The sequence below is a fragment of the Mustela putorius genome, unplaced genomic scaffold (genome assembly GCF_011764305.1).
Source record: "Mustela putorius furo isolate JIRA1106 unplaced genomic scaffold, ASM1176430v1.1 tig00000698_pilon_pilon_pilon, whole genome shotgun sequence".
Classification (NCBI taxonomy): Eukaryota; Metazoa; Chordata; class Mammalia; order Carnivora; family Mustelidae; genus Mustela; species Mustela putorius.
In genome coordinates this window covers 1807433-1878999 of record NW_025421449.1, presented here as the reverse complement: position 1 = coordinate 1878999, position 71567 = coordinate 1807433, and the positions used below count along the sequence as shown (strand labels likewise).

At 43.6% G+C, this 71567-nt stretch overlaps 2 protein-coding genes across 2 annotated transcripts in view; both read left to right on the top strand.

The window, feature by feature from the left end:
- Positions 1-18683, top strand: part of NPFFR1 (neuropeptide FF receptor 1) — a 23269-nt gene extending 4586 nt beyond the window's left edge. Inside the window, exons 2-4 of the mRNA XM_004769525.3 lie at positions 9235-9549; positions 13312-13411; positions 14623-18683. Of these exons, the coding sequence (XP_004769582.1) occupies positions 9235-9549; positions 13312-13411; positions 14623-15502 (1295 nt within the window). The 3' untranslated portion in view covers positions 15503-18683. The remainder of the gene's footprint in view (positions 1-9234; positions 9550-13311; positions 13412-14622) is intronic.
- Positions 18684-34634: 15951 nt separating this feature from the next.
- PPA1 (inorganic pyrophosphatase 1) lies at positions 34635-70807 on the top strand. Its single transcript, XM_004769526.2, has 11 exons — positions 34635-34823; positions 37645-37703; positions 50751-50804; positions 51671-51790; positions 54263-54349; positions 55521-55647; positions 60927-61054; positions 61358-61443; positions 68711-68780; positions 69809-69851; positions 70468-70807. Exons 1-11 carry the CDS (start codon positions 34760-34762, stop codon positions 70497-70499), a joined length of 870 nt encoding a protein of 289 aa, XP_004769583.2. The 5' UTR covers positions 34635-34759; the 3' UTR covers positions 70500-70807.
- The last annotated feature ends 760 nt before the right edge of the window (positions 70808-71567 follow it).

The window sequence follows — 71567 nt, the reverse complement described above, 5'->3', positions numbered from 1 at the left end:
TTTCTATCAGATCTACTGAAGATACAAATAGAAAAGAATTCAATTCAGTCTCTCCTTCTCAAAAACCTTTTGCTATTCTCTCCTTAATAACTGAAATTACACCACCAGAGCTTTGTTTTTCTTTCAGATTTAAGGTTTGACTCCCTTTGAAATGCAAACACCAAAAAGAGATACTGCACTTTAAGCCGTTATGAATCATTTCCTCATCTGTGTGAACAAATTCATCAGACTCTTCCCTGAAAGAAGATCATGCTAGGAATGGGGAGAGAGAGTGCATAAGTAGCTTGGGACAGGGATGTTGAGGCTCCAGGCAGTGATGCCTGTTTGGGAAGTATTGGGTGGGGGAAGAATGGATCCCAAAGGAGTTGGCGCTCACTTCCATTACTTCTCGCTTAAGCCCAAGGTAGCCTGGCTCTGCCTCTGGCTACTGTGTGCCTGCTTCTTCAGGAAAGGTTTCAGATGACCCGTGTAGTATTCATGGTGTCAGCTTTGCAGCTGGAGTCTCGGGGAGGCAGGGACCCCTCAAATCAAAGATTCCCAGTTGCTGCAAAGGGACACTGGAGATTGTAATAGATGGTCTGATAATACCAAGAGAGGACAAAAAAATGATCAGAAGTGGCAGAAAAAGAGCAGGTGCTGAAACTCAGACTAGGTCACCCAGCCTACTTGATGGACCCTGAATCCTGGAGCCAAGGGCCTCCTGTGTTCTAAGAGCATGTCTCTGCTCTGAGCTTTGATTCCCTATCTGTGAAATGAAAAATTTTCCTTTCCTTGTCAGAGATAACTTGATGCTGTATAAAAAGTATTTATTTTCATTTTTTTATATTTTATTTGTTTTAGAGAAAGAATGAGAGAGAGAGAGAGCATGAGCAGGGGAAGAGGGATAACCAGACTTCCCACTGAACAGGGAGCCTGATGTAGGACTCAATCCCAGGACCTTGAGATCATGACCTGAACCAAAGGCAGACGCTTAACCAACTGAGTCACCCAGGTGTCCCTGTATAGAAATTATTTCAACAAAAATGAAAACAGTATATATCAGAGCCTAGGGAATACAGCTAAAGCTGTCCTTAGAGGGAAATTCATAGCCCCAGGATCTGTATTAATTGCAACCATTTATTAATTGTCTGCATGGTCTATGCCCTGTGCCAGTTAGTGGGGATTACTCTGAAATGAAAGAGTCAAAGTTTCTGCCACTAAGACATTTCCACCTTAGTGGAAGAAAAAACATTTCTGTACATAGCTGAAATAGGAAACTGAACATGAGCAGTGCTACAGGCAGACAGAGAGGAAGCAATCATAGAACCTGGAAAGGATGCTCCTGGCCATACACTTGGCATTATCTAGAGCAGGAGAGAGGAAAGTCTTTCCCTTTCTGCTCTTCCCTTAAATCTTTTCTACCCTTCTTTTTTCTTTCCTTTTTTTTTTTTTTTTAAGATTTTATTTACTTATTTGACAGAGGGAGACACAGCAAGAGATGGAATACAAGCAGAGGGAGTGGGAGAGAGAGAAGCAGGCTTCCCACTGAGCAGGGAGCCCAATGTGGGGCCTGACCCCAGGACCCTGGAATCATGACTTGAGCTAAGGCAGGCACTTAATGACTAAGCCACCCAGGTGCCCCCTACCCTTCTTTTTATTTTTTATTATTTTTAAAAGATTTTATTTATTTATTTATTTATTTATTTATTTGACAGAGAGTGAGAGAGCAAGAGAGTTCAAGCAAGGGAAGGGGCAGAGGGAGAAGAAGCAGCAGGCTCCCCACTCAGCTGGATCCCAGGATCCTAGGATCAGGACCTGAGCCGAAGGCAGATGCTCAACCGACTGAGCCATCCAGACACTCTCTTCTACCCTTATTTTTCTAAGGCCTGGAATTCCTCTAAGTGTGCTGAGAGTATAAGCTTAAGATGTGAGTAAAGAGCAGCTCAGTAACTTCAATTTTTACTGAGAGGTAAACAATTTGCATCAGAACCTGCTTTCCTGAATCCAGATTTTGATGAGTAAAACAGAGAAAACTGGAGAGCTCCAGATGGAAGCGAGGAGAAATGAAAGGGATTTAGAGTAGAAGGGAAAGTGCAGAAAGAGGCTAGTTTGGCTCCCATTGGCTGCTGCGGCAGCTCTTGAGCCATCGGCCTTGGCCAACCCAAAGGATTCTTAGGAAGCCCATCCACTCCTCCTCACCAACAAGGGGCTGGCTTGCGAGCTCCCTGTTGCTGTGGTGGGTGCCTGGGATGCGGTGGGTTTTAGCTCAGCTGCCAGGAGGGAAGGAGGGAGGGCGGGAAGTGAGATTGCAGGTCTCAGAAAGCCTCCCTCCTCAGCAGTGATCTCCCTACACACCCACTTTTCCCTTACTTGTCTTGCCCAGGCTGGTTTCCTTGGGGTCAAACCCAAATGAGCTGGAACCTGTCACCCTTGGTCCCCTGCAGCTGCCTGGTGGAGAGCTAATATAGCCAAGACACAGCCCTTATTTAGGTCTGTGAGACCCTTTATAATTTTACTCTGATATCTTGCGGAGCCTTATCTAACAACGCCATGAGGTGGGAGGGATACAAGAAGTCCAGGACGTCCACTTTTGACAGCCAAGAACAACACAGGGAGGTGCCGGGGAGCTCCCAAGTTCACAGAGGAGTACCGAGGGATGGCATGCAGGATGGAGCTCCCCCATCAGCAGTCCCCAAACAATCCCAAACTAAATACACCTCCTTGTCAAAACCACGCAAAAGCAACTTTAGGATAAGTTCCTAAGCTAAGCTTTTCCTTCAAACCAAGTTAGCCCCCACCAGCCCCTTTTATACGGAGTGACCACCACTGGGCCAACTCTCAAGGTCATGTTTTCTGACTGCAAGGTCAGTGTCCTTTCCTCTCTGTGCCAACAAAGGCTCCGTGGAAGATTGCGTGGCCCGTGAGACGAAGCAGAGGGAGGGCTGGAATCTGATCCGGGGAGCAGGAATTCTGGGGCTTTCTACCCTACCCAGCCACACCCCTTCCAGCTGTCCCTGGGGTTTTGAACCTGGACTTCCCAGATTCCGAGGAGGCCCAGGGATGACCAGCTTTGATCTCCTCGTATTAGTCAAGACGATAGGCTGCAAGCAACAGAAACTGTTTCTGGCTAATTTAACCAATGATGCAAATTTATTGGAAGAGTAGGGGCAGATCATCCAACAGAAGGAAAAGCTGTGTTATTGAGACTCAGAGTCAAATCTGAAGCAGAAGAGGTCTGATCAGCTATCCTTTGGCCAGGGGCCAGTGCAGACTCCTGACTGACAATCTCTCTAAAGGGCCCACAGAGAGGGCTTGCTCCCTAAGGTCAGAAGGGGTAATGGGAGCGAGGTGCACCACAACCGCAAATGCCTGCCGTTCCCTTGAAACTGAATATTCAGTGCACTATTTTTTTTTTAAAGATTTTATTTATTTATTTGACAGACAGAGATCACAAGTAGGCAGAGACACAGGCAGAGAGAGAGGGGGAAGCAGGCTCCCTGCTGAGCAGAGCCTGATGAGGGGATGTTCCCAGGACCTTGAGATCATGACCTGAGCCAAAGACAGAGGCTTTAACCCACTGAGCCACCCAGGTGCCCACCAGTGCACTTTTTGAGAGACAGATCCAAAGCTGCCAAAGACTGTGGATTCTGTCTGGACCGGAGGCATTCCTTGGCCTATCAGGACAAAGCTCTAGGAAAGCATCTGTGAAGTGAATTCAGATGCATTAGAGACCCTCGGAGTTTGGCAACTCCCACAATGCCAGGCACTGTCTGTAACCACCTCGGAGGCAGGGACTTGGAAATTCAGTGGTTCTGTCCTTGGAAATCACCAGGGGAGCTTTTCAGAAAAATACCAGTGCTGGGACCCCTAGAGATTCTGATTCATTTGGGGGCGGGAGTTCTGTATTGTTAAAAGTCAGGTGATTCTGACTGGAGTCAGAGTTCAGAATCACTGATGCAGTCAGTTTAAAATCACACTTATCAGAGCTTCCTTCTGATTAGAAAGGTCAGAATGCAAGTTAGCGAACAGGAAAATAAAAATCACTTGAAACCTCCCTGTGGATAAATACTATTTTTCTTCTTCTTCTCCTTCTCCTCCTCCTCCTCCTTCTTCTCTTCTTCTTCTTCTTCTTCTTCTTCTTTTGTCATTTGTTCACACACACGTACACACCCTTTTATATAGAATCCAGATTTATAATATATACTATTTTGTAGCTATTACAACCCAGGGTCAGTATTTGCTCTCACACCATCAGATCTTCTCCCCTGGGAGAAGTCCCTAGAAGTGGAATGGCTGGATCCTGGAGCAGGTCCACTCTCAGGGCGCTGGATGGATGTGTCCAGCTGCCAAGGGTTGAGGGGCAGTCACCCCATGGCCAACGCTGAGCACTTTTCTTCTCTGCCAATCTAATAGATAAAAAAGTTGTTCTTTGAAATTGCCCTTTTTGGGGGCGCCTGGGTTGCTCAGTGGTTAAAGCTTCTGCCTTCGGCTCAGGTCATGATCCCAGGGTCCTGGGATCGAGCCTCACATCGGGCTCTCTGCTCAGCAGGGAGCGTGCCTCCTCCTCCTCTCTCTTTCTGCCTGCCTCTCTGCCTACTTGTGGTCTGTCTGTCAAATAAATAAAAATTTTAAAAAATAAATAAATAAAATAAATAAATAAATAAATAAATAAAATTGCCCTTTTTTGATCACAAACGAATTTAAACTTTTTGTCTTACATGTTTATCAGCCATTTGTGCTGTTCTGTGTTGTAGCCTTCCGCAGCTCCCCGGCGCCTCTCCATCCAGGTCGAGGTCCCCCAGGAGGCTCTGAGGAAGTGGCTCCTGAATGGTGAGCCCCAAGTCTCTGGTCGGGGAGTGAAGCTCCCTGTGGTACCAGGAGAGATCAGCAGGTGGCGATAACGATGACTGTATTAGGGGGAATTGCTGAGAATTCCGGGAAGCAAATACCCAGCCTGATTCCGTGCTCAGGACCGTGGTTTTGGTGGTGTTTTCTCTCCCGCGCATCTTTCCATCTTTCAGGCTTGGCGGGCAGGTCCAGACCAAGAGCATCATAAAGATCTCATCCTCACAGTTGTGTTGTTGACACTGTTGATACTGTTGGTTAGGAGCTAAAGTGCCTGGGGCACTGAGGTCTTCTCGCGCCCATCATCTCTTTGGCTAGCTCTCACCGCACCTCCTTTCATTTGTGTGAGCTTATCCCCATCTTACCAGTGAGAACTCTGATTTCCAGAGAGGGGACATGCCCTGTGCTAGGTCCTAGCCAGGAACTGTGTGTTTCCATTTTCAAGATGGGAACCCTGAGCTCCCCAGAAGGGAGGCGGTGTTTCATGAAGTCTGTTGGGCAGGCTATGACAAAATACTGATGTGAGGGGCTTCAAAACAACAGAAACCTGTTTCTCACAGTTCTGGAGGCTGGAAGGTCTAAGGTCAAGATGCAAATTTGGTGTCTGGTGAGGCCCCAATTCCTGGTTAACACACAGCCCTCTTTCTGCTGTATACCCAGTTTGCTCCCTGGGGTCTCCTTCATAAAGGTGCTAATTCCATTCATGACAGCTCACCAGTGGAATTTAACCTCGCCCCAAAGGCCCCATCTCCAAATACCATCCCACAGGGGAGTAGGTTTCAATTTGTGAATTTTGAGGGGACACAGAGTGGAGGCACCAGGAAGGAGGCACCTGGAAGGAGACAGGAAAGAGGACTGGGACTTCCCAGTTGGGGTGTGTCCACTATTGCCAGAGCCTTTGGTCCAAGCCCTTTGAATCTGTGGTTCTCAAACTGGAGTGTGCTATCAGAATCACCTGGGAGATGTGTTAAAGCAGTTGGGTTCAGGTTCCCTAGATCAGAGGTGAGGCCCGAGATCCTTTCATTTCTAAATTAGCAATGCAGATGCTGCTGGCCGGGACCACCCACGGAGGTATCAGTGTACCCCCATCTTCTCTCTGGCCCTGGGCTTTCCGTGGCCCAGGGCTTGCTGGCTCTCTGAGATCATCAGAATGCCTTGGAGGCAACCACGATTATATCCTGAGACCTCCAGGAAGCTCCTGGGGTAGGAGAATGACTTAATTGGGTTCAGTGGATACGATTTTCACCTGCTTTAATGTATCCACAAGGGCCCTTGTCCAGAAAGGGCAAGTCCAGGGTGTTAATGAGGTCTCTGGATGCTGGTATGGATCTGCTGGGGTGGGAGGGCTGCCTGCTCCCAGCTCAGCTCCCCCCAACCCAGGAGAGTTGCTAGGAATCCTCCCCAAGAAAGGAACATTCTGCAATGCAGCAATGGGCATTGAGGGTGGGGACAGACGCCCAGCCCAGCGGAGTGTCTAGAGATGGGTAGGGTCGCTCCTGGGCACTTCTCAGGACAGAGTGCAGAATATGAGCTCTCTAAGCAGTTTTCTAAGGCCAAGTGAAGGGCAGGGACAGACAGACTGGAGTCTGGCAGGGTAGATTGTGTCAATTTCCTCTACATGCGCACATGCGCAGATTTCTTTGAATCACGGGGACCGATCCTGAGCTGATCTGGGGCTCAGGACGGGTGAGTTGCCTGGGAAAGCTCCCAACAGACTCTGGATGGGGTTCCTTCCAGAGGAGCCCCTGAAGGCCTTCCAATACCAGCCATGTCACCTGTCACCTGGTTTCAGAGTTCATCTTCCCTTCCTTTTTTCCTTCATGCAACTATGTATCCATCCACCAACCGTGTACTGAACCACTGATGATAGGCAGGCACTGATGAGACCCTGGGGATTCGGCAGCCAACTGTTCTTCAGGACCTGACTTTCAAGGGTGGGGAAGAAAGCCCAGTCAACCTGAAAACAAAGAAAATATTGACAGCTGGAGGAAAAGAAAGAAGAGTTGCGAGAGATAACAAATAGGAGGGCACCTACTTGAAATAGAGCAACTGGGTCAGGCTTCTCTCTGAGAAGACAGCCTAGTCTAAACCGAGAGCTAAAGGGGAGGAGGAGACAGGAGCAATAAAAAGGGGTAAAATCCTTGGGGCCGGAGAAAGTAGGAGTGCGTAGGAGCCAGCGCAAGGTGTCCAGACTGGAGTGGGTGGGCAAATGGGCATGTGGCAGGGGGTGAGGTCAGAGGTGGCAGCAGGAATCAGAACACAGAACGTCTGGGCAGTTGAAGTCAGAGCTCGGACAGTGAGGGGTCTAGGCCATAATCCTTAGTGGCTGCTGCCAAAAACCACTGGTGAACAGCTAATGGGATCACCTCCACTGGAAGAGCATGGGACTTTTGATTTCGGGTTTGTGAGTTCAAGCCCCACATTGGGTATAGAGATTACTACAAATAAATAAACAAATTGTTTATTTATATAAACTTGTATTATAAACTTGTAAAAAAGTTATCCAGCGATCAGGGAATTTGTAAGCTGGATGTTGAGCCATTGATAATATGAGACATCATTGTCAATTTTGTTAGGTGGAACACTGATACTCCGGTTATGTGAAGGTTTTTTTAGTCCTATCTTTTAGCGATACGAGCGGAAATGTTGACGGATGAAAGGAGGTGATGTGCTATTCCAAGGAGAGGTGGGGGTTAGGGTGAAATCAGATTAGCCTTGGACTGATGGTTGTTGAAGGTAGAGGATGTATGCGTGGAAGGTCTTTATACTCCTCTCTTGTAATAGTTCAGTAAGCTGCATACTCTTGTGTATGTCCACGATACCATTCTCTCTTGTCCACGCTTGACATCTTCTATAGTAACATAAAGGTGTTTGGGGGGCAACTGGACGCTTGCGAGCGGCTAAGCAGGGGGCTGGCACCTCTTCCTCCCACTGTGCCCCAAAAGCCGCAGCATCTCCACCTCCACCAGCAGGCCCTCCACCTGCTCCCCGCCTCCCCTGTGCTTCTGCTGCTCCTGCTGGGTCCTCCAGCCCTGGTCATGCCAGCTCCTTGGCCCCAGAGCGTCTCTAGTTTCCAGATCCCAAGCCTCCGGTGGGTCTCCAGGCTAGTGGCTGAGCTCTGGATGTGACAGAAGACTCTTCATCCCCTGGAACAGGCTACATCCAGTCCCAGAGGAAGGCAGGAGGAGAGTTTATGAGACGATATCATGAGTCACCACATTTAATGGTTTCCCAGAGGAGCTGTGGTCAGACCTGGAACTGTTCCTTCCCACAGGTGGCTGGGTAGGCACATACGAAAGCCTGGATGGGATCCAGAGACACACGGAGTGGGACCACCTCAGAGACATACTCCCGAGCTCCCAGCCGAATGTAGAAGAACCCCTCTGATCTCAGTTCTCCCATTTCAAATGGGACGCATACCTCACAGGTTTCCCTCAGGGGGTGATTGGGAGGGTTAGACAAAATAATGCATCTGTAAGTGTTTTGTTAAAGGCTGTGCGAATGACGCTATAGATACCATGGTGGGAGAGAGTGAAGGATGTATGGTAGCCTTGGCTTTGGATGGTCTTCTGGTAAATTTCGTGTGTGCCTTTGCTCCTTACCCAGGTTCAGAGTCCTCTTCCATTAGCCCTTCCTTTACTGCCTTCTTGCCTTTCCCAGCTAAAGTTCTGCAGAGGAGATGAGGAGGGACAACAAAGATTTTGAGGGTATAATAGTCAGGAGACTATTTCAGGAGAAAACAGGTGGTGCGCTCAGAAGACTCTAAGAGAGGGACTTTACAGGGGAGAGGGGAGGGTGAGAACCAGCAAGTGGTGGGCAAGGACTGGCACTGGCAACCACAGGAAGCTGTGGTGCAAGGAGAGAACACGGTGTCACCCTGGCCCCAGAAGAGCTGGAGTCATGGGATAAGGTCACCTAACAGGAGCTGTATCTGTAAAGACAGCCCTGCAGGCAGAACTGGGCCAGGCAGGGAGGGCATCGGGAGACAAATGCCCTGATGTCTGTCTTCTCCCGTCCTTCAGTCTCCTGCTGTGCTTTCCATTGGCTGAACCGGGTCAGAAACCAGAAGGCAAGGGAATCTGGCCGATGTAGTTCTTAGAGGTCAGCCTCTGGGGCAGACAGCAGAGCTAACAAGGATGGAGCCCAGATGGGACAGCAGGGTGGGCCTTATGGGAATGGGGAAGAGCCAGCATTGGGAAACGAGTTCTGGACGGGATGAGGCGAAGGTATGAGATCAGGGTTTGGGTGCTGTGGGTTGAAAGTGCATTCAGTGGCTGTTGCAGTTGAGTTCCTAATTGGGGTACTGGGGCATGGTCAGGATTTGGAGCACAGGACAGTGTCACCAGGGGCAAGAAGTCAGTCATCTCTTCTTTGCCTACAATCCTGACCAGTATGCTCCTTTGCTTCTAGGGGAGCCCTCCCAGCCTCCTAACAGCAGCTGGCCCCCAAGCCAGAACACGAGTCAAGCCAAGGCCACCCCAGCTGCAAATCTCACCTTCTCCTCCTACTACCAGCACTCCTCCCCAGTGGCAGCCATGTTCATTGTGGCCTACGTGCTCATCTTCCTCCTCTGCATCGTGGGCAACGCCCTGGTCTGCTTCATCGTGCTCAAGAACAGGCACATGCGCACCGTCACCAACATGTTCATCCTCAACCTGGCCGTCAGTGACTTGCTGGTGGGCATCTTCTGCATGCCCACTACCCTTGTGGACAACCTCATCACTGGTGAGTGGAGGCAAGGGAGGAAGGCAGCAGGAGTCCCTGCCACCCCTGAGATCATTGCTTGGCCTGGTCTCTTGGCCAAGATGTCATTGTCTCAAACTCTCCAGACAGTCTTGTGGCTGAGGGATTAGGTTAGAAATAACAGATACAATGAATTAATTATTCTTTTCATGGCAGTTGTATGACTTCCTCTTCCATCGTTAACTAATCCTCACACCAATCCAATGAATTATGCGTTGTTATTACTATCCTGATTGTAAGGGATGGGGAAACTAATGCTCAGAGTGATGAGGGACAGGTCTGTAGTTACACAGCTAAGTGTCCAGTCCCATGTCCTCACACCCATATTTCTAACCACTACACCATTCAGTCTTACTCTCCTGGGTAGCTCCTCTGGGCAGAGCTAGAACTCGCAGGTTTCCTCTGAACACGGACCTAATAATCCACTTATTTGAGTTGTTCTCCGACCAAAGAGAGTTCGGTCCTATAGGTAGTGAGCTCCCTGTCACTGGGAGTGTCCAAGTAGAGACTGGCTGGCCATTCAGCAGTGACTTGGTAGAAGGAATTGAAGCAGAACTAGACCACCTTAACCTCTAAATTCCTGCCTGTTCATCCCACAAATGTCAGAAGGCTCACACTGTCGTCTACTCTCCCTCATGTGATTTAGTCTTTCTTGTTTCGGAATAAGGTTACTCAGACCCTGAGACTCTATTTGGGGAAGGACAGGTTTCCAGAGCCATGGAGATGCCTAGAGATCTGAGCTTGTGGGCTCTGAGCTCTGAGCGCCCGGGAGCTCAGCTGCAGAGCCTGGATCGCTCCAGTGGGAGTGATTTACCTGACTTTGGGGCGGGGGAGTCACAGCCTGGGTTTTTGTAGATTTCAGGATCCAGGAAGTAGAGCCAGAGCCATCAGCTTTCCCTCAAGTGCGCTGGCTCTGTCTGGAGGGACCGTCACTCACAGCTGGATCTCAGGTTCCGCCAGTGCTGCTGAACATAAACTGTTCATCTTTCTCCTTCCCAGCACACCTAGACCTACACATAGGTGTGCACGCACACACACGCAGAGGTGCACAACCTAGAGGCATGCACATACACACGCACCAGTTAACAATGACACGGTGAGGCCATTAGTGGGTTACAGAGGTGTCTGCCAGCCCTTTTCACCTGTCTACGTTTAAAAAATTGTTGGAATAACACATTCACATGGTTCAATCGTCAAAAACTATCAAAAGGTTTCCAGAGAAAAATGTGGCTTCCGTCCCTGTCCTCTGGCCTCCCCGCTTCTCTCCTGGGAGGAAATCAATATGGCCAATTTCTTGCGTCGTTTTCCAAAAGTATCTTTTCTTAAGACTTTATTTGTTTGATGGAGAGAGCGAGAGCTCAAACAAGCAGTGAGAACAGCAGGCAGAGGGAGAAGCAGGCTCCTCGCTGAGCAGGGAACCCAATGCAGGACTCCATTCCAGGACCCCGGGAGCATGACCGGAGCCGGAGGCAGATGCTTAACTGACTGAGCCACCCAGGTGCCCCTCTTTCTAAAAATACTTTTATGCAAGAACAAGCAAATTAAGGACACACTGGCTTCCAAAACAGTCAGTTCTGCATCTTTACTTTTTTTTTTCCAGCTTAAAAATATAGCGTGTAGATTGTGGGATTCATTAAAATCAGTTTACATGGAGTTATTCCATATTGATAAATAAAAGAGTTTTTCATTCTTTTTGCCACTGCCTGGCATTCCACTGTATGAACGTACTGTAACTTATTTAACCAGTCTCTTTCTGATGGGTATCTGGGTTATTTTTAACAGAATCTTCTGCAATAGAACAAACCTTTGTACAGCTAGCTTTTCTTTCCTTTTCTTTTTTCTTTTTTGGAATGAAGTTGCAAAAGGTTGCATTATTTACATCTGCTGCTCCCGGTGCTATGTAACTTCATTCTGCTGTAAAGACCCTCATTTATTTTTTATCCCTTCCCTTCTGTGGCCCTACTTGACTACATATTCTCTTCCCTGCCCTCTAGGCAGACATTCTACTCAACATAACGTATGTCTTTTTACTTGTATGCCTTCTTACAAATTGTGCATTGCAAATGTGTGCACATTTTACATTGAAATATTTTTGTCCAGGTACAGTTTAATATGCACACAAATCCTCCTCCTTTTGTGGACAGTTCCACAGGTGTCGAGGGTCACACACAGTCATGGCGCTACCACCACGGTCAAGATAAAGAACAAGGTCGTCTCCCGCGTTGACCCCCCAACTACTCCCTTGTCATTTTTCTGGGTCAGGGTTTTCCTAGTTATTCTTGTGGGTCTATTGTTAATTTGATGATGTGGTTTGGTGTTACAGAACTCATTCTTTTTCTGACCTTTGCCACTAAGGTTTCTATTTACTTTGTCCTGCGGACATCTCACCTGCTGTTGCTAAGAGCTCCCTGCTGCGCTACTGGGGGGGGGGTGCTTCCGCCCCATTTTACCCTCTGGTCTCCTAGGGATGCCTAGGAGTGGCCTCTACTCAGTGGTGGGTTAAAGCCAGCTGCCTGGGTCAGTGATGTCATGGTGGTAGTAGGAACTTGGCCATGTGGGGAGGTATTGGACTTGGCAAATGCTATAAATCAGAGCGTTTTTAAAATTAAAATTTAATTTTTTTAAGAGCTGATTTACCAGCACACCGCTGCCTCCCACTCTCCAGCATTATGAACAGTTGGACTATGAGGGAATGTGTCTGGGATATGAACTTGGGAGAGGACTTGCTGAATCAGGGCATTTGCACGTTCCTGCTTTTCCAAAACAGAATCAGATGCTCTTCGTGGTGATGGGCTTTCGCAATGTTCCCCAGCACCACACCAAACTCTCACACTCACCCATAGTGATTCAGGGGCAAAGAGAGACGGGAAACCAACTAACTCATGACCCCTCAGCTCTCTCATCTGTAAACAGGAGTCACATTAGGTTTGTTGGGAGGATGGAGCGAGACAGTGCCTGGCACTCTCAGCAAGCATGCAGGCAGAAAGGTAACTGGGGGTGGCTGCTGGGGAAGGGGGAACCAGCCTTGGGAGAGGGCTCCTGTGGCCAGGCACAACAGACAGAATAGGTGGGACCCCCAGAACTACAGGGGCAGAGACACCAGGCAGTGACCAACACAGGGCCTCAAGGAACCAAGATGTGGATCCGCTCTCAGTCCTGAGGCCAAGTCCTGGTCTCTGGGCAGAGCGAAAGCCTGGGAATCAGAGCAAGACACTGGCAGGGCTAGATCTGCTTAGTGTCTCCCCCACCTGGGAGTCAGGCTCGCTCAGTCCCAGTGGTTCTCAACTCTGGCCACCACTCAGATCCCTTGCATAGATCTGAAAAGTACTGATGTCCGGTCCCACCCCTAGAGATGCTGATTTTAATTGGTCTGGCATGGTCAGGGCACTGGCTGTTTTCAAAGCCCTCGGGTGATTCTAGTGAGTGGCCAGGGTTGAGAACTGCTGGCCTAGAACTTGAGGCAGGGTTATGGGAGCAGAAAGCCAGACTAGGCCTGGCTGGGTACAGAGCTCCTGGAGAGAAATCACTAATCCATATAAAGACTGTCTCTCTAACAGTGAGAACTGAACACAGTGGTATAGACTGGTCATTTTGTCGCTTCTGGAAGTGCGTAAGCAGAGGATGACCATCTAGCAGGACATGGGGGAAAGATCGGAGCCACAGAGGGGACTGGCCTAAATAGCCCAAGGTTTCCAGCTCTTTGTGGATGAGACACTCATTCTGTCGTGGACTCTGTCATTGCAGGGTGGCCCTTTGACAACGCCACGTGCAAGATGAGCGGCTTGGTGCAGGGCATGTCCGTGTCGGCGTCTGTGTTCACACTGGTGGCCATTGCTGTGGAAAGGTGAGAGGGCTCCTGGCTGGGTCATCCTCAGCTGACAGGGGCCCAGCACTAGGAAGAGTCACCATCTCCACTGTTGTGCCGACCGGGAGGCTGGGGCCGAACCATGAACCGTAAAGGGAGGGGCTGTGGGGCTAGCTGCCCTCTGCACTTAGGGGACCTGCAAAGAATACCACCACCTTCGTTTAGAAGGCTGGGAGGCAGCTCCTGTTAAGGTTTACCAGGGATTCCTGGGTCCTATGAGAGCTTGAGGGCAGTCCTTGTTTCCTGAGCTTCTGGAAGTGCGTAAGCAGAGGATGACCACCTAGCAGGACATGGGGGAAAGATCGGAGCCACAGAGGGGACTGTGGAATAAAATCTTGCCACTCACTTGTCTGAGCAAGGAAAATCAGTTTCGGGGTGGGGGTGTGGGGGTGTGGTCAGAGTGTGGCCCTGCTCCTTCACTGACCTTCCCCACTCCTCCCAAGCCTGCCTGCAGCCTCCTTGCTGGTCCCTGGCAGCCCAGGCCTTCCTAACTCCCCACCTACACCTTACCTCAAGCTACTTCTGGTCTCTTCCAGCCCCTGATTGCATCAGATTATCTGATTAGCATGAGTGGGTGAATGGAATGGAGCCAGGGGCCAAGGAAGCTTCACAAACAATAAAACTGACTCAAATGCATGCCATAGGTCCTCCTGCCCTCATCCACCTCCCATGAGCTCTTGCACTAAGGGTTCCTCTGGGCATTTTTCCCCAGAGCATGGGAGGCAGGGAAGGATGCCGGCCCAGATGACATAGGGACAGTCCATCATGTAGAGTCAGCCCCTGAACACCAGAGGTTTTCTGGAGAATTCCTGAGCAGCTAAAAATGTTCTTTGATGTACCTACCTAATCAGCCTACTCGAGGACAGAATGTGCAGGCTGATCCCTTTGCTAGCTGCCAGCTAATCAGTTTATGCCCCCAAGTGCACCGACAGGATTGTTTCCCACGCCTCCCGCAGTTCCTTCCCCCTTCCTGGTTTTGCCTTTGTTCCGCAATACCGACTCCCTTGCAGATGAGAACCAACTTGCTTGCCAAAGAACCTAAACTTCCTGAGCTGCCCTTGGAAGCTGCCGACAGTGCCCACACACCGCCAGCCCCCACAAGGGGTAGCTTTCCCCCCGCACCCCTCTTGGGGGTGGGGAGACAGGGACCCTGGGGCCGGTGGCGAGCTGGCTTCTCTCCCTGCCCTCAGGTTCCGCTGCATCGTGCACCCTTTCCGCGAGAAGCTGACCGTGCGCAAGGCGCTGGTCGCCATCGCAGTCATCTGGGCCCTGGCCCTGCTCATCATGTGTCCCTCGGCCGTCACGCTGACCGTCACGCGCGAGGAGCACCACTTCATGGTGGACGCCCGCAACCGCTCCTACCCGCTCTACTCGTGCTGGGAGGCCTGGCCCGAGAAGGGCATGCGCCGGGTCTACACCACCGTGCTCTTCTCGCACATCTACCTGGCGCCACTGGCACTCATCGTGCTCATGTACGCGCGCATCGCCCGCAAGCTCTGCAAGGCCTCGGGGCCCGCGCGGGCTGGTGGGGAAACGGCGCCCCAAGGCCGCCCTGGGGCCCGGCGCAGGGCCAGGGTGGTGCACATGCTGGTCATGGTGGCGCTGGTCTTCACGCTGTCCTGGCTGCCACTCTGGGCGCTGCTGCTGCTCATCGACTACGGCCAGCTCAGCGAGCCGCAGCTGCACCTGGTCACGGTCTACGCCTTCCCCTTCGCGCACTGGTTGGCCTTCTTCAATAGCAGCGCCAACCCCATCATCTACGGCTACTTCAACGAGAACTTCCGCCGCGGCTTCCAGGCCGCCTTCCGCGCGCAGTTCTGCCTGCCACAGTGGGCCGGCCCCAAGGAGGCCTACTCCGAGCCCCTGCCCGGGGAGCTCTTGCGCGCCCGGCTCTCTGCGGAGGGGCAGCCCGGCGACTCCGGCCTGCCCTCGGAGTCCGGCCAGAGCAGCCGGGCAGCCCGCTCTGGCCGCCTCCCCCTGCGCGGGGGCCGGGTGGCCCATCATGGCTTGGCAGGGGAGGGTCCTGGCTGCGGCCACCTGCCCCTCACCATACCGGCTTGGGATATTTGAGTGGTACTGGGAGGGCTGGCCCTTGATCCCCGGAGCAGGGGTCCCCCAAGGGGAGGGGGTGGGGTGCCTGGACAGGATAGCAACGGCGGTAGTGGAGGGAGGCAGTGCCGCATGCCTCCTTCTCCCCTGCAGGACGGTGGCAGAGGCTAGAGCTATCTGGTCTACTGCTTTCCACCTCAGAGAGAGGGAAGGAGCCGACTTCCCAGCAAACCCTTCCTCCCATGTCGGACTCCACACACACCCTCTCGCTGAGTCCTTACAATGCTTTGGAAGTAGGTCTTCTTTCCCCTTCTACGGATGCAGACACGAAACTGAGGACCCGCTGGGCTCTCAGCGGGGGTAATCTCCTGGGAGCCTGAGGCCAGGGCCTGCAGGGACATCTCCAGCGGTCTCCAGGAGGACCCGTTAAGGTGGGGCACACTGAGATGGGTGAATCCTAGTGACATGGCTGGGAAAGAGCAACAAGAAGTTGTCCTGCCCATTTGTCACATCGTGTTCCTGTCCTGGAATCCCTTATGTGTTACCTAAGCACCTCTGCTTCACCCCCTCCTAGGAGAACACAGTGTGCCTCTCCTGCCCACTTCCTGTAGATTTGTTCCAAGATGTGTTCTGGGCCATTCTCTTTTTCCCAGAGTCCTACAACAGTACATCACATCTAAGCAGCTGCACAGGGAGTGTCCTTTGCAGACACTCTGGGTCTTGCCCTTTGGGTCCCTGCCCGGAGGAGAGAAGAGGGGGTACTGTTCTCCCTCCTCTCCTCATAGGGCCCCCTGCCATCACCCAGCCTCCCCCCGTCTCTGAACTTTCAAGGTGATAGACAGATGTCAGGCCACCTGGAGGCCTCTGTTTACTTATTCATGGAGAGGAGGAAGGAAAAGCGCAGTACCTACTTTCTGCTTCTGGAAATACATCAGCCCACTGGAGCTGGGAGCACAAAGCCTTCCCACATTGCCAGGTTCCCCGGGTTCCTGCAGGGAGCTGGCCAATCAGAGCTCAGGTGGCCTCAGGGCCTCCTGGAGGTCAAACTCTACACCTCTCCCTAGTACAGATAGCTCCTGTCCTCTGAAAACAGGTGGAGACCAGGAGGCCCTTTGTTTTTTCTATCACTCAGGACACTTGCCTCACCTTGAAGAAATGAGGCTTCTCTCGGGGAGGTGGGAGGAAATGGGATTGCCTCAGTGATTGCTGCAAGGCCCCGATAACCTGAACTTCATTGGACATTTCCCCTCTCCTCTCTGTAGAAAACACGATGTTGCTAGAATGTCGGTGCTTGGCAAATGACTATTTCCAGGGCTCAGTCCAGACAATGCCGCTCGGAGGCTTGTTGGTTTTTGTAAGGGACACACAATGACTTAACCCTGTTTTACGCCCTCGAAGTACTGGACAAAGGGAGCAGATTAAACTTCAGAGGGCTTGTACAGTACATTCTCCGAGCGTGTCCCCAGACACTGTCTTGTTGGATCCGTGCGAATTGTTGTTGTCGTCATTCCACAGACAGAATGACCGAGGCCACAAGGGCCGAAGGTCACAGGCCACAGAGTGGCAGGATTTGGATTAGAATCTGTCTTCTGATGGTTTCTTCCCACACTGCCGCTCAGGGAAGTGGATTGGGCGTAATGGGGAGGAGAACCAGACTTCCTACAAAGGTTTTCTGCCTGACAGTGAACCAGAACATTCATGAAGCTAGGAGTCCTTCAAGCTGTCAGTCTTGGAAATGGGCATCTCTTGTGTCTGCTCTTGTAATATCCAGACTAAATTGTTCTGTGCTCAATATCCATAACCCATGTACCGGGCAGGCCCCCGACAGCCTGGTCCTGGTATCCGGGGGTGATGAAGGAGGGTCTCTGAAGAGGGTAGGCCATCTTGTCCCTCATTAGTTAGTGTACCAATGGTCCCCATTTCTGGTTGTTCTTTGTTAAGTGTCACATAGGCCAGAGAGTTCCTGGCCACTAATTGTGAAGAACTCTGTCTCCAGGCTCTAAAATTTGGCTGGAGAAAACCCCAATGCTCAAACCCCAACGCTGGTCCCTGTGGCTGGGGGGGATCCTGTCCAGAGACACTGTCTGGTTTCTCCTCTGGCGTGTGTTTCTCCTTTAGCATGCCCTCCCCAACCACAAAATCACAGCCTTTATAGCGGGGGGAGAACAGAGTGCTCACCCCAGCCAACCTTTCCACCAAGGCCCCTTTTGTTTTATTTCCCCCCAAAAGATGCTGTGCTTTGCAAGATTGGGCCTGCCAAAAAAGCTGTACTAGGTCATAATTCACATATTTGGCTGTTATTTTTCTTTTTAAAAATCAATCAATGGCTGTGCCTGCCCATTCAGAGATTGGATCTGAATGGTAACAAGCATGACTTTATGCTTTCATGAAAGGGTGAGGCCTTGCGGGTATGTGCAGAATGTTTGTTTTTTTATGCATGTTTTAAAATATACACAACATAAAACTTACCATTGTTAACATTTCTAAGTGTGCGGTTCAGTGGCTATAAGTGCATTTACACTGATGTGGAACTATCACCATTATAGATTTCTAGAATTTTTTTTAACATCCCACACTCCAACTGTGGACCCAGTGAACATGAACTCTCCATTCCTCCAGGCTGCTGGTAACCACCATTCTACTTTCTGTGTCAATGAATTTGACTACTCTATGTCCCTCACCCAAGTGGAATCAAACAGTGTGTGTCTTTTGTGTCTGGCTTATTTCACTGAGCAGAATGTCTTTGCAGTTCAGCTATATTGCATCATATGCCAGAATTTTCTTTTATTTTGGGCTGGATAACATTACATTGATGTATATGCCACATTTGGTTTAGCCATTCTTCCATTGGTGGACATGTTGATTATTGTGAATAATATGCAGACTTTTAAGATATTAGAAGTTCCTGAAAATAATGCCTGTGTGACCCTAAGGACAGAGACCCCAGGTTAGAAACTTAGGATTGCTCCCAACTCAGCATTGATGGGTAAGAAAGAAGAGATCAAGGAAGCTGTGATTTGTCTCAGTTCCCTGTGCTCAACCCACTGTTCTGAGCTTCTGCTGGGCTTTATTTCTTCACCAGAGTGGCTGGAAAATTGTATGTTCCCTCCGTGGGATGAGAGCTTATAAAGTTATTTTATTTTTTTAAAGATTTTTTATTTATTTAGTTATTTGACAGAGAGAGATCACAAGTAGGCAGAGAGGCAGGCTAAGAGAGAGAGAGGAGGAAGCAGGCTCCCTGCTGAGCAGAGAGCCCGATGCGGGACTCCATCCCAGGACCCTGAGATCATGACCTGAGCTGAAGGCAGTGGCTTAACCCACTGAGCCACCCAGGCGCCCTAAAGTTATTTTTGTAACTATAGCTTTATTATCTTCACCGGAATCCTCTGTCCCAACACCTGGACCCTGTCAGGAGTCTTGTCCAGTTATCCCAAGGACACAGTAAACAACGCAGCCTTCTCCTGATGTGCCATCCTTCGCCTATGGGCTGGCTGGGTCTCCTAAGGTGACTGCCCTTTCATAGGCGGAAAGTCTGAAGACGAATTGGATGTGTGATGGGTGAAAAGGGCCAGAGACCTGTTGACACTGAGCACCCCCAGTTCTGAGGACTCTTGGAGGGACTCCGTGTCTTGTCCTGCCATGTGCAGCACGAGGGGCCATTCTAAGCAGGGGTCTCCATGGATGAATAGCCTCTTGACTTCCCCAAGGCCATGCAGCCCTCAACAGACCAACGTGAGCCGGAGGCAGGCGTCCGGTTGGGACCCCACAAACCACAGTCTGCCCGACCCTATGCTGAGGACTTTCTCTTGGGGCCTGGAAGATGCATGAGTTGATTTGGGTTGGAATGGAGGGTGGAGCTGGCAAAGGAGGGCGAGAGCCCCCTATCATTAGTCTACTGTGTATTCATCCAGAAACCCAGGTGAGAGCCAAACCGAGAGCTGGGCGGACAAAGCATTGCTATTAAGCTCTGTACCTTTTTGCATCCGTTTCCTCAGCTCACCCCTGAGAAGTGCCACTGACGAAAGATAGATGAGAAGGAGGTAACCCAAATGGGCTTCATTACAAGCAAACAATGTTGAATCGACAATAGCTTCCTTGTGGAATAACCCAATTATGTATGTTTATGGCATTTTATTGTCGGTTTTTTTTCTCTCAACACAAACGCTCCATAATCATTGTGGAAATTTTACAACATTTAGATAAGCAAAGAGAAGAAAATAAAAAGCACCCAAATGCCATCACCAGAGATAAGCACAGAGTCATTTGCTCTACATAGATATCCGTATGTTTTAAAATTTTGTACAGCTTTATTAAGGCAAATTTGCATACAACAAATTTCCCCCATCTGAATTGTATACTTTGGTGACTTTTAGCTGATTGTGTAAGCACCACCACACCCAAGATATTCCAGGACATTCCCTTGTGCCTAACTGCAGTCAACCCTCTCCCCAACTCCCGGCCCCAATATCCACCCACCTGATTTCAAAATGTCATGTGCATGGACCCACACAGTGTGTAGCTTTTTGAGTCTGGTTTTTTCCATTTAGCATCATGTTCTTGAGACTGATCCGTGTTGTGTGTATCGGTCCTTTGTTCTTTTTATTGCTGAGTGGTATTCCCGTGTACGGCCATCTCACATTTTATTTCTCTGATCATCAGTTGATGGACATTTGGGTGGTTATTCAGCTATGACTTTATGAATTATGAATAATGCTGCTATAAATGAATTCATGTAAACGTCCTTAGAGTAAATGTGTTTTCAGTTCTCTTGGCGTGGGTTTGCTGGGTTGTGTGGTGAATGTATAGTTTAACCACATAAACAACCATCGAGGTATTGTCTGAAGCTGCTGCACCATTTTGCACTCCCATCAGCAGTGGATGAATGTCCAGTTGTTCTCGCCAACGCTTAGTCATACTACTCTTGAAAAAAGGTCCCTGAGGATTAGTGATGCTGGGCATCTTTTCATAGGCTCATTGGTCATTCGTAAATCTATTATAAATGTTTCCAAATGTGATTATATTGTAGAGACTATAGTACAATTTGCCCTAAATCTAAGAGGAACTTGTCACTAATAGATTATTATTTTCTTAGAGGGGGGAGTGGCAGGGGGAGAGGCGGAGAGAGACAGAAACTTAAGCAGGCTCCACACCCAGCATGGAACCCAACATGAAGCCCAGTGTGGGGTTTGATCTCACAACCCTGAGATCATGACCTGAGCGAAAATCAAGAGTCGGGCACTTATCCGACTGAGCAGCCCAGGTGCCCCCTACTAATCGATGATTTTTAAGCCCATCAAGAATGGATTTGAAGCAAGATAAGTAGAGAGAACATGTGTGAGAAGGGGATTAGGGGATTAGGAATGGCCTCTCTGGGAAGGTGACATTTGTATACAGCTGTGAATAAAGCAAGAGAGAAAGCCATGTGAATTGCTGAGGAAAGAACAAGGCAGATAGAATATCATTTGCAAGGCCCCTGAGACAGGAAAGGGATCAATGAAAAAGGAATCAATGCATATCGAAGGGTACTAAATTTCAAGAACTACATTTCTGATCAACTGAAAACTGTTAAAAGCCAGGCACAGTAAAGTGCTTTTGCCTGCGATATATTTCTCCCAAGAGACCGTAAGCTCCATGGGGACATGTCTGTTTCACTCACCTTTGCATTCTCAGATCTAGGACATTGCACTCAGTAAATGTCTTTTGAATGGGTGACATAATGAAATACACAAGTATTTATGACTATTCCCATATTACAGATGGGAAACCCAGGTCCCGGAGTAGGTAAGTTAACTCACTAAAGGGCTCATAACTAGATGGTGGTAAGATGTGGACTCACATCTTCATCTAGCCAGCCAGAAAGCACAGGTTTTCCAACTCCCCCATGCTGCCGTGGATTCTCCTTCCTGTATTTGGGAAATTGAGGTTTGGAATAAAACAGAGAGGCTTGATGGAGGTCCCCTTTGATCCAGAAATAAAACCAGCCAGCCACAGGCTCCAGGCTGCCGTTTTGGCTGGAAGACCACATTTCCATCACATTTAGTGGATTCCAAAACTTGGGGATGGAAGGCGTACCAGGCGTTTAACTAAAAAGGTGAAAACTTAGTTTGATCCAGTTTCACATCAAGTCTCCACAGGCTGAAAGCAATCATCCTTTTGCTTCCTGTGCCTTTGCAGCCCGTGATGGGGCCAGAGCTGCCCGGCTGGTTAGAGTTTGCCTTGCCTTGAGTTGTTTGTGTTCTCTTGCTAGCTGCAGTGCCTGGGCCTCTGAATCCTTGTCACCAACAAATGTAGCTGTTGTCATGTGCAAGCATCCAAATTAATGTGGGTGGAAAAACCCAAGTTTAGTGATTTGGGCAAATTAGTTTATCTGTCCCATGGCCAGGGGCTGTGTTAAATCCCTCTCTGTTTGAGGAGTAATCACTCCCCAGCCCACTCTGTCTTCCTCTCCACAGGGAGGTTAGAACAGCCCAAGCCAAGCTGTTTTTGTGACGGGACAAGCTACATTTCCGTGTTTGGACCAGCCCCAAGGAAGAGTATTTTACACAACTATTTTGTTCATTCACAGTGCTGTCTGAAGGTCCTCTGAAGCCACCTCTAATAGTCAAAATCACCCCTTTATTCTCCTCTAGTCCACGTCTTTGGAAAATGACTCCATTCCCTCTGCGATAAATTATAGACAATAAACTCATTCTGAAAGCCCTGAGTGTTTATTTTCTGCTTTCCATCGCATTAGTAGATTTCTCTCTTTTGCATCTTTACTGTGAATGAAAAGTCTCCAGGCAAATAGCCATTCCCCCAGAAAAGGGAGACAGTAGGCTATGTTACCACCGACATGACTGCAGTATTCCCATTTTACAGATGGGAAAACAGAGTGGCGTAGAGGCCCAAGAATGTCCTTGAGGCCCCCACATCTTGCAAGTGGGGGAAATCAACACCAAGTTTCAGGCTCTGTGGGCTGCAGTCCACTGTTCTTGACAAATCACCAAGCTTCTTGGTGAGCTCCCTACTTTTAGGCATATGTGACAAGTTTAGATAAAACTTAAATCTGGTATGTGTATGCTCACCAAACCTAGTGTCTGCTGACTCTGGAAACATGGGCCTCTCACAGTGCAGCAGGCAGAGATAGAAAAGACAAAAGCTGACATGCGGTGTACTACTTTCTTTCTTTGTTTTTTTTTTTTTTAAGATTTTATTCATTTATTTGACAGAGAGAGATCACGAGTAGGCAGAGAGAGAGTCCCGATGCGGGACTCAATCCCAGGACCCTGAGATCATGACCCGAGCGGAAGGCAGCGGCTTAACCCACTGAGCCACCCAGGCGCCCCTGCGGTGTACCACTTTCTAAAGGAAATATCATGGTTGGCCAAAGAAGCAATGGAATAGCCAAGGAGTGTCAGAAAAGAATTCCCTAAGAAGCTTGAAATAAGTCTAAAAAAAAAAAAGATTGTATTTATTTATTTGACAGAGAGAGAGAGATCACAAGTAGGCAGAGAAGTAGGTAGAGAGGGGGTGGGAAGCAGGCTCCCCGCTGAGCAGAGAGCCCGGTGTGGGGCTCGATCCCAGGACCTTGAGATCATGACCTGAGCTAAAGGCAGAGAATTAACCCACTGAGCCACCCAGGTGCTCCTTGAAATAAGTCTTGAATTAGAGACAGCCAGATGGAGAGCAGGGTTTGAAGCAGGGAAGTGATGCACTCAGATCTTCTTCTGTTAAAGCTTATACTGACAGCGGGTAGAGAGCGACTCGGAGGGGAATGGAGCTGGAGACCAGTGAGAGAGGAGGTATGTGGGGGGCAACCCAGTGAGATAGGCCGCGACTGGCAAAGGCAGTAGGACTGGAGAAAACAGATGGGAAAACAGAGTGGCGTAGAGGCCCAGCACGTTCATGGGATGTTTGAGAGATCAATTCAGTATTTTCTGGTAACTACTAGGATGTGAGATGGGCCATCATTCTAGGATACTTCTAGTTGTCACGACTGGCTGAAACAGAAGGTTTGAAAAATAGTCAAGTGCAAACTATTGGTTGATCCAGAAGCTCAACAATGTCACCAAGGACCACACTGGCTCCTTTCCTTGGCTCTGCCATCTACAGTGTGAACTCGGTCCTCAGGCGGGCTTTCCTCATGGTGCAGAATGCAGAGATCAGCAATCAGACATACCTGCTTTCTTACTTACACTGAGAGAGAAAAAGAGAGAAGGAATATCTGAATAGCTCTTCCTGTGACTTTCTCCTAAGAGAACACAGTAACTTCTCAGAAGGAAGTAGGAAACTTATACTGGTTCATATTAAGTCAGGTGTCCTTTCCTGAACCAATCCCCATGGCTAGGATAATGTCACATTCTGAATTCCATGTTCTTTGATGGAATTCCGGAAAAGGGAAAGGGGATAAGATTACAATGATTGATTTAGACAAATCAAGGTCCACCCCTGGAACTAGAGTCAATCCCCAATCTAATTAATCTGGGGGCGGGAGTGACAGATTAATGGGAAGTTGGATCCATTAGAACGTCTTTCAGCTGCAAGAAACATAATACTGTAAATCAAACTGACTTATATGCAACAACAAAGTCAAATTATTATCTTACATAATGCATTGACTATTAGTAAGATCAGATTATTATCTTTCCATAAAAAGACCCAAGGCAGGAAGGACCCAGTTTTAATTAAGTCAGCAGCTCAGTGATGTCAAGACCCAAGATTTGTCCCCTCGGCATCTTCATTTTGGGTATATTGGTATTACATGCAGCCTCTGTCCCCTCCAGACTACAAGACAGCTGTGCTTGGCAAATCCCATGACAATGTGTAAAAGAAGAAGGATAGCTCTTGCAGAAGCAAGAGAACCTTTGCCAGAAGACTCGATCACACCTACCCTTAGACGGCATTGGCAGCATTGTGTCATGTAATTACAACCAAACTAGTCATGGGCAAGGGGAACAGAACCACTGTGATGAACTTAATCAGACCCTCCCCTGGTGCTCTGATGGCACCACATTTCCCTAAACACATGGCTACATAGGGGTGGGTGGGTGCATGTCTGAACAACATGGTCCTGTTGGGAAAAAGAAAGGGGAGTGAACAGGTGTTAGATAGGCAACCACCAGTGACGGCTACAAGGAGTGACCAGGAGAGGCCTGTGAGGAATTCTGGGTAGGATGACTGGGCAGTTGAAACTTTGCCATCTGAGTCTATCTCAAGAGAAAAAATTTTTGGACCTGGTGAATAAGAGATGCTCATGTACCAGCCACAGTGAGAGGTCTAGAAGGCAGCTAGCTATATGTAAGGCTTAGACATCCCTCCCTTTTAAAATTAATTAATTAATTAGCTAATTAATTAATTTTATTTATTTATTTTAAATTTATATAATGTACTTTTTGCTTCAGGGGAACAGGTCTGTGAATTGTCAGGCTTACACAATTCACAGCACTCACCGTAGCACATACCCTCCCCAGTGTCCATCACCCAGACACCCTCTCCATACCCCCTCCCCCCGGCAACCCTCAGTTTGTTTTGTGAGATTAAGAGTCTCTTATGGCTTATCTCCCTTCTGATCCCATCTTATTTCATTTTTTTCCTTCCCTACCCCCCACAACCTCCCACCCTGCCTCTCAAATTCCTCATATCAGTGAAATCATATGATAATTGTCTTTCTCTGATTAAATTATTTCGCTTAGCATAGTACCCTATAGTTCCGTCCATGTCATTGCAAATGGCAAGATTTCGTTTCTCTTGATGGCTGCATAGTATTCCATTGTGTATATATATACCACATCTTCTTTATCCATTCATCTGTTGATGGACATGTAGGTTCTTTCCATAGTTTGGCTATTGTGGACATTGCTGTTATAAACATTTGGGTGCACATGCCCCTCCAGATAGCTACATTTGTACCTTTAGGGTAAACACCCAGTAGCACAATTATTGGGTCATAGGGTAGCTCTATTTTCAACTTTTTGGGGGAACCTCCATGCTGTTTTCCAGAGTGACTGCACCAGCTTGCATTCCCACCAACAGTGTAGGAGGGTTCCCCTTCCTCTGCATCCTCGCCAACATCTGTTGTTTCCTGACTTGTTGATTTTAGCCATTCTGACTGGTGTGAGGTGGTATCTCATTGCGGTTTTGATTTGTATTTCCCTGATGTCGAGTGATATTAGCACTTTTTCGTGTGTGTTGGCCATTTGTGAACATCCCCTTTTTATTTTTTTTAAAGATTTTATTTATTTATTTATTTGAGAGAGAGAGAGAGAGAGAAAAAAGAGAGAGCATGATAGGGGAGAAGGTCAGAGGGAGAAGCAGAGCTGGGAGCCCAACGTGGGACTCGATCCCAGGACTCTGGGATCATGACCCGAGCTAAAGGCAGTGGCTTAACCCACTGAGCCACCCAGGTGCCCCAACATCCCCTTTTAAACAGCCCTCTTGGGGCGCCTGGGTGGCTCAGTGGGTTAAGCCGATGCCTTCGGCTCAGGTCATGATCTCAGGGTCCTGGGATCGAGTCCCGCATCGGGCTCTCTGCTCAGCAGGGAGCCTGCTTCCTCCTCTCTCTCTCTGCCTGCCTCTTTATCTATTTGTGATCTCTCTCTGTCAAATAAATAAATAAAATCTTTAAAAAAATTTAAAAAAAATAAACAGCCCCCTTTCTCTCTGGCTTCTAAGACACCATACTTCCCTGTTTCACCTCCTATCCTTCTGTCAGGGCTTCTTTGACCTGTTCTTGGCACTTTGTTTGCCATCCATCCCTGGAATATTGAGATCCCTCGGGGTTCTGTTCTAGGCCCTCTGCTTTAAAAAAAAAAAGAAAAGAAAAGAAAAATTGTGGGGCACTTGGGTGACTCAGCTGGTTAAGGGTCTGCCTTTGGCTCAGGTCATGATCCCATGGTCCTGGGATCAAGCCCTGCCCTGGGCTTCCTGCTCAGTGAGGAGCCTGCTTCTCCTTCTCCCTCCCCCTCTGCCGCTCCTCCTGCTTATTCTCTCTCATTCTCTCTGTCAAATAAATAAATAAAATCTTTTTAAAAATTGTATTTCATTCCTATATATATTTCCTCTAGGTGGTCTCATCTTCTCCCATGGCTTCAATTGCCCAAATGAATGACTTCAGCAAACCTGTCTTTCTCTTCTCAGTTCCAGGCCTCATATCAATTTTTTAAAGGATTTTATTTATTCACCTGACAGAGAGATAGAGAAAGCCAGAGAGCACAAGTGGAGTGAATGGCAGAGGGAGAAGCAGGCTCCGCATGGAGCAGGGAGCCCAATGTGGAGCTCAATTCCAGAATCCTGGGATCATGACCTGAGCCAAAGGCAGACACCTAACTGACTGAGCCACCCACGTGGCCCAGGCCTCATATCTAACCACTCACCGGATCTCTCAACCTGGACTTTTGTCTCTCCTCACCCCCCAGAATCTCTATAATATTTTCTCCATTATGTGTTCCTGACGATTCTGGACATTTTTTTCCTCTTATATAATAGATTATGCCGCTGTAACTTCTAGCCACGTCTTCACCCAGCTCTACTGCTGTCCTAAGTCCCTGTTGTCATATCCCTCCATTCTCTACTCTCTTCTCCTGCTCTGCTGAATGTATTGTGGGCAAGGGGCAGGGGGGCGGCAAATCCCTATAGACCAGGTTTCCCAAACTCCTGTGTCAGAGGGATACAAGATTATATTATTGTTTCCAATTATTTACTCTCTTCCCTGAAATAGGAGTATAGAACCCTGTATTATCAAGTGCATTATAATGCCTCCCTGCAGATTAATATACTTCTCTGTCCCCTTAACATTGGGTCTGGCTGCTTACTTTAGCCAGTGGGAAGTGAAGTTCGATATCAACACTGACTAGAAGCTTTAGGAGCCTCAGTGCAGTTCAGCTGTTCCTCTTCTCCCTCTACCATGAGACCAAGATAAGAACTGTTCCCTCCATCAAGATCCTAGAATAACAGATAACATGGAGCAGAGTCAAAGCCAATCTGTAGCCCGAACCTGTAATCTGAGAAAAAAATGAATGTAGTGAGATTTCGGGCGATGGAGGGGAGGGCTGTCCGCTAATGCAACATTAGCTAGAAAAAGCTGACTAATAGAAGGATTGGTGCAAGTTGCAGAATGCTGTCCTTAAGTATGTGCCATTGTGGGGCACCTGGCTGGCTCAGTGGGTTAAGCGTCTGCCTTTAGCTTCAGTCCTGATATTAAAGTCCTGGGATCAAGCCCTGTGTCTGGCTCCTCGCTCAGCAGGAAGTCTGCTTCTCCCTCTCCTTCTACCTGCCACCGCCCCCCCCCCACCTCACCCCGGCCACTTGTGCTCTCCTCAATAAATGAAATCTTAAAAAAATATATATATATATGTGCCATTGCTTCTGAGTGGTGGGGAGCAAGTGGTGAGGCTTTTGGTCATTTAGAAGGCAGATCATGCTGGGCGCCTGAGTGGCTCAGTGGGTTAAAGCCTCTCCCTTCGGCTCAGGTCATGATCTCAGGGTCCTGGAATCAAACCCCACATCTGGCTCTCTGCTCAGCGGGGAGCCTGCTTCCTCCTTTCTCTGCCTGCCTCTCTGCCTACTTGGGATCTTTGTCTGTCAAATAAATAAATAAAATCTTTATTAGAAGGCAGATCATGGACCAAGTACCTTGTGAGTTTAGGCAAAAAGGTTGAGAAACAGGTTGTTACGAGTGTGCCTTAGTTGTTTTCAGCTGCATTTGACAGGCTGCTACAAGAAAGAGGTGAGCTCAGAAACGAATTGACTCTTTTGAAAGCAGAGATTACAGCTCAGCCTTGGGGCAGAGACCAGATCAAGGTCATGAGCAGTGGCTGCTAGTGAGTCTCTTGGTGGATAAATGACCCAGCGAAAAGAGACTTAAGAGTGCAGCTCTCCAACAGAGGAGAGGGTTGGTAAGTTCGAGTTCCCTAGCAGTGATTCCTACAGAGAGAGGTATGTCTTGAAAAGAATTATACGTGTGGTAATTGGCATACAGAACCACTAGAAGCAGGTCAAGATATAGAGGTGTGCAGCCAAGACACATCAGCTTGGGTTAAAAGATGTGATTGTTGGAGACCAACATTGGGTTCCCAAATTTCTGTGCACAGGAAGGAAACTGAGAAAGCGGCTCCGCCCCCCAGTCAGCCACAAGTTATGAAAAACAGGCTACTTCCAGGGACCTGAACGAGAACTTTATCAAGGAATGTTTCTACACCCAGTAGGATTTGGGAATTCTAAGAACCAATGATGATTGTGAGTCTCTCATTCTTTCTTTTGATGAATATTAGTATTTATTCAGTGTTTATTCTGTTCAACTGTCTCATATTAGGTACAGATGTGGGGGGCAGTAGATAATTTTGTTTGTCTTTTAAGTTCATTAGTCTCTGGATCAAGAGAAGCCCTATCAGGACATAATGCAGAGACTATCATGAGACTTTAAACTTTGGCCCTCATGTCTTGATTGGTTGAAACTTTTGGGTGTCACTCTTTGCAGAAAGAGTGAGTAATATTTTTCATGCAAAAAGGAGATGAAAATTTATGATCAAGACGGTAGACTGTGATATTATTTTTACTATTTATTTGCTTCTTTCCCTGTAGGAGAATTACACAGCCCTCAACATGGTTACCCATTTGCTTTATCTGTTACAGGAGGAGTACATTTCCATAGCCTGTTGGCATCAGGCAAGGTCCTCCTGCTTTAGTGAATTGAATGTGAATGGAAGGGACATAGACCATTTCTAAGCAAAAGCTTATGAGCCCACTCTGTGGTTTGGCCATTTCTTTTTCCTATCTTCTTGGTCTTGTTAGGGACAGGCTGGGGGATGCCACTTCAGCCTCAGTCTGCAAATGAGAAGGCATATGGGGCAGAGCCACAGGTGACTCATAGCATCACCAGGGAACTTGAACAAGAAATAAATGTTCATTCTTGTAAGCAACTGAGATTTTTTATATTGTTTATTACAGCAGCACAACTAGTCAAAATTTACTAAAACACATGCCTTCCATCTGGGCCCAGCCAATGGGAAACACCATCAGGAGACTGAAGGATATGAGGAAGGGAAAGAATACAGGTCCCTTTCCTTCTCCAGGCAGCCTCTCCAGCAGCAACTCTATCTCCAGATAGGCCAGCCCCCTGGGATCCCTGTTCCTGACCATGAGCCCTGAGCTCCTCCCTTGGGTGACGCTGCCTTGTCCTCCAGTCTGGTCCCTCTAGAATTCCTGTTGTTGCTAATCTGTATTTGACTTCTTAACTCTTCTTTTACTTACTGACTGACTCTCTGTGTTCAAGTCACTCTGGTTTAAACATTTTGAGTAGTTTTGGTTCAGTTGGACCCTATCTGATACACCATCCCATGGAGAAATTTTGGAGTAACTATTGATCACTGAGGTCTCAAACTTTGTGTGATTTTTTTGGATAAAGATTTTATTTATTTATTTGACAGACAGAGATCACAAGTAGGCAGAGAAGCAGGCAGGGGGCAGGTGGGGGGGGGGAGCAGTCTACCCACTGAGCAGAGAGCCCAACGCAAGGCCTGATCCGAGGACCCTGAGATCATGACCCGAGCTGAAGGCAGAGGCTCAACCTACTGAGCCACCCAAGTGCCCCTGTGTGATTTTTTTTTTTTAAAGAAAGATACATTTGAATGTATATTTTTTAAACCATTGTCACCATTTAAAAATTTTATTTAAATTCAATTAGTCAAAAAGTAGTAATTAATTTCAGATGTAGTGTTCAATAATTTATCAGTGGTGTATAACACCTAGTGCTCATCACATCATGTGCCTTCCTTAATGTCCGTCACCCAATTACCCCAATCCCCACCCTCACTGTCGCCATTTTAAAGTGTAGAGTCCAGTGGTATTAGGTACATTCCCATTGTTGTGCGGCCATTACTAGCATTCACCTTAAGTATTTTTTCTCTTCTCAGACTGAAACTCCATAACCATTAACGGTATCTCCCCATTTCTTCTTTCCCCCAGCCCCTGGAAACTTCTACTGCCTGTGTCTGTGAATTTGACTACTCTAGGTACTTTATGCAAGTGGAACCACACAGTATTTGTCCTTTTGTGACTGACTCATTTCACTGAGCATAGTGTCTTCAAGGTTCATCCATGTTGTAGCATGTATCAGAATTTCTTTCCTTTTTCAAGCAATTAATCCCTCATCTTCTACTCCATCCAACCAATGGCCAGTTCCATTGATTCTACCTTAAACATGGCTCCATCACTGCTCTTCTCTTTTGTCGCCCACATCCAGGGACTGGTCAGCATCTTCAACATTGGCCACTGGGGCAGCCTTCTCTGGGGTCTTTTGCTTCTAGTCTTAATAAAACTTCAACCAGGCTCCAAGCTGCTAACAGAACCACTTTCTAAAGCAGTTCTGATGGTGCCCCTTTCCTGCTAAAAACTCTTAGGTTGCCCATTGCTTTTAGGAAAAAGTTCAGACCCTAAATTATGCCTTCCAAGGCCCTCCACCAATTAACCCTGACCTATTTCTCTGGTCTCACCTCTTAATATTCCCTTTCTGGATTCTGCCTTGTCATCTTCATCTTATTAACCTCTTCTCTGCCTTCCAGGCATAGGTTAAGACTCACTTCCTTGTAGGGGCTCTCTGTTCCCATAATGCAATGTCCTGTACTTTGTCACTCTACTTATCCGAGTTTATTGTAATTATTTGCTGAAGTCTGCTTTCCCTTTGGACTATAACTTCTTTGAGGGCCAAGACCATGTCTTTCTTTCTTCTTCTTTTTTTTTTTTTTTTATTTTTTTATATTTATTTATTTGAGAAAGAAAGAGAGTGAGAACATAAGCAGGGTGAAGGGCGGAGAGAGAGCAGCAGACTTCCTGCTGAGCAAGGAGTTGGATATGGGGCTTGATCCGGTTTGATACGGCTTCGGCTTCGGCTTCATTCTGGGACTCTGGGATCATGACCTGAGCCAAATGCAGACGCTTAACTGACTGAGCCACCCAGGTGCCCCAAGACCATGTCTTTCTAAATGCTACATCCCTACCACCTAGCAGAGACCACAATAAGTATTAAATAAAACATAGCTGTAAATTTGAAGATTTTCTTGTTGACACTGAAACAAGTGTCTAGTTGACACCAAATATCTACATGAGATAATCTAGGGGGAGGGTCCCTCTAGAGACAGAGAACAGAAGTAAGAAAGATATGCTGATTAAGTTGAAGAGGTGAAGACAATGCTAAGGGGGAGAATGAGAAATGAGCAGCCAGAAAAGGAGCAGAAATGTCAGAAGAGAATGTGGTCATAAGCCAAAGAAGAAAGAACACTGGAAAATTAGAAGCACCCACCAGAGTCAGTCACAGCAAAGAGGACAGGATACAGACTGAAAAGAAGTGCCACTGGAGTTGTTACAGAGCAATAAAGATAATATTTGGCAGAAGCTGGGTTTATCCTTTGTCAAACTACTATACGTAAGAAGGTATTGTCTGCTTCCTTTTCATTAATTCCTCTATCCATTAGCCCAGCAAAGACTTAATAAACATCTCCTCTTGGCCAGGTCCTGTGCTAGCCCCCAGGGACACACGAGAAACTGAACAACTTTCACTTGAGCCCATGGATCTTACCCCCACTGCCTGCAAGGGAAAGTTCTAAAGCACTGACATGGATATCAGCTCCAATAAAACACCAAGCTAGGGCGTGGTGTTTTATTGGAGTTGATATCCATGGGCTTTCCTAACACACGGGATGAAATAAAAAATGGTGTGCAAGTCCAGAGGTTGGCAAGAGTTTGTTATCTTGCTCTGAGCTGGCAGGAGGCAACGGGGAAAGTGTCCGTAGAACACAATTGCATCATTTCCATCTGTTTGTTAAGTTAGTCACAGATACGATTCTGGGTTTTTCCCGAAGTCTAGTTCCTGTGCTCAAAGGCAGAAGACTGATAGAGCAACTTAATCCAAAGATCATCCCCTTAAGAAACTCCCTGAACTTAATCCTACTTAGTGTTCACTCTGCAGAGATTCCTTTAATTTCCAGTATACATTGTATTCTGACTAAATTCCTACTCGACTCTTTTTGCCTGTCCTGTATTCCAACTGGAGTACAACAGTGTGGTGTACTGTTCAAAAGGTCAGTGAGTCATGGCTTTCTGAAAATTAATGGTAGTAGACTGGATGGAGACAAGGGAGGAACACTCTTTGTAACTCTTTAGGAAATTATCTTACTAGGTTTTCATTTCTACAGGGGCCATCTCATTTTCCATAGTAGACATGGCTTTGAAACAGAAAAGTTTAAGTCAAAATGAATTTTTTTTTTTTTTTAGATTTTATTTATTTATGGCAGAGACGCGGAGAGAGAGGGAACACAAGTCAGGGAGTAGGAGAAGGAGAAGCAGGCTCCCCACTGAGCAGGGAGCCCAGTGTGGGCCTGGATCCTAGGACGCTGGGATCATTACCTAAGCTGAATGCAGCTGCTTAACGACTGAGCCACCCACGTGCCCCCAAAATGTCTTTTAAGTGTATTATCTTTGGGGCACGTAGGTGGCTCAGTTGGTTTAGTGTCCAACTCTTGATTTCAGTTCAGGTCATGATCTCAGGATCCTGGGATCCAGCCCTGCCTTGGGTTCTGCAGAACTCAGGGGGGGATCTGCTTGAGGATGTTCTCTCTTCCTCTGCGCCCCACCCCACTCACACACACTCTCTGTCTCTCAAAAATAAATCAATATATCTTAAAAAAAAAAAAGGGGCATATAACTTTAATGCCCCAGAAAAACAAGATCTTTTAAAGGAACCCAGCCCATCGAACTAGGCATTCTTTGAAATATTCATTATTACATAATCGAATTAGTGAATAATCAGTTCCTAATTTATAATTCAGATTTTGAAGTACACTTAATTTTTTTTAAAGACTTTATTTATTTATGAGAGAGCGCAATCCAGAAAGAGCAGGAGCAGGGGGAAGGGTAGAGGGAGAAGCAGACCCCCTGCTGAGCAGGGAACGGGGTGCAGGGCTCCACTCCAGGACCCCAGGATCATGATGACCTGAGCTCAAGGCAGACACCTAATCTATGGAGCCACCCAGTCGCTCCTGAAATACACTTTAAAAGTATGTGTATAGGAGTGCGGAAGTAAGTGAATCAATTAACCGACCACAGCCTCAATCAGACTTTAGTTGTTGGGGTCTGGCCTGACTCAATAAAACACATGCTGAAAAACAAGCCCTGAGGAACTTACGCCTGAGAGAAATGTGCTCAAGGGCCTCTGAGCGCATGCTCGGACCTTCCCAACGCTTAGAACTGAAAAGCCCCCTGGGATCTGGGGTGAGTTGAGCAAGGAGGGGCCACAGTGACTCTTCCTTCACTGGGGAGGGTAGAAATAACAAGTCATACTTCCATAGTGTTTACAACGAGCCAGACTCTTCCTCAAACTTTAATTAAAAAAAAAAAGATTTTATTTATTTATTTGGCAGAGAGAGAGGGAACACGAGCAGGGGGAGCAGGAGAGGGAGAAGCAGGCTCCCCATTGAGCAGGGAGCAGGATGCCCGGACTCCATCTGAGTACCCAGGGATCATGACCTGAGCTGAAGGCAGATGCTTAAGGTACTTAGCCACCCAGGTGCCCCTTCCTCAAACTCTTGACACGCATCAACTCAGTTAATCATCCCCCAAGCCCGTATAGTTACCATTTCTATCTCCATTTACCAAGATGAGAAAGTGAGTTAGAAAGGTTGGCAGCAATTTGCCCGCTGTCTTACACTAGGAAGTGGTAGAGCCGGTTACTCACCAGGAAGCCATTGTGGGGTGGGGGTGGGGTCAGTAATACACCTCAAGTTCGAAAAACTGCACACTTTTAAGTTCAAAGGCAGGACCCGCCCGATGACACATGTGATTTCGGAAATCTTTTGACACAAGGAATTACTCGGGGTGGGGGTGGTGGGGTGTAGGTGGGGTGTAGAGAGTTCCCTGTGTGCACGGTGGGGGAGAGGTTGCCGGTCAGTTCCTAGCTGGCGCAAGCTCTCGTCCTCTGTCAGAGTCCCCGAGCACTCGGGGCGGTGGCAGTACACAGGCAGAGCCAGAGTTCGCCGCCAGCCACGTGGCCCAGCCTGAGAGCTAGGGGGCTGTCCCGCGAGGGCGGGCCCGGGAGGAGGGGCTGGGGCGAGAGGACGCGCGGGCCGGGCGGAGTGCGCCTGCGCGGGGCGTGGGCCGGGCGGTGGGGGGTGGGGTGGCCGCTTAAAGCAGTTCCCCGCCCCGCTTTCGGGGCCAGTCTCCGCGGTGCGCAGGCGCGGAGCTTTCTCCTTGTCAGTCGGCGCCGCGTGCGGGCTAGTGGCTCTGTGGTGGCGGCGGCTAGTTAGCGGCACCATGAGCGGCTTCAGCAGCGAGGAGCGCGCCGCGCCCTTCACCCTCGAGTACCGAGTCTTTCTCAGTGAGTGTCGGTGGCCCACGGCCCCTCCCCTCCCGCCAACCCATTCATTCCCGGGCCTCGCCTCGCCTCCTACCCGGAGCCTGCGGCCCGCGCTCCGCCCCTCGTCCCGGACGCGGGCAGGGTTGCGCGGGCTGCCCGGGGCCTGGGCCGGCCCTCCGGTTTCACACGTCGCGCTGGCAGACGGGACGGCGGGGCTCGGCGTTCCTCTTTCCCACGCGCTGTGGGAGCCGACCCCGGGCCGGGCTAGTTCTGCAGGTGACCTGCTCGGGCGGGCACCGTCTGATGGGAAAGGAAACCACCAAGTCACCTTAGAAGGCTGTCTGGGGGTAAACTAATCCTCGGAAGAGGATTGCTTGATTTGGAGGAACTGGGGCGGGGTGGATGACTCCCTGAGGACCTTAATTCCTGAACTGTAGCTCAGCTTGTGGGCATCCAGCAGGGTCCAATGCAACCCTGCGTTCTGCAGACGGGGAAACTGGGGCCGGGATCCGAGCGGTCAGTGGAGGAGCGAACCGATCCCCCACGGTAGCGCTCCTGCCCTTCGCGCCGGGCTGTCCCCGGTAGCACAGATGCTGGGAAGGCGCCTTGTGATACAGAAAACTGTTCCCTTCAAGTCAAACAGGTGACGTCAGTCTGGGAAGCACGAGTGAGAAAGTGCCAAGTTTTTGCCCCTGGGCAGGGAATCGGCATCTGAGGGGGACCCACCCCAAGTCCGCACCTGGAGCTGCGCTTAGAGCCCAGCGCGCTGCGGGCTGGCTGAGCTCCGCTTTCCCTGGCGCACGACCTTTTTTGTCTTGCAGGTGGAGGAAAGCTACCTCGGGGTTATCTTTATCTTTTACCCCCTCTCCCCCCAACGCCCCGCCAAGCTTCTAGGAACAGATTATTGGAGACAACGGAGGCGTTCGAAAATGTGTCACCAAAGGCGTTTCTGTTTTAACTGTAAACAGTTTACTCGGGAGGAAACGGGCAGGTGCAGAGAAGTCTGCGTGTGGTGTGTGAAGGGTAGGAAAGAGCCGGATCGAGGGGGATGAAAGGGATTACGGAGAGAATGAGCAAAGCTCCTAGCAAAAAGTAACCAGCTGTGGGAGGAGCAAGAAAGTAAACTCAAGTTTACGCAGTAGCTGAAGGTTACCATGTAAAATCCAGGAAGGGTGGGACTCTCCATTTTATTTAATTTAAATAAGGAGTTGATTAAGGGCAGTGTGGGAACTTTTGACGAATAATTCACTGAACTGTTTTTCCTGGATTTAGTGTTGGCTCTGGAATTGCTCCGTAAGAGGGATTTAGAGAGGTGACCCTAGAGTTTGAAGGTGGAGGGATGATTGGGGAATTGTCTTCAAACAGTATTAAAACAGTAGTTTTTAGGGGCGCCTGTGTGGCTTAGTGGGTTAAAGCCTCTGCCTTCGGCTCAGGTCATGATCCCAGCTTCCTGGGATGGAGTCGCATCCGGCTCTCTGCTCAGTGGGGAGCCGGCTTCCCTCCCTTTCTCTCTGCCTGCCTGTCTGCTTAATTGTGATCGGGCTCTCTCTGTCAAATACATAAATAAAACTTAAAAAAAAAACTAGTAGATTTTACTTAGGTTATGTAATGGTCATATTTGATGGCCATTATGGAAGACCATAGCCATTCCTTGACTTTGGCACTGGCTAAAGTAACTTTTTATCAGATAGAATTCTCTGGGACTTAAGACATAACAATAAATAGAAACAACTCTGTAATTACATAATTGTAAGGGTTTTTTAAAATCACAGATTTCTTAGCACCCTTCCTTAGAGGATTTTTTTTTTTTTTTTACCTCTGTAATGTTACATTTGCCAGACTCTTTAAAATTGATAGTGGAAGGCACCTGGGTGGCTCATTTGGTTAAGCATCTACCTTCTGATGGGGTTGTAATCCCCCCCCCCCCACCATGGGTCCTGGAATCAAGCCACATGGGGCTCTGCAGGGAGCCAGCTTCTCTCTACCTGCTGCTCCCTCTGCCTGTGCTAGGGTGCGCTCTCGCTCTCTGTCAAATAGATAAAATCTTAAAAACAGAAACAAAAACAAGACCCCAAAGAAACAAAACCTGATAGTGGATAGGATTGCAGAGTCACCAGTGACTCTGAAGGGGGGTCTTTGCTATTCCACCTTGGTTTTTAAATATGAAGGGATATTGTATGGACTGACCCTTAGGTTTCTTAAAGAATAGTAAGGAAGTTTTGAAATTACTTTTTGGACATGATAGTTAAATCTTTAGAATATAGAAATTACCTGTGAAAGTGTTGTTGGAACTTGGTTGTCCTTAAGAAATACAATAATCTAACATGGCTCCTGGAACATTACTTAAGACAGTGGGGTTTTATAATTCCCCAAGTTCCCCCCAAGCCCAGTTATTTCATTAGTTCTGTAAAGTGTTAACTGATGTAAGATCAGTCTAGTACAATTTGATCCCCTTTTATATCCCAGTCACTGCTAGACTCTGGGGATATAAAATAATATAAGGCAGCCCCTGCCCTCATTGTAGAGGCTCGTATCTGTTAGACACCTAAGGAAAGCATAGGATGAAAACTCCAGTCTTGGAGAGGTTAGGAAGGTAAAGTATACAACCAGTTTTTCTGGTGTGGGAATAAAAAATGTCCACGTCATCTTCTGGTGAATGGTGTTGATAATGGAGGGAAGCTCTGCAAGTGTGTGCCGGGGGGGGGGGTATCTTTTTTTTCAATTTTATTGTAAACCTAAAATTACTCTAAAAGATTAAATATTTTTAAAAATGTGTACTTAATGCATCTGGAAATACAGTTAACAAAAAATTAGTAATAACTTTTTCTAATTCATTTTGCAGAAAATGAAAAAGGACAATATATATCTCCATTTCATGATGTTCCAATTTATGCAGATAAGGTAAGATGTCCTCATTTAAACATAGTCTCTTGACTCAGATCAGTTAGTTCATATGAATTTTCATATAGGTCTTAATAAAAGCTTAAAATGCCTCATTGTGCTGTGAGTTAAAGGTACATTGACTGAATAAGAAGTCAGTCTTAATTCCAGATTATTTGGCTAAAGAAGCAACTATAAATTGGGGAAGGAATAGAGGAACAGACACAAGCTGCCTTGGTTTAGGAGCACCTGGGTGGCTTAGTTGGTCAGGTGGCCGGCTTTTGGTTTCTGTTCAGGTCACGATCTCAGGGTCCTGGGATCAAGCCCTGCATTGGTGGGCGGGGGTGGGTGTGTGTGGGGGTGGTGTGTGTGTGTGTGTGTGAGTGTGCACGCGCTCAGCAGGGAGCCTGCTTCCCTCTCCCTCTAGCAAAAATAAGCTAGAGTATTCAGTGACTACAGGAAAATTCAGTAATTTTAATGGGTTGGTAGAGTTAACATGCATAGTGTTAATAAAAGTTAAGTCTATGGGTTTTTTTTCCTTTTTCTTCCTTTTTTTTTTAAAAGAGAGAGAGTTGGTATGCAAGTGGGAGAGGGTGGGAAGAGGCAGAGGGAGTAGGAGAGAGAATCTTAAGGAGGTTCCACGCCTAGTGTGGAGCCTACTGCGGGGCTCCATTTCACGACCCTGAGATCATGACCTGAGCCAAAATCAAGAGTTGGATGCTTAACCAACTGAGCCACACAGGGCACCAGGTCTACAGACTTTAAAAAGAGAGGTCTGTTCCTGTGCTCACCAGTGAGCTGAAGAAACCGCACAAATTTACCACAAATTGGTAAGAATCTTACTTTGCTAGGAAAAAATGTCTACAACTATATATTCCAGTTTTTGTGATCCTTTGGAGGTAGAATTGCTAGTGGCTCTTTCTGTTTTTATTTTCATTTTGCCTTTTTGTATTTTCTAGTCTTTTTACAAAGAGTGTGCATTATTTGTACAAATTTAACTATTTTGTTTTCATTCATAGCTTTAGAAGCCTTCGCAATAGTAGAAGACTGTAGTATATTTAGGAACCAACACAAAGACAAATGTCTGCTTCCTTTTCACACCTTTAAAAATTCTGGGGGGGGCACCCAGATAGCTCAGTCTGTGCTACATGCGACTCTTGATCTCAGATTGTAAGTTTGAGCCTCACATTGGGTGTGAGTTTTTTTTATTAATGACCTCATGATGATGGAGTTTAAATGGTGCAGGGGCACCTGGGTGGCTCAGTTGTTAAGAGTCTGCCTTCGGCTTGGGTCCTGATCTTTTGGATCCTGGGATCGAATCCCTCATCAGGCTCCCAGCTCTGCGGGAAGACTGTTTCTCCCTCTTCCTTGCCTTGTGCTTGTGTTCCTTCTCTCGTGGTGTGTGTGTCTCTCTATCAAATAAATAAAATCTTAAAAAAAAAGAAAGAAAGTAAACGGTGCAGACCCAGGGGTCCCTGCTGAGCACGGCTCCCACACCCCTGAGGGTGGGCCCCTACTGACTGCCCAGCCCTCAGTCTAGCTGAAGCCTTCTGCTGCGGCTCATCCTGGAGACCCCGGGCCTCCCACACTTCGCAGAAGAACAAATTGCAACCCAGACCCCAGCCAGAAAGCCTGGGATCCTAGAAGCCGCACATCACCAGTAGAGGAGGGAGAGAGAATTGGCAACAACATCCAGAACCTGAGTGAGAAGTGGAGGGGCGGGCTATTGTGTTTTTTTGTTGTGGTGGCATTTTATTAAATTTTTCCTTTTCTTTTCCTACTTACTTTGATGAACACCGTCCCTAGCTGCCCTGGCCTGTGCTCCTGTCAGGTGTGTCTGGTGGGGAGGTGCCCAGCACCCCCAAGACTTTAGGGTTTCTGATTGTATAATCATATATTTTCTGTTTGGGTCTAGTTTAGACCAAACTCACGTGGTGCTTCTGAGGAACCTGCCTGAGCTGGGCTCCTCCTGGAGACAGTGGAGCGCATAGCTGGAGGCCAATTATGTGCCACAGTTACGGAGGGACCTCTAATTGGCTTGGTTTTCCTGTGGGATTCTGAAAGTTGTACTTATTCAGAAACTAATTTGTTACATCTGATTTCCCGGGAGTTGATACGAACTGCAGGATCCTTCCTCTTGAACTGGCATTATTTGGTTGGCTTGATTATCTGTCTGGTGTATAATTAATACATATATATATATGTATATATATACATATATATATATCAAAGTACTTTACAGTAACCTCTCATGCCATTTTGAGTAGTTAAGCGGTATAAAATGATGACTGAAAGTTTATTGATAGTATCTTGACATATAGATGTGCTAAGGAAGAAAAATATTTTCTTGACACAGAGTTGGGTTTTTTGTGTGTTTGTGTCTTAGTCTGGGCTGCTGTGGCAAAATACTGAAGACTAGATGAAAACTAGATAGCTTAACCACAGCAGGAATTATTGCTAACAGTTGTGGAGCCGGTAGGTCTGCGATCAGGGTGCAAACATGGTTGGGTGAGGGCCCTCTTCTGGTCCTGGACTTGGAGCTATGTACTTACGTGGAAGAAGGGGCCAGGGATCTCTCTGGAGCCTCTTCTATAAGGCACTAACCCCACTCATGAGGGCTCCAGCCTCATATCTTAAACACTTCCCAAAGGTCCCACCTACTGTACAATCACCATTGAGGGTTAGGATTTCAGCAAATGAATTTTGCAAGGGATACAGACATTCAAAATAGCTATAAGAAACTGGACAATATTCTAGCCAGTGGTCATGTGCTTCTCGCAGTTGCGATGCTTAGTTTTTCCAAAATAGGACACAGAGACTGCATTTTGGTGCTGTGTAAAACATCTTCACTCAGATTATTTTGCGACTCGTTAAAGTCTTTTTTTTTTTTTTTAAGATTTTATTTATTTATTTGACAGAGAGAGATCACAGGTAGGTAGAGAGACTGGCAGAGAGAGAGAGAGCGCGAGTGGGAAGCAGGCTCCCTGCTGAGCAGAGAACCCGATGTGGGACTCGGATCCCAGGACCCTGAGATCATGACCCGAGCCAAAGGCAGCGGCTTAACCCACTGAGCCACCCTGGGGCCCCACGACTCGTTAAAGTCTTTGTGGGACTGATTGTGGCGATAACATGGGATTGCTCAATGAAGACTCAGCCTTTGCACCACTCTGGGCTGGCTCAAAAGCACAAGCTCTTGCAACAACTCTGGATTTCACCAGTGGTCCAGACCTCAGTGACCCTCAGCACGTGAGATTCTTGTCTGAGAAGCAGGAAAGAGTTCTTTTGTTTTGTTTATGAGGAAGTTTATACAAAACACAAAGAAGGGTGTGGCATACAAATTATTTTGGATTATAGCCTAAATAAAAGATCTGATTAATTCCATTGGTTAGAGAAGAGTGTGATTTTTTTTTTTTTAATGCCAGTGTGATTAAGTTTATGTAAATACATTTTTATGTGTGTGGCTGTAGACTTTATCTCTAATATGGTCAGTCATTTGAGGAATGATGATGAGAGAATGTACCTTTGAGACAACTCTGTCAGCTCTACAGGAAAAATGCCCGAAGGCTTATATTGGGAGCATATGTAAACATGGAACTATGTTTCTTTTTTCCTCTTCTAAAAGAAAATCAAGCTTATAATACGTTGATGCTTCAGAAATTTAACAGAATTTTTTTGTAGTTGTGTATCATTCTCTCTTTTTTAAAAATTTTATTTATTTATATGAAAGAGTGTGAGAGAGCATAAGCAGGGGGTGTGACAGAGGAAGAGGGAAAAGCAGGCTCCCCACTGAGCAGGGAGCCTGACAAGGGGCTCCATCTCAGGACCCCAGGATCATAACCTGAGCAAAAGGCAGATGCTTAACTGACTGAGCCACCAAGGCACCATCTTTTTTTATCTTTTTTAAAGATTTTACTTTGGGGGCACCTAGGCAGCTCAGTCGTTAAGCATCTCCCGTTGGCTGGGTCATGATCCCAGGATCTTGGCATCGAGTCCTGCATCAGGTTTCTCTGCTCAGCGGGGAAGCCTGCTTCCCCTCTCCCTCTCCCCCTGGTTGTGTTCCCTCTCTCACGGTCTCTTTGTCAAATTTAAGTAAAAATCTTAAAAAAAAAAAATTATTTTTAAGCAATCTCTACATCCAACGTGGGGCTTGAATTCACAACCCCGAGACCCCGAGATCAAGAGTCACATGCTCTACCACCTGAGCCAGCCAGGCGCCCTTGCAGTTATCATTCTTAACTTTCTAGAGAAATCTTTAGAGGTGATATACTCAAGTGGATTCTTTGTGGATAACTCACTTCCTTACAGGATTTGTATTGTTTTGAATTTTCTATTCCTTTTTATAGAGAGCTTCTTAAATGGAAATTTTTTAAATGTCACTGAATTAGTAATTTCAATATTGTTTTCTTCCTTAACTTTGTATGTATATGGAATGGGTTTTCTGGATTTTTGTTTTGTTCTGTTTATCTTTTGGTTTCATGTTTTCTAAACCAAAGTTATAACTGGGAACAGATGAAAACTGATGGTAATTAAACTTAATTGGCATGTTATGGGCGCCTGGGTGGCTCAATTGGTTAAGCAACTGCCTTTGGTTTAGGTCATAATCCCAGGGTCCTGGGATGGAGCCCCATGTCGGGCTTCTTGCTCAGCGGGTAGCCTGCTTCTCCCTTTCCCTCTGCCTCCTACTCTGCCAGCTTGTGCTCTCTGTCAAATAACTAACTAAAATTTTAAAAAAATTTAAAAAAAACCTTAATCGGCATGTCATAACTGAGAATAAGCTGCTATCTCCTGCCCCACCCCTGCCCCAGTGAGCTTGCAGGTGACTAAATTTTGAAAACAGATATTCTAACCATAATCTCTGTGGTCTGTCAACTTTGTCAAAAAGGTAAAGTTGGGATGGATGATTAGGTATGTGTATAACATACAGCCACAATGCCTGGCTTTATAGGAAAGTCTCAGTAAACAATAACCAAACAAAATGGTTATTTCTTTAGCCTTTCAGAGCTTTATTTTATAGAGTAAAAATTACTGAATCGGGAATAAGGAATGTAGATATTAGTCCTGGTTTTGCTACTAACTGGCTTTACGATATTGAGCAGGTTACTTCCCCCCTGTGTAGTGTTGGTGGTGTTTTTAGATTACATTCTGTACTGATGTCCCGTGATTCTGTGTGTATGGATTATTGATGAAGCCTTATTTAAGATCGTTGTTGAGGCTCCTGGGTGCCTCAGTTGGTTAAGTGATGGTCTTCAGCTCAGTACAGGATCCTGGAGCCCCAGGATTAAGCACCTAATTGGGTTCCCTGCTCAGCAGAGAGCCCGCTTCTCCCTCTGCCCCTCAGTTCGCTTGTGCTCTCTCACAAATAAATAAATTCTTAAAAAAAGATCACTGTGGGGGGAAAAAAAGGTCAAAAAATATTATTGTTACCGGGGCACCTGGATGGCTCAGTTGATTGAGCATCGCACTCTTCCTTTCCGGCTCCCATCGTGATCTCAGCGTCCTGGGATTGAGCACTGCCATGGGCTTTGTGCTCGGGGGGTGTCTGCTTGTCTCCCTTTCCTTCTTCCCTCTTAGGAGCACACCAGCATGCTCTTTCTCAAATAAATAAGTAAATCTTTAAAAAATATATATTGTTACTATTTGTCAAATGCTTCCTGTGGCTTAGGTACTATGCTAAAGCCTTTATGTGGATTATATCATTTAACCATCCTGTCATGTCATTCTCTGAGCTGGATTCTTTCATTAGCCCCATTGTCAAGGATCAGCAACTAGAATTTCTAAGTGACAGTGGTAGGCTTGAAACCCAGGCATTCTAACTCAGAACCTTTGTTTTTTTTTAATTAATTAATTAGTTAATTAATCAACTTGAGAAAGAACAAGTGAGCAAGCAGTTGGGGTAGGGGGCAGAGGGTGAGAGAAAAGCAGGTTCCCTGCTGAGCTGGGAGTCCTGGATCCTGATCTGAGCCCAAGGCAGAGAGTTTAACAGACTGAGCCATCCAGGCATCTCTCAGAAACCTGTAGTCTTTTTTTTTTTTTTTTTTAAGATATTTTTTATTTATTTGACAGAGAGAGAGAGAGGTCACAAGTAGAGAGGCAGGCAGAGAGAGAGGAGGAAGCAGACTCCCTGCTGAGCAGGGAGCCCGATGCGGGGCTCGATTCCAGGACCCTGGGATCATGACCTGAGCCGAAGGCAGAGGCTTTAACCCACTGAGCCACCCAGGTGCCCCAGAAACCTGTAGTCTTAACCACTGTTCTATATACTTCCTTGAATGATTATGGGTGTGTGGTGGATTTTACTTTGTGCCTTTTGTATTTTCCAAATTTCCTACAGTAAATATCTGTTTGACAATGCAGAAGAAAAGGTTTACTTTATTTAAGCTTAGAATTCAAAGGAAATGCATAAGAACTTTCTTCCTTTGGATAGGCTCTGAAGTCTTCCAGGCCCTGAAATGGCCAGGATGGATTTCTGAGGTTCTGTGAACTCTATGACACTACAATTTGGTATATATATGCATTTTTCTTGGGAGAGGTTCTGTGGTCAAAATTGTTAGTCATTGGGGCGCCCGGGTGGCTCAGTGGGTTAAGCCTCTGACTTCGGCTCAGGTCATAATCCCAGGGTCCTGGGATCGAACCTTGCATCTGGCTTTCTGCTCCCCACCCCCCTTCTCTCTCTGCCTGCCTCTCTGCCTCCTTGTGATCTCTGTCAAATAAATAAATAAAATCTTAAAAAAAAAAATGTTAGTCATTGAAAATCATAGAAAAGTTTGACAGCTGGAAATGCAGTCTTCTGCTTGATTTTATAAAAAGAAGAAAGTAAGTAGATTGTGGTTATAATATCTGTTTTTAAATTTTAGTTCTATTAATCAATTAATCAATCAATCTCTTTAATTAAAGTTCTCTTAAAGCTCATCTGAATGGGGGTGGATAGGATAGGAACTTAGTTATAACACATCAGTTAAGTGTTTTTTTTTAAAGATTTTATTTATTTGACAGAGCACAAGCAGAGGGAGCAGCAGGCAGAGAGGGGAGAGAAGCAGGCTCCCCACTAAGTAAGGAGCCTGAGCCTGATGCAGGCCTCTATCCCAGGACCCTGGAATCATGATCTGAGCCAAAGGCAGACACTTAACCAACTGAGCCACCTAGATGCCCCTCAAATAGACTTTTATCATTTGTCAATGAAATAATTAGAATCCATTTACTTTTTCTTTTTAAAAAATTAAAAATTTTTTTTCAGCTTTACTGAGGTAGGATTGACAAATAATCATGTGTTTACGGTATGCAGTGTGATGTTCTGATGTATATATACACTGTGAAATGATTCCCCCCAATCAAGCATACTGACCTCATCACTTCACATACTTAATTTCTCATGTGTGTTGAGAATACTTAAGATCTACTGTTTTAGTAGATTTCATTAAACCATGCTGTACATTAAGATCTCCAGAACTCAATCATCTCATAATGGAAAGTTTGCATCCTTTGATCAGCATTTCCCCTTTTCCTCTAGCCCCGGCAACCATCATTCTACTCTGTTTTTATGAGTTTAACTTTTTTAGATTTCACTTAAAAGTGAGATCAGACAGTATTTGTCTTTCTCTGATTTAATTCACTTAGCATAATGTCTTGCACGTTCATCCATGTAGTCACAGTGGCAGGATTTGGATTTCCTTCTCTTTTAAGCCTGAATAATGTTTGTATGTGTGCGTACACATGTATTTATGTATATATGCAACATCCGTTGACGGACACTTAATTTGTTTCTGTGTCTTCTGTGAATAATGCTGCAGTAAACATGGGAGTGCTCTTCAACATTATGATTTAATTTCTTTTGGATATATACCCAGAAATGGGATTGCTGGATCATGTGGTAGTTCTCTTTTTGGGGTTTTGAGGAACCGCCATACAGTTTTCCATAATGGCTGCATTTATTTATATTCCCACCAACGGTGCACAAGGAGGAATCCATTTATGTTTAATAGCTTAGAGTATATCCTGTAATCAAAAAAACAACTTTGAAAAAGCCTAAAACTAAGGGTTAAGAGCCATTGTCACTTGGGGAGCACTTAATAAGGTATAATATCCTTAGAAATGATGAAATCTGGTACCCCTTTAAAAAAAATTATTTATTTGACAGAGACAATGAGAGAGGGAGCACAAACAGGGGGAGCTGGAGAGGGAGAAGGAGACTCCTTGCTGAGCAGGGACCTCCCACCCCCCAATGCTCAATCCCAGGACTTTGGGATCATGACCTGACCTAAGCCACCCAGGCACCCCTGTTACACCTTTTCAAAAGCCCTTCCTGGGACTGGAACATTTCCTTATTCATTATGTGAGCTCTTCTGATAGGGATTTTATATCCCAAAATTATTCTAGAGGTTAAAAAAAAAAAAAAAGGTCAAGCTGCCCTTGTTTTTTATTAGCCTCTTGCGTGATGTCTAATCTCTAGATATATTTAGAAAAAAATCCTCTCTACCACCGTTTTCTGCCAATTTTATTGCAAAACAGAAAAATAAAAGGAAGGATGATGGAATCAGAGAGTGATTTTGTATTTCTTCCGGTATCTGACATTTACTTGATTCCTGAAAGTATCCAGAAAAAAACACGATGGGTCAACTTGAAAATGCTAATTTAAGCCACTTACGTAATTTTGCAATATAGCATGTCATGTTCAGTAGGCTTCAGATCCCGTGTTGGAAATAGATCATAAGTCATGAGGTGTTCAAAGGTCTCCCAGTAAAGACACATTTAACTTTACTACTAAGATTCAGAGATGGCATGTAATTAAGAGCATGTTCCCTATATGCACAAACTTCCTTTAGTAGTAATAGCCTACCAAAAAGCTATAGCCTGTTCATTAGTAAACAACTCATTAGACTACTCATTTGACCCACAAGAAAAATAACCAGTTTGGAGATGAAACGTATGGTTACCATACTACTGTAATATTCCTGTTTAATCAGTGAAATTAAAAGACTAATCAAGATATAGGTTACATTTCTTCTATTCCTAAAATGCTTCTGTTTAAAATCTTTTTGATTTAGGGGCACCTGGGTGGCTCAGTCGGTTAAGCATCTGTCTTTAGCTCAGGTCATGATCTCAGGGTCCTGGGATCAGAGTCTACATCAGGCTCCTTGCTCAGCAGGGGACCTGCTTCTCCTTCTCCCTCTGTCCCTCTGACTTGAGTGCGTGGGCAAGCGTGCATGCCCACCCGTGCTCTCTCTCTCTCTCTCTCACAAATAAATAAATAAATAAAATCTTTGGAAAAAATAAATCTTTTTTATTTAATGGAGTGATGTAATTAATTTTAGCCTTAAGTTTCTAATCTCCTTAGAGTCTGGACACCTTTAACATTGACATTCTTATTGGTGAAATGATCATAAACCTGGGAAATAAGACTGTTATGTGTTGACTTTCCAAAGTGACTTTGGGAAGTTAACACATAACTAAAGAGCTAAAACTATGGTTTGCCTTTCCTCTGCCTCCTACAGGCTTGTCAAAACCATCAAACTAGGGGTAGAGGTTAGTACCTTTTTCTTCCTTCCTCTGAAACTGTAAGGAGCTGAGAGCTTGATGCCAAAGCAGGGATTTAGAATCAGAGCATAATAAAGTGGAGAACAGAGTTCTGAGCAGCTCTAACAATGGGGATAATTAGCCCACAGACCCAGGATTGAGCTAAATCATAGTTGAAACCAGTTGGGATTAGAGAAAAAAGGCATGAATTTGTAACTGGGTGGTACAAAATATCCTAAGATCTTGTCTCAGTATTTTAAATGCATAAATGTTGGAAATGTAAGAATGCATGATTTTTTCCATTTGTTAATTATAAAATCCCCCAAAACATAAGATTGACCATCTTCAACATTGTTAAGTGTATAGTTCGGTGGTGTTGAGTACTTTCACATTGTTATGCAACCATCTCCACTCTTCATCTCCAGAATTCTCTTCGGTTGGCATAACTGAAACTCCCCCCACCCACACCCACACCCAGACTCCCTGGTAGCTATCCTTCTGCTTTCTGCCTCTATGAATTTGACTTCTTTAGATACCTCATATAAGTGGAATCATGTGGTATTTGTCCTTTCGTGCTGGCTTATTTCATTTATCATGTCCTCAAGACTCGGAGTGAATAGAATAAAAGCTCTTTTAACTCCCTAGAAGTCGGATCTCCAAATCAGGTTGTTCCTATGTGGAGGCCTCAGGCTGGGGACAGCTGGGGGGTGTCCATAAACCTGGGTGAGGGATTTAGCAGCACATTTTCAAGGGGTCATCCACATTATAGCATGTGTCAGAATTTTCTTCCATTTTTTTGGGTTGCTTCTACATTTTAGATACTGTGAATAATGCTGCAAGGTCATGGGTGTACAAAGACCTCTTCAAGACCCTGCTTTTGGTTCTTCTGGGTGTATACCCAGAGGTAGAATTGCCAGACTACATGGTAATTCTATTTTTAATTTTTTGGGGAACTGCTGTTTTCCACAGTGACTGTACCATTTTACATTTCTACCAACAGTGCACAGGAGTTCCAATTAGAATGCATAGTTTAACAGTAAAAGTGTTTCCAGGAATGGAGTAATTGGTTGAATTTCTTAAATTGCCCTGAAAGGCCTAAGGATCACTGGTCCCCTGAACAACTCCCTGAATTATAGCCATGGTATCTAGGAGAAATAAACTATTCTTTAGTAGTAGTTCCTGCTAAAGAATGAAGCTCCCGTTTTATATCAAAATACTTAAGTAACACCTCTGTTGTGATAATAATTGGAGAGAATAATTACTAAAAGCTATAAGCTCATTGCTTTTAAAAAATATATAGGAATTACTATGGCATCTCCATAAACATTCATTTTATAGACAGGATCCCTCACCTAGGTTTGTGGACACACCCCCACCCCAAAGCTGTTCCCAGCCTGAGGTCTTCACACAGAAACAACCCGATTTGGAGATCCAACTTTTAGGGAGTTAAAAAGAGCTTTTATTTTGTTCACCGCTAGTCTTCAATGCTTGGAAAAGTAGCAGAACAGTGGCACTCAATGATTCATTATTTGTTGAAAGAAAATGAATGAATCGGCTCTGAGGCTCTTTATAGGATACTCCTTGCTATTTTTTGGCCTAGCTAATTTCTAAAAAGCACCAAACCTTCAGACATTTGGAATTCTGTTTGCAGTAGAGTTATCTTACCATTTTCAGAAAGATATTTTCTTTCCTGTAATGTTGGTTCATCCTTTCTTTGTTGGTTCATTCTTTTCTTTGCCTGCTTGCTTCCATTGTAGTTACATAGGTTTGGAGTATTAGGTAATGTGGTTTTTGAGGATCTATACATACTTTTCATTTAATTCAATTAAAGTGCTTAATATAGTTACCAAATTTCAAATTCTTATATTTTATCTCTATTTGCTACTTTTTCACTTGAGATAATTTATTCACTTGATAATGTTTACTTTAAAAAAATTAACCAATCTCCTTGGTTTTTCCTTCTTAGTTACTCTTTTACGTGGTAACAGCTCCATCTTGTGAACCTTTAGGATATTGCTGTTGAAAACTGAAAAGTCCTGACTCATTCATAAATGCAAAGATCTTCCATTTTAATACCTGAGGAGTGGTACGAGATGGACATAGTTCTCGAAAACATATAGTGCGGAGAATGAAATTTAATCAAGGATTATGTCTACCTATGAACAATGTATTACTTTTTCTAAACCACGCAGTTAATTACTTTACAGGGATAGAGCGCTTAGACAGTCCTGGATTTAAAGATCTCTAATTTTTTGTGAGTTTTATGTTATATCAGGTAGGTGTTAAGAGGCTTGGAGCAGAAATGTGTGAAAAGCTTTAGTCTTCCCTGGTTTGACCCTGAGCTTACATAAGTGACAGAAGTTTTAGACCGTGAACTCTAGCTTTTCTGTTTGATTAAAAGGAACAGCAGGATAATTACTGGCTTAAAACCGTTGACTTACTTCCTTGCAGTTTACCAGTATGCTTTTCTTCCTTCCTTTCTTTCTTTTTTTTTTAAAGATTTTATTTATTTATTTATTTGATAGAGAGCAGGAGTGAACACAAGCAGGGGGAAAGAGAGAAGCAGACTCTCTGCTGAGCAGGGAGCCCAACCTGGGGCTAATCATGGCCTGAGGTGAAGGCAGTCGCTTAACCTACTGAGCCACCCAGGCGCCTCTCAGTCCCTGTTTTTGATGTGAGGTAGCAGAGAAGTAATCCTAAGAAGTGTGTAGCTAAGTGATTTTCATTTGAAGTCCACTTGTAAAAATGTACATATTATAAAAGAACAATTGCAGATTTGGCTTCATATGTGCCTTTTGCAGAAGCTTGTAAACAGAAAAACTGCATTTAAAGTTTTATTCCTTGGTGAAAATAATTTTCTGACCATTTAGAGCTTGATTTAAGGCTATAAACTAATTACAGTAGAACTACTATGGGTTAAAATATTTTTGGAACTTTAATGTGCTCTTCAATGTCAAATTTCTTGTCTTTTTGAGGAATACTTGATTTTTTAAAAAACATTTAAGTTGGGAGAAAAATGTGGGTAATCAAGTTGATTGACTTTGTATGAGGCTAAAACTAAAGTATGACAAAGTAATTAAATGGACTTGGGGTTTATCTTACAAACTGCCTCTGAAGTCAGAGTTCCAGAAGCATCTTGAACAATTGCAATGCCACTGGGGAAAGTGAAGAGCCTTTGAAGATGATCGCTTTGAAGATGGCCTTCCTCACACATACAAGTTTTGTTATGTTTAAAAACTCTTTCTTTATAGGAACATTCTTACCTACCCCCCAACATTTTATTTTGAAAAATTGATTATGTTTACTGAAACATACAAAACAGTTCAAAGAATTATACTACAGACAAGCACACACTCACCACCTTGATTATACAGTTATTTTGCATATTTGCTTTATCTTTTCATTCATTAGTCAGTCTGATTTTTTGATGAATTTTGTTGAAAGCCCATTGACTTCAAAGGTCCACTCCAATGAACCTTTAACTTTGGAAGAACTAGGGTGTGCTCACTTAAGTAAGAGAACCAGTTAGCTCCTGTGACCCTCTCCATTCTGTTTTTTCAGGACGTGTTCCACATGGTAGTTGAAGTACCACGCTGGTCTAATGCAAAAATGGAGGTACGTTTCCTCTTATGTTGATAATCAGACTTAGGATATTAATTTTGACCTAGCCAAACTGATTTGCTCAAGGGTTCAATAGCTGAGGTCGAAGATTTTCTTGTTGCTAGTCTCAGTCTGTTTTCCAGTTGGATCTCCTGTTGCCTGCCAATCTCTCACTTGAGCTCCAGCTCATTTACTGTTTGCAAATATGCCATGAACTTTCCTTCCCCAAGCCTTTGCTTCTGGCATTCTGGAAGCCTGGAATTACCTTTTTCTTTTGTCTTGTTCCCCTAAAGTTCATCACTGACTCCTCCACAGAGTCAAACAGGCTTTCTTTAGTTGCCCCAGCCACCTGTATTGAAATTTCTGTTGCATTTTGTTCTTTCTGATGATACCTAATAGGTTTGGCTTTTTGTTGTAGATGTTACATATTTTATATCACTTAAACTTTTTTTTTTTTTTTATATCACTTAAACTTTTTGACTATAACCACATTTTGTATATATTATATACTCAAATATTTGAATAAATTTAAATGTTTTAAAGGAAAATTTAAGTTGGATAATACTTATTTTGCCCTTTTACTAAAAACCTTAAAACATTTATCAAATGTTAGGATTTATTCCAGGTAATTTAGTTTTTGCTTTCTGGAATAAATAAATGTTTTTTGTTTGTTTGTTTTCCCTTCTATATACCTCAAGTAAGTTTTCCACTTAAAGGCTGTTTATGGAATAACTTTTATATCAAATCATTAAAATGTGAGAGGTAAAGTAAGTCATTAAGGTGGAATTAGGGGATGTGTATTCTTTAATTCATTTCCTTAAATTCCTATCTGAATAGTATTTTATATCCAAATATACAATGATTTGAAATTTTTATTTCAGATAGCTACAAAGGACCCTTTAAACCCAATTAAACAAGATGTGAAGAAAGGAAAACTCCGTTATGTTGCAAATTTGTTCCCTTATAAAGGATATATCTGGAACTATGGTGCCATCCCCCAGGTATGTCTCAAAATGTACTTTTTAGCTTATAAAAAATTAACCTACTGCTAGTAAGAAAGATTTAAACACAAGCAGAAAGTTTTTGCTATAGATGTTAACAAAATAAGAGTAATTATAATACTTTCTTGAACAATTTATTTCCAAGATAAACTGAAAGATAAAGGTTTACAATGTTTAAATTCACATTTGAAAGTTTATTCTTTTCTGAAATCTTTATTTTTCTCTATGGACTGGTTGTAAAGCATGCACATGGTTTCTTTACAGAATGAGTAGGAAACCCATTATAAGAGCCTATATGTATATATAGCCTAGTGGCTGAAAGCACTGATTTTTGGTACCACATCCCACGTCTGCTGTTTGGCTCACCTAACTTGCCTTTCTTGCTTCCTGAGACCTGTATTCCCAAGATATTATTAGCACTTAGCTCTTATGGCTATTGAACCTTGCACATGGAAGCTTTTATATTGAGGCCTGATTTCTTCTTACCGCCAGTCTTTTTGTGGTAAAGTAGTAAATGGGGTTCTTTTTCCCTAAGCAGCCAGCACTTTGAGGAGGGAGGCTATCTGCACTATCTGCACTGCACATGGTCCCCAGCACCATGCCAGTGGGTATAGTAGGTTCTTATTTAATATTTAAGTGAAGAGCCACTAGAATCATGTCTATTATGAGTAAATGAAGGCTATTTAATTCCAATTCAGTAGGCTAATGCCTGTGGTGCTGAATGATTTTTGCTTGAAATTCTCAATTTTACTCTTTTCCTGTTGATAAATGGTTTGTTTTTATTAGCCAGTAAGTCTCTTAATTGCAGTCTACTGTGAAACAGTGTGAAAGTTACCAGAACAAAGACCACACTCCCCGAGCTTGTTAGGTGATCACAGAGTCGTTTGTCTGCCTTTATGGCACCTCACTCTGTATTTCAGTTGATTTAGTAGTTAGCCTCAAAACATCGTCCCTTTGGGAAGACACTGCCGAAAGACTTACTCCTGTGGAGGCTGGATTTGGCTTTGTTGCATCCAGTCTTCCTTTATGACCCTTCACTTCTCTGTTTCTGCCTTTCCTCCCGCTGAGTAGGCGAACAAATCTGAGAAGTGGGTTCTAGATTGGGGGAGCAAAGAACGAGAACAACAGCTACATTTTAAGCTTGTAGACCAGCCGCTCCTCTGTGAGATGCTCTACAAGGAGTCGGGGAAAAAAGCCAGCAACTGAAAGCTCCAGAAAATCCTGATTAATAAACCTTTCAGTCTTGGATCCTGGTCAGTGATGACCCTTACCACCAGAACATCTCATTTCCATTTTAGTACTATTCTCTCCCTGCCTCTGTTGTGGAAATTTGTTCCAAGGAAAATCTAGTTAGAAGACAGTGAGCACAAAGAATTCATCAAACACACTTTACTTTTAATGTATTTTTTAGGTAAATATTTGGTTTTGTATTTGTGTTTGCATGTTGTCTCGGCTGTTAGGTGGTTGGTGTTTGTTTTATGCAGCATGGTTATTGGGAGCCTCATGGCTCCCAGTCCTGTGACTTTTTATCTTGGGGTCGGGAGTTCAAGCCCCCACACTGGGTGTGGAGATTGCTGAAAATAAATAAGTAAATAAATAAACAGACTTTTAAAAAAAGAAAAAAGATCATTCTCTGCTTTATTTATTTATTTATTTAAAATTTATTTTTTTATTTAAAATTTATTTATTTGACAAAGAGAGACACAACGAGAGAACGAACACAAACAGGGAGAGTGAGTGGGGGAGGAGCAGGCTTCAAGAGCAGGGAGCCCGATGTGGGGCTCAATCCCAGGACTCTGGGATCATGACCTGAGCCAAAGGCAGATGCTTAACCACTGAGCCACCCAGGTGCCCCCATTCTGTGTTTTAAAGCTTAAAGTTAGTTTAGCGTATATAGCATAGCATATTTAGCATAATAAATATAACTATATATAATATATATAATAAATATAATTATAAATATATAAATTAAATATATAAATATAATAACTATATGTAATATATATAACTATATATTATATATAGTAATAAATATAATTAACTGCTGGGGCTAAATAAATAGCCCCAGCAGTTAATTATAATTATTGTGCCCAGTGAAGAGTCTTAGAAGTGAATAAAGAATTTCTTAAAACTGAGAAGAAAAGGGGTGCCTGGGTGGCTCTGTGGGTTAAGTCTCTGCCTTCGGCTCAGGTCATGATCTCAGGGTCCTGGGATCGGGCCCCGCATTGGGCTTTCTACTTGGCAGGAAGCCTGCTTTCCCCCCGCCACCTGCCTCTGCCTACTTGTGATCTCTGTTAAGTAAAAAAAAAAAAAAAAAAAAAAAAAAACTTAAAGAGAAAATAGCTGAAGATTCATGTTTTGCAGAAAGACTCATGGGATATATGACCTTTTAAAGTCCTGCACAGTCCACTTTGTCAGTAGCATGTGTAGGAGTGATACACTCTTGGCCTTATTATTGTTACTACTTTTTAGACTTGGGAAGACCCAGGACACAATGACAAGCATACTGGCTGTTGTGGTGACAATGATCCCATTGATGTGTGTGAAATTGGAAGTAAGGTAATGGCTCTGAAATATTTTTCTGTAGTGTTAAAAGATGATAGTCATGAGGTATACAGAGTTCATACTTTAAAAAATATTGTGAATAAAATACAAGTATTAGCGAAATAATGATGTCTCTTTGATAAATTAACAGCTTCTGGTTCATCTAAGCATTTGTATACTATAATCTGTGCATTGAAACCTAGTCTAGAAAAGTGTGTATATATGCATGCGTGACTGTACGCACATACGTGGGAGAAGTAGGGGTATTCTGCATCTTCAGAAGGCACATGACCAGTCCGTAAGTGAAGAGTACCTGGAGGTAAATTTCATCTCAGTGCAGGGCAAACCTTGCCTAATGAACCGCCCCATGCCAAATAAGCTCATGAGAGGGAATTTCTTTATCATGGTGAGAATTTCTTTATCAAGTAGGGCTGCTCTAAGATTATGACTACAGTTAGATTTCTTTATGATCTGTCTCAGGCTCAGGGAAATAGTTAACTGAAAAAAAGCTGTCATTGATGTTTTTAACTCATAAAGTTAAGTCGTATTGTATGACTTGCCTAATTCAGCCAGGGGGTGGGGGGCATAGAATTCAGTGATCCATCACTCACACACAACCCAGGTGTTCTCCTTAATACTCATCACCCTTTTAGCCCACCCTGCACCCACCTGCCCCCAGCAACCCTCAGTTTGTTCTCTATCAATAAAAGTCTCTTATGGTTTGTTTCCTTCTCTCCTTTTTACTTTTCCCCCTTCCCATATGTTCATCTGTTTTCTTGAATTCCACATATGAGTGAGATCATACGGTATTTGTCTTTCTCTGACTTATTTCGAGAAAACACATTTAAGTATGAGTTTGAAACATTATGGAGGATTTATTCTTTGGCACAATCAGTGACAGTTCAAAAAATGTGAATTATCCTGAACCATGCTATTGCTTAAGTAATAAGGGTAATAGGGAATAATAGGGAATAATAGTAATAGTAATAAGGGTACCTATTTTCAATTTTGATAAGAGTGACAGGGATTTGATTGTTAGCTTTTCAAAAATTGCTCAAAGGAACAATTTTAAGGTAAGTTTGCAGAAACTTGGAATCTTCCATATTTCTTATTATCTGCCAAGTAGAACTTTTCTTCCAAAGGTTCATTCTGTAGTATTGTCCTAACTGTGGTTATTGACTCTCAGGTATGTGCAAGAGGTGAAATAATTGGGGTGAAAGGTTCTGGCATACTGGCTATGATTGATGAAGGGGAAACTGACTGGAAGGTCATTGCCATTAACGTGGATGATCCTGATGCAGCCAATTACAATGGTAAGGAAATCTGAAGATCTGATCTATGTCTAAATCTTATGCGCCACCAAACTTAACCTGTGATGATAGATTTGCCTTCAGGAAGCGATAAGCAATAAGCCCATGCCTTCAAACTGTTAAAGAATGGAGAAGCAAGAGGTGCCTGGGTGGTTCAGTCGGTTGAGCAGCTGCCTTTAGCTCAGGTCATGATCCCAGAGTTCTTGAGTCAAGCCCCGCATCTGGCTCAGCAGAGAGCCTGCTTCTCTCTCTCCCTCTGCCTGCCGCTCTGCCTATTTGTGATCTCTCTTTATCTCTCTGTCAAATAAATAAATAAAATCTTTTTTTTTTTTTAAAGATTTTATTTATTTGACAGACAAAGATCACAAGCAGGCAGAGAAGCAGGCAGAGAGGAGGAAGCCGGCTCCCCGCTGAGCAGAGAGCCCGAGGCGGGGCTCAATCCCAGGACTGTGAGATCATGACCCGAGGGCAGAGGCCCAACCCACTGAGCTACCCAGGCACCCCAAATAAATAAAATCTTAACAAGAAAAAAAGAGTGGAGAAGCATAACATTGGACAGAGCATTGTTACTGCACCTAGGGAACTTCTTAATAATTAACTTAAAATTAACTCAACTTTCTCCTTCATTCCAGGAAAGAAAAAAACTGGTAGTTTGTGTTGACTGTTTTCTCTCTTCCTTCCATACATACTAGCATTTACTTGCTCTATTTATTTATTTAAAAATATTTTTTATTGAGCTATGATCTGCATACCATAAAATTTGTTTAAAAATATATAATTTTATGATTTCTCATATATTCACTCAGTTGTGCAAATATCACCACTATCTAATTCCAGAACATGTTCCCCACCCTAAGAGGAAGCCCCATAACCATTAGCAGTCACTCCCTGTTCCCACTTCCGGCTGTCCCTGGCAACCACGAATCTATTGTGTGTCTTTATGGACTTGCCTGTTCTGAACATTTCGCACAAGTGGGATCGTATGATAACGTGTCTGTCTGGCTTCTTTCATATAGCATCATGTTTTCAAGTCTCATTTACATCATAACACATATCAGTACTTCATTCCCTCTCCCTTTTTTTGGTGGTATAATTCACTTAACACAAAATTCACTGCTGTAACAGTTTTAAAGTGTATAGTTTGGTGGCATTTAGTACATTCACAAGGTTGCGTGACCATCAGCACCGTCTAGTTTCAGGACATTTCATCACTCCAAAAGAAGATGCTGCCTCTAAGTGGTCAGTCCCTAGGCCCTTCTTTTCCCAGGCCCTGGCAGCCACTAATCTGCTGTCTGTCTCCATGGATTTACCTATACTGGATATTTCATACACGTAGAATTTCACACACATGCGGCTTTTTGTGTCTGGTTTCTTTTACTTAGCATAATGCTTACTAGGTGCATTATGTAATGCACCTAGTAGCTGTAGCTACTACAGCTGTAGCTCGTATCTGCACTCCTTCCTTTTTATGGCTGAATTCCATCCATTGCATGGATCTACGCCACACTTTATTTATCAATTCATCTGTTGATAGACAATTGGTTTGTTTTTGGCTGTTAGGAATAATGCTGCTGCTATGAACAAGTTTTTTATGTGGACATATGTTTTTAATCCTCTTGGATATAGATACCTAGGCGTGGAGCTGCTGAGTCATATGGGGACTCTCATGTTTAACCTTTTCAGGAATGGCCAAACTCTTTTCCAAAGCAGCTGCACCATTTTACAGTCCTGCCGCTGGCCATCAGTGTTCTAATTTCTCAACTTTCTTGCCCACTTGTTACTTTTTTTTTTCCCCCATTATAGCCTTTCTAGTTCTTTATGTATTCTGGATACTAGACCTTTATGAGATACATGATTTACCTGTATCTTCTTCTACTTTGTAGATTGTCCTTTAATTTTCTTAATGAAAGCCCTCAAGTTTTCCATTTTTGTGTAATTTATCAATTTTTCTTCTGTTTCTTGTACTTTAGGTATCATATCTAAGAAACCATTACCTCTAGTCCAAGGTCATAAAGATTTACACTTATGTTTCTTTCTAAGAGTTTTATAAATTTAGCTCTCACATTTAGGCCCTGATCTGTTTTATATTAATTTTTGTATATGGTATGAAGTGGGAGGCCACCAACATTCTTTTGGATATGGAGATCTATTTGTCCCAGCACCATTGTTGAAGACTATTCTTTCCCCCATTGAATTGTGTTGGGATTATTACTGAGAATCAGTTGGCCATAAATGTATGGGTTAATGCTATAATCCGATTGTCTGAGTCCTTTTTGAAAAAGAAATGTTTGTACCTTGTAATTCTATCTTGTTTTCATGTCTATTTTTATATTAATCTTGTCTCTAGTTAATGATCGAACCCATTTTCATTATTGAATTGGTCTTCTCTTGCCTGTCTGAAATGGGTCTCACTGGACTAAAATCAAGGTGTCAGCAGGATTGTGTTCCTTCTGGAGGCTCCAAGGAAAAATATTTTTCCTTGCATTTTCTAGCCTCTGAAGGCTGCCCATATTCCTTGATTCATGTCCCCTCTTCAAGCCAGCAACTGCAAGGCAAGTCTTTATCACCCTCTTCCCTGACGGACTCTGCTTCCTCTGCCACATAAAGATCTTTAAGATTAAACCCAGCCAGATATCCCAGGATTATCTCCCAGTTTCCAGATCAGCTGATTAGCAACCTTAATTCCACTTGCAGCCTTCATTTCCTCTTCCCATGTAACAGGACATATTCACAGGTTCTGGGAATTAGGACGGGGACATCTTTGGGGACAGCCTTCCGCTCACCACAAATGATGACACTGTAATGGTGGATACATGATAGCATGCATTTGTCAAAACCTGTAGAATTTTATAGTAGCAGAATGATGCCACACCCCTTCAAAGTCATCTACCTCCTAATCTCCTGAATAGGTTACTTTACATGGCAGATGCACTTTCAGTTGTGATTAAGGTTAGGTCCTTGAGATGGGGAGAGTATCCTGGATTATCCACATGGGCCTCATTTAATCCCATGAGTCCTTGAAAGCAGAGAACCTTTCTCAGCTATAGCCACAAAGAGATGTGATAGCAGAAGAGTCAGAGTCAGAAAGAGAAATGAATAGAGACAGACCTTTTGTTTCACATTGTCCTGTATTGTTAAAATTTTATAGAGTGAGAATGCGTTCATTCTGTTTGTTTACCCCTTGACAGTGATTCTTGTGATCAGTGTGTCCATTTTCCCATATGCTATTAACATAAGATCACAGGCGCTAAGTGACATGCTCTGGCCACAGTTAGGGAAGCCACACCTATCATTATGTCAGGGGCATTTTGCTAGGGTATCATTTCCCTGCAGTAGAGGCTCTTAGAACCCTGAAAACTTTGTCTGGGTGGTTGGCCCCATGGTGCAGGTAGTATACAGCTTTCCCACAACGTCAACCGGAGACAGTGTCTGTTTGCCATCCGTTACTGGAGTTTCTAGATGGATAGAAGTCTTGACTAGCCACAACTTTGGGAGAGATACACACAGAGCCATGGGAGAGGACTGCAGCAACCAGGTTGGACACATGGATCCTCTTTGTCATTGGGGGGCCCACAATAGCCAGATTGCCCTGTGAGCCTGGGGTTCCATGCAGGCTACAACACCAGTACTGACTGGCTGATTAGGACAGCCAAACCCAAGAGGGAACAACAGCACAGGGTGCTGTCTCTGGTAGGATCTTGATGTGGCATTAGGAGGCCCACAACTGTTGTAGCTCTGCAGACCACTGGCAGCATGCAAAGTGAGAACAAAAGTTGACTAGCTTTTTTTCCAACTTTTTCTCTTCTGGGGCTGATGTTCAGGGTTCCCCGGTCTGGATCTAGTGTACTTTTCAAGGTCTGGTTCAGGGTCAGAGAGTCAATCAGCTCCTACAGGTTTCTAGGCTGTGGTATAATACAAAAATATATTTGGTCTTTGTTTCCAGTTCCTGGCAAAGTACTTCCTGGAATTTCCTGGGTGTTTCCTAGTCTGTTTAGTTATACATAATAAGTCCTTTTCTTCAAACCTGAGTTTATGCTAATTAGTTGACTTAGGTGGGGCTCCTAGCTAACTTCAGACTGGATTGGTCACCGAAAGACTGAGTGATTAGAGGGCAGGAATGTTCAGTCCCACCCACGGGCCTCTGGGGCCAGGAGGAGAAATAACAGAATTCATGATATTCTTTAACTACACAGATTATAAACTGTACTTAAGGAAAGTTATTTTATAAAATTTAAATGTGCTTCTCTTGTTGAATGTACTCTTCCTTCCAGTAATACTTTTCTTGGTTGATTTTTTTTTTTAGCCCTTGTTTCTTCTGTTTGCTTGCATTGAACAGCAGTTTGGTCATTTAAAGTTGACCTTGAGGACATTGAGGCTAGGCATTGTTGATGGCTATACAGAAACCTTGAAAAGTTTAAAAGAATTTTAAATTATAAAATTTTTTAAACAAATTTTTAAAAGGATTTTATATATTTATTTATTTAGAGAGGACACACATGACAGCCACCGTGAGTGGGGGTATGGGCAGAGGAAAATCTCAAGCAGACTCCCTTGCTGAGTGCAGAGCCTTACGAGGGGCTGGGATCCCACGACCTAAGACCATACCCTGAGCCAGAGGCAGACACTGAGCTGACTGCTTCTCCCTCCCCCTCTGCCTGCCACTTCCCCTGCTTACGCTCTCTCACTCTCTCTGTCAAATAAATAAATAAAATCTTAAAAAAAAAAAAAAATCAGACACTTAACTGACTGAGCCACCCAGGTGTCCTAAAACATTGTTGTGTGTTTTGTTTTTTTTTTTAAAGAGGATAGTTTCCTGTTGGCCAGAACTAGAGCATTGTGATGTACAATGCCTATCCTATACAGGGAGAAGTCTAGTCTCATTTATGTCACCCATCAATGGACTTCAGTATAATCCATTTTTCTTGTCTCGGTAATTGGGGTGTATACCTCTGAATATAGCCTCAGGCTGTCTTTTTTGGTATCTCCTGCCCTTCTCATACAAGTTACCTAACCTTGACAAACTCTTTCATTATGTAGCCCCCAGTCATATCTCCCTCCTCACCTCTAATAGAAATTATTACTGTATTAATTGTTTCCTTAATACTTAAAGTCATAGATGATTTTCTTTTCATGTGTATGTGCTCTCTTTTCAACAAGGTGGTTAGCTCTGTTATCTTTTACTTTGATAATCCATTCCATAGCTCTCTCAAAGTGCATACTTGAGATTTTTATTGCATGAATAATTACCTGTGCATCTTACAATCTACTTATTCTCTTCTTAGATATTAATGATGTTAAGCGGCTGAAACCTGGCTACCTGGAAGCTACTGTGGACTGGTTCAGAAGGTACAAGGTTCCTGATGGAAAACCAGAGAACCAGTTTGCTTTCAATGCAGAATTCAAAGATAAGGTAATGCGTCATTTAGAAGCATAGCTTTAAGCCTGTTTGTATTGAGACTATTTTAACTATATATATATATATTTTTAATTTAACTATATTGTTACCATTTAAAGACTATACGGTCATAAAATAAATGTTTAAAGACATTGGTAAGATAGTCTTGACATTAATTTATCCATTTAAATGTTCTCTCCTGCTTTTGACACAAGGAAGTGAATTCAGAAAAGACAAAGTTATCACTCTTTGGGGAAATCTTGATAATAAGGAAAGAACTCTTATCTGTCATTGTAATGCATTTTCTTCCAATTATAGGATTTTGCAATTGATATTATTAAAAGCACTCATGACCATTGGAGAGCATTAGTGACGAAGAAAACCGATGGAAAGGGAATCAGTTGGTAAGCAGTAATTCTTCTCTGCATGTTTAACACAAAACAGACCAGTTTGCTCCAGAGATTTTAATGATACAAACATACCGTATCATGGTATTCCCTTAGAAAAGAGAGAACTAGTTTGTCAGTCCGTGCTAAAGGGAGTGGGAAGGTAGATATGTTAGCAAGTGAAAAGTACTCATAAGATACCCTCTGAACAAGTACAAACTAATACTATAAAGGGGACAGTTGAGAACAGAGCTTTGTGAGGGTAACTGGAAAGGCTTCCTAACATCAGGATGCTCAGAATGTAGCAAGTAAAATAATTTTGAGTGCAAGGGTTTTTCTCTGATATAAATACAGAAGAAGCATTGCAGCTAAACCAGTATCTACCATGCACACAAAATTTATTACTGCTAATAATAACCTAATATTTATTGAACAGTTAAATATTTGCCAAGCATGTAACAGAGATGTGTGGGGTTGCCTGGGTGGCTCAGTCAGTTAAGCGGCCCACTCTGGATTTCTGCCCGGGTCAATGATCTTGAGGTGGTGAGATTGAGGCCTGCATCAGGCTCTGCACTCAGCAGGAAGTCAGAGCCTGCTTGAGATTCTCTTCCTCTCCTTCTGCCCTTCCCGCTGCTTGCATACACACGCTCTCTTTCTAAAATAAATAAATAAACAAATAAGCAAACAAATCTTTTAAAAGGGGGGTGCGCCTGGGTGACTCAGTGGGTTAAAGCCTCTGCCTTCAGCTCAGGTCATGATCCTAGGCTCCTGGGATCGAGCCCTGAATCAGGTTCTGCTCCCCCGCACCCCCCACCCCCCACCCCGCCAGCCTCTCTGCCTATTTGTGATCTCTGTCAAATAAATAAATAAAATCTTTTAAAAAAGAGAGCGAGAGAGAGAGATGCAGGGAAGTTAAACTTAACCAAAGTCACCCCATGATAAGTGTTTCAGAGTTAGGACTCCTATCCAAGTCTGTCTGGCCTCCAGACAGTGTTCAGGATCATATACTACTTCTTGAATACTCAAAAATTTATGAGAGAATGACCACTATCACCAGTTAACTAATGTTCTTGAAATAGTAGTCAATGAAATACATAAGGGAAAGGATGTATTTTGATCCAGGAATATTGGAAAGGGAAGAGCAAATTGTCATAGATTATATGATTTTGTATCCAGAAAACCCTAGGGAAATAAAGAATTTAGCAAGGTGACCAACTACAAAGTGAATATATATATTAATAGCTTTCTATACAAGTGGTAGCAGAAACCATAATGGAGGAAAAGGTCCCATATAGAATATATAGTATTTAAAAAGAAAACACAAACCAAGGTATAAACAAGACATCTGCAGGACCCAGAAGAAGAAAGCTTTAAGACACTTGAGGAATATAAAATATTTAAAAAAAAAAAAAAAGTAAACTGTGTTCATAAATAACATTCAGTTTCATTAGAAAAAAAAAACTGCATGTGAAAATAGCCAGAAGAATTCTGAAAGAAAAAAAAAAATGAGGGTAGTGGTATCAGGGTGTAGTGTTAATTGTTTTTGTCATGTTTAGTAATACTGTTGTCCTGAATGTTTGATACTGAAGAAGAAAGTCATATCACTCAGAAGTCCTTTTGGAGTTTGGTAGACCCAGAGATGTCTTAGTTTATAACAAAATATTATGGATGAATGGTTATGGACCCACACGGGCTGTTTAGGAAGAAAACTGGCTAGATCCCTAACTACTCCCCATACTTCTTATGCCAGAGGTGCACACCAGCAACACCACCATGTTCTGGCTGTTTTGTTTTGTTTTAAGAGGTGCTATGACCAGGCAGGTGCTCCAGGAGTGCCCTCAGAGGCAGCTCTGCACATTTTCTCACGTTTAGCCTCTCTGCACCCTTATGTTAATTGGGTGTGGTCTGTAGGTATTTGAGTTTACAGCCCTTGTCTTACATCAGTATTAAATGTCAGACACATACATTTTGATGTGAAAATTTTCTAGAAAAAGTAGAAGGAGTTTTTTTTTTAAGATTTTATTTATTTGAGAAAATCATTTTAAAAATTCAGTTATACTGCATGAGCAGAGGGAGGGCTGGAGGGAGAAACAAGGTCCCCCACTGAGCAGGGAAGAGGACATGGGACATTATCCCAGGACCCTGAGATTCTTACCTGAGCCGAAAGCAGCCCGCTTAACTGACTGAGCTACCCAGGTGCCCTAAGTGAATTTATTAGGTTATAGCAGGGAAAGCCTTTTTAAACAGAGCACAAACTCAAAATCCATACAGGAAAGGTTTACTTTTCATATATATCAGGAGACAATTTTTCCCAGTTGCTCTTTTTTTTTTTAAACAAAATACAACGAAGGGCTAAATTCTTTAATACATAAACAGCTTCTTCAAGTCAAAAAAGACTAGCAATTCAATAGATGGAGAAAAAGGTAGGAGAAGGAAGTTTACATAGAAGAAGGTGTACAGTCTCATAATTTAAAATGCAATTCAGCAAGATAATGATATTGCCCATTACATTTGCCAAAATTAGAAAAAAATCAGATGATAGCCAGAGTTACCAAGACCATACATATGTAGCTATTGAGCTCATAAATGGGTATACCTTTGTGAAGGGCACTTTGATAGGATCCAGTCAAGAAATTAAAATTGCATATATTTCTTCACACCACCACTGCTAGGAATATATCCATAGTTCACCAAGATCCACGTATAAGGATGTTCTTTATAATGTCGTTTATAATAGCAAAATGTTAGGGAAAAAATGTCATGATTAAGTACATCTATAATGGCACATTAAAAAAATATCTCTATATATTGATATGGAATGATATCTAAAATATATTAAGGGAGAAAAGCAAAGTTCCTAGTAGTGGGGTGCCTGGGTGGCTCAGTGGGTTAAAGCCTCTGCCTTTAGCTCAGGTCATGATCTCAGGGTCCTGGGATCGAGTCTCCCGCTTCAGGCTCTCTGCTCGGTGGGGAGCCTGCTTCTTCCTCTCTCTCTCTGCCTACCTCTCTGCCTACTTGTGATCTCTGTCTGTCAAATAAATAAATAAAATCTTAAAAAAAAAAAAAAAGTTCCTAGTAGTGTATTTAATATGATCCTATTAAAGGATTAAAGGTGCAAGATAAGCACCCCCCACATACACACATACCTACACATATATCAGCATCTATGTATTTATGTCCACATTTTTTTTTCCGGGGTCGGGGGAGAACTAGAAATTATAATTGAGAGAAAGGCCTTCATTTTATGACTGTCTGAATTTTCTAACTATTTATATGTATATTTTCATTTTTTTAAATGTCAAAGTTATCTGGGCAGTAAGATTTTTTCTGAGTATGAGAAAATCCTAACATAAAAATAATTCTCAGGGATATTCTGTTCTGTGAGTCAGGATAATGTCCTGTAAAGTGAAAACACTGTCTTTCCACAAACAAGATAAAATGAGCAGTTATATATTTGTGTGAAAAAGTACGATCCTAATACACTGCTTTTAAGTTCTCAATTTTTGTGGTGTCTTATTTCTATAGAAATGATCTTAATGCATGTTAAGTAACAGGTAACTGTGGATATTTTCTTTTTCATTTTAGTAGACAATTTTTGATCATACCCATATTATACTAGTGCTATAATAATATATAGGAAATTTTGAACTATGGATAAACAAAAAGAAAACCTATGTTTTAAAAAAATCCCCCTTATTAGATTTTCCATAGATATTCCTATTAACATGTAGAGTTTTTTTTACAGTGCTTGTGTGAATGTGCAATACTTTAAAAAATAATTAGGATTATATTACATGTATAATTTGTTTTATTACTTTTAATTTCTAAAAATTTTTCTTAAAGATTTTTATTTATTTATTTGACGGAGAGAACACAAGCAGGGGGAGTAGCAGGCAGAGGGAGGGGGTGAAGCAGGCTCCCCACTGTGCAGGGAGCCCAATGTGGGGCTGGATCCGAGGACCCTGGGATCATGACCTGAGCCGAAGGCAGACGCTTAACTGGACTGAGCCACCCAAGCACCCTATGTTTTGTGATTTTTTTTAAAAAAAACATTTAACACTATAAGTATTTCCCTATATCATTAAGAATATTTTTATAATATTAGGTAACATTCCATCTCTGTGTAATATCTCACCTCCTAAATACACCATTTTAAATCATCCCCATTGCTGGATATTTTGGTTACTTCCAGCTTTTCATTCTTATCAATGGTGAGGTGGTATCTGTTGAAACTTTATAGATCATTGTTTAAATCTGTTTGAATTCTCAGAGTTAGAACTTCTCTATCAAAGCCTATGGGCTTTTTAAAAGTTTTTTTCCAGAAATATTTGTCCAAGAACCAAGTGTTGCTCCCACCAGGCTAGTTTATCTCAGGTGCTTCATCAGCACTGACAGGAACTGACAGGATTTTTTGCTTTTGTCTAATTTGGAAAGATATGTTTCTCATTTTAATGTGCATTTCTTAGTTATTTCAGCAATAATTACAGGACATTCCATCTTAGATTTCTAAATTTGAACTTGTTTAGGTACTAGAATAAAATTGGCAACAAGAATAACTATACCTTGGCCAAATAAAGAGAATATTTTATATGGGTGAGAAAGCTTTCAACTAAATCAAACTTGAATTTCATCTGGCCTACCATCTTCAACTTCCAAAAAATTATTTTTCATTGGGGTATAATTGACATAGCATTATGTTAGTTTCAGGTATACAGTGTAATGATTTTTGATATTTGTATATACTGCAAAACGATCACCATTAAGTCCAGTTAACATCCATCACCACCGATAGTTATAGCATTTTTTTTCTTAATATGAGAACTTTCAAGATCCACTTTCCTAGCTACTTTCAAATATGCAATATGGTATGAGTTAGTCATAGCTGAAAACTGGCACTTTTGACCCCTTCCACCCATTTGATCCACCTTCACCTCACCTCAGGTAACCACCGGTATGTTCTCTATATCCGTGAACTTGATTTTTTTTTTGCTTCTTTAGATGCCACATATAAGTGAGATCATAACGATATTTATCTTTTTCTGTGTAACTTATTTAATTTAGAATAATGCCCTCAGATGCCATCTTTGTTTTTACAAATGGCAGGATTTCATTTTCTTTTATGACTAATAGTCCATTTACTACATTTTCTTTGTCCATTTGTCCATGGGTGGACCTTTAGATTGTTTCCATGTCTTGCTGTAAATCAGGCTGCAGTGAACATGAGGGTGCATGTGTGTTTTCCATTTCGTGTTTTTGTTCTTCAGATAAATATTCAAAGTGGAATTGCTGGATCATAGCATAGTTCTTTTTTTAAATTTTTTGAGGGCCCTTCCTACTGTTTTCTGCAGGGGCTGCTCCAATTTGCATTTCTACCAACAGTGCACAAGGGCTTCATTTTTTTTTTTTTTTTTTTTTTTACATACTACTAACATTTGTTATTTCTTGCTGATAATAGCCATTCTGACAGGTGTGAGGTGACCTCTCTCTGTGGTTTTGATCTGCATCTCCCTCATGATGAGTGGTGTTGCGTGCCTTTTCATGTACTTGTTGGCCATCTGGATGTCTTCTTTGGAAAATTTCCTATCCAGTCCTTTTACCCATTTTTATTTATTTATTTATTTATTTATTTATTTTTTATTATTTTTTTTTTAATTTTTTTTTTTTTTTTTTATTTGACAGACAGATCACAAGTAGGCAGAGAGGCAGGCAAAGAGAGAGAGAGGAGGAAGCAGGCTCTCCGCGGAGCAGAGAGCCCGATGTGGGGCTCGATCCCAGGACCCTGGGATCATGACCTGAGCTGAAGGCAGCGGCTTAACCCACTGAGCCACCCAGGCGCCCCCTTTTACCCATTTTTAAATCAGGTTGTTCGTTTGCTATTGTTGTATGAATTTTTTATATTTTTTATGTTAAGCCTTTATCAGATATATGATTTGCAGGTATTTTCTCCCATTTAGTAGGTTGCCTTTCATTTTGTTGATGTTTCCCTTTACTGTGCGGAGGTATTTTAGTTTGATATGGTCCTACTTGTCTATTTTTCTTTTGTCTTTGCCTTTTGGATAAATCCAAAAATTTATCTCCAAGACTGATGTCAAGGAGCTTACTGTTTTCTTCTAGGAGTTTTATGATTTCAGGTCTACATTCAAGTCTCACCTATTTTGATTTAATATTTGTGTACGATGTAAGATAGTGGTCCAGTTTCACTCTTTTGCACATGGCTGTCCAGTTTTTCCAAAATCGCTTATTGAAGAGACTGTCCTTTTCTCATTGTATCTTGGCTCCTTTATTGTAAATTAATTGAGCTTATATGAATGGGTTTTATTTCTGGGCTTTCTGTCCTGTTCCTTTGATCTGTGTATCTGTTTTTATGCCAATACCATACTATTCTGATTACTGTGGCGTGAAATCAGGAACTGTGAGGCCTCCAGCTTTGCTCTTACTTCTCAAAACTGTTTTGGCTACTCAGGGTCTTTGGTGGCTCCAAACACATTTTAGATTTGTCCTGTTTACTGTGAAAGAATGCTACTGAATTTTGATAAGGATTGTGCTGAATCTGGATTGCTTTGGGTAGTATGAATATTTTGACCACATTAATTCTTAAAGTTCATGACCATGGACTGTCTTTCCATTTGTGTCTTCCTCAATCTCTTTTTGTTAGAGTCTTACAGTTTTCAGTGTACACATCTTTCCCACCTCCTTGGTTAAGTCGGGGCACCTGGCTCAGTAGAGCACTCGGCTCTTGATCTTGGGGTTGTGAATTTGAGCCCCACCTTGGACTTGGAGATTACTTTTAAAAAACTTATTCCTAGGTATTTTATTCTTTTTAATGTAACTGTAAATGTTACTGTTTTAATTTCTTTCTGATAGTTTAGTATTAGTATATGGAAAATGTGACAGATTTTTGTATATAGTGATTTTGTATCCTACAACTTGAGTAAACCTGAAATGCAAGTAAACCAAACTTGAATCTCTTCAGGCCTACCATCTCTATCCGTTGCTTTTTTCTTTTCTTTTTTTTTTTTTTAAGATTTTATTTATTTATTTGAAAGACAGAGATCACAGGTAGGCAGAGGGAGGGTGGGGTGGGGGGGGGGGGGGGGAGCAGGCTCCCTGCTGAGCAGAGAGCCTGAGGCGGGGCTCGATCCCATGACCCTGGGATCATGACCTGAGCTGAAGGCAGAGGCTTCAACCCACTGAGCCACCCAGGTGCCCCTATCTGTAGTTTTTTGACTCTTAAGAGACAAGTTTTGTTACTGTAACTCATGACTACTTCTTTTTTATTTAATAGCATGAATACTACAGTGTCTGGGAGCCCCTTCAAGTGTGACCCGGATGCTGCCAAAGCTATCGTGGATGCTGTATGTAAAAGTTTTCCTTGAAAAAGAATGTACCTGGTGCTAAAGAGATTAAGATGATAATTGGGAGGGAAAGTACTTCCTTCAGCAAATACTGGGAGTCCCTCCTGGCTGCCTATCATTGTGTGAGGTCTTGAAATTACAAACTGTGAGTGCACACAAGTGGACTTTTGACTGAAGGGAGAAGCTGAGAAGGGTTTTAGTCAACTCTAATTGGGCATATAGTATACTTGTAACAATCAAAGTGATTCCAGAAGGTTCTAACCCAAATCCTGTGTGGGTATCCTAAGCCCATTTTCCAAAAGAATTAATGGGAACTTACTAGACTTGGTTATAGCAAGGACTAAGAAGATGGTCAAGTTTCAGGCGCCATGCAAGAGCAGTTAATAACCCTAGAAAAGACTTTCTTTTAGTAAACTATTCACGAAAGAAATAATTTTGGCTTTGTATTATGTTTAATTATTTGATTTGGATCAACCAAAAGACTGAACTAGATAATCTTAAATTATTTTCATTTACTATATTAAATGAGGAAAAGAAAATGAAATCTGACTTTTTACTGCCTTGTAAGTGGGGTGTAGCACAAGGAAAAAGAACGATTTAACAATGAAGCCAGTACATTTAGATTTCTCTTTATATCTGAATCCTGACAAAGTTGAGATGAATAAGAAGAATTGGAAGGGGAAAACCGTTGGTTAACAATCATAACTTTTCAATGAGGACACTCTGCCTACTTTTTCTGTATATGTGTATATATAAATTCATTATATATGCATCAATCTGTTATTTCAAGCAGCATTTCATTTTATTTATCCTCCTGTGTTCAATCAAAAGCTAAAGGGCCTGAATTTGTTTTTTGGCAGTAAAGTGAACCTTGCCTTGTTCTTATGTATTATAAATTATTTTTAGAATCTAAAAATTGGGAAAGTTATCTTCTGTTCAGATTTTTTTAAATTTTTGTGTTGGTATACCTTTTTGGCTTACTTTTTTTTTTTTTAATTAGACTAATACATTTTAATATTTTATTTTAGTTACCGCCACCATGCGAATCCGCCTGCACAATACCAACAGATGGTAAGATCTATATTCTAGTAAAATTACACTAAACATTTCGTGTTTAGTGTAATTGTGTGTGGGAAAAATATATTTGTACCTACAGATATGTATTACACACCACATCCACAGAGAAAGAGAAAGAAGGGAAGAAGAAACATTTTTAGAGTTCCATACTGTATGTGGGAAGAAAGATGGCTGCATTGCCACCCTTCACACCAGCTCCCATCACAGCAGTTTCCAAACCATGACCTGCTGTGGCTCTCTGGGTTCCGGGAGAAGGGCTCGTGGATGTGGGAGCAGGTGGGGCTCTGGATCCCCCTCTGGCCACCAACACAGCTTTCTCCCCCTTTACATTTAGAATTCTCTGTAAGATGGTTCTGGTGAGAATCACATGTTTATCGATTAGGATCAAACATGAGAAAGCCCAGGAGAAAACACTGTGATAAATTACCTGTTTTTGCCATAGTGGAACTTCAGGTGTCCGTTTGTTTTAAGGTGATCTGTGGTAGAATACATGAAAGCAAGTATGATACTCGTTGTTATATTTCGGGTATATTTTAATTTTTTTTTTACTATTTTACGTTTTGATTCTTAATAGAGATTCTAATTTGGTTTTCTTTTTTTCCAAATGCAGTGGATAAGTGGTTCCATCACCAGAAGAACTAATGACTGTTCTGCCGAATACAGGCTGGTGATGCCGCACCCTGTTCATCTGGAGCCGTAGATGCAGAAGTAGCTTCTCACAGCTTCACATTCATAGAACTAATCTAACTAAAGCAAATTCTGCTGCGACCAATATATTCAGAATGTTATGCCTCTAAAAGCATTTTTCATATCTCAACTAAGAGTACGTGTTTCAATATCAAAGCGGTTGTTGTAATTTAGAAGTCATTTGTGAATATGCAAGATGAATGCATGTTGGATGTATATGTTTACCATGTGTTAGAAAATAAAATTATTTTGCCAAAACTTCATTTATAATATTTTTATTTTACTCTGAAACCTGACGTTACGAAGTGGGCATGGGTGCTATTTGGTGTTTGTTTTCTATCAGTGATCTTATAATTCAGTTTCATAATTATTAGATTAAAACTGACTTTATTTTTAGGAACCTGAGAGTGAAAGCCCTCATGTTTATAGTAATCTCGATGCTATATTCTTTTTTTTTAAAGATTTTATTTATTTGAAAGAGAGAGAGATCACAAGTAGGCAGAGAGAGGGGGAAGCAGGCTCCCTGCTGAGCAGAGAGCCCGATTTGGGGCTCAATCCCAGGACCCTGGGGTTGTGACCTGAGCTGAAGGTAGAGGCTTTAACTCACTGAGCCACTCAGGCACCCCTCTATGCTGTATTCATACTAATTCCTAACAACCCATTGCAAAGCAGAAAGCAAAACCTTGCTCACATTTTGAAATGATATAGTTACTTTCTTTACTTCTCTAATCAACAAATTAGATTCTTAAGTCATTTACATTATATTCTGAGTTACAAGTCCAAATACCTTTGTGACTAAGGTCTTAGGTTTTGGAGCTGTACAGACCTGAATTTTCCATTGTAGCCCATCTATTTTTCTCTGTAATCTTAGGTCAGTTACCCACCACCCAACTTCAGTTGTTTCATTTGTAAATAAGATGTTACTCATGCAATGGCCTGTATTAAGCAGATTTTTTTATTTGAGATCATTGTGGATTCACAAGCAATTGTAAGAAATAATACAGAGAGCTTCTCTATACCTTC

Coding starts and splice junctions, on each gene's coding strand:
- PPA1 (XM_004769526.2), top strand. CDS start 34,760: ATGAGCGGCTTCAGCAGCGAGGAGCGCGCCGCGCCCTTCACCCTCGAG. Junction 55,648..60,926: donor TGATGCAGCCAATTACAATG/GTAAGGAAATCT, acceptor TTCTCTTCTTAG/ATATTAATGATGTTAAGCGG. Junction 68,781..69,808: donor CCAAAGCTATCGTGGATGCT/GTATGTAAAAGT, acceptor ATTTTATTTTAG/TTACCGCCACCATGCGAATC.